Here is a 61016-nt window from a genome sequence, read left to right as displayed (position 1 = left end):
TCTCTTGTTGATTCAACCAATTTTCACATCACTTCATTCTCATGTTTTTCTTTATTTTATCTAGTCTGGTGGCAAACATTCATACACATTAGCATGTTGCCTATAATATAGAATGTTTATCACATTATTGATTGTCCCTTCAGCCACAGTCATCACTTTCTTATCTTCAACACTGTCACTGGGCTCATGTCATCTGGCATTTTGACGACATTTATCAGGCTTTATTCATCTGACATTTCAGCTGTTTTTATCGCATTTTCTTTAAGTGTCACTTCATCTGCTTTCAGAGATTTAATTCCAGTGACATTTCAGTGAAATTCCGCTGCTTCATCTGTTTTCAACACTTAAAACTCAACTGACATTTCAGCAGCATTTATATCTCACGCCTACAATATGTGTCTTTAAATGGGACTTTACATTATGCTTACCTCAAACTGTATATCTTTGTGTTTCAGCAGCCCATAAAACTTCTAATCTGAGGCACAATGATTCGATGCTTTGATTGCAGCAATGTTAGTGTACATGTACATTGACTCCATTGGGCTGATGTTCTGGTGTCATACCTTTGACCATATAAGCACATGTTCTTACCTCTGCATACACCACTGTATTTATGTGTATTATGTTCACATGCATTGTAACAATTTACATAAATATACTTAGAATATATAACTTAACATACCAGATGTGTTTATGTTAACCTATATTATGTAAAGTATTTTGTCATTATGAGCTCAAAACGCAGAGTTTTGTGCCTGAGCTGCACCGCTGTCATGTCCACAGCGAATCTAAAACTGACCTGTCTGAGCTATTTCATAACATAAGATTGAAGTGGGTGAAAGCACAGGGGAGAGGGAAAGAGAGAGAGAGAGGCTGTAACACAGAAAACTGAGCATAAATGAGAGAGTGAGCAGGAGAGGAGATGGAAAATGAGGAAGAGAGTTAGTGACTAAGAGAGAGGGAGCAAATAGAGCAGAAGAATATGGGCCTGACAAAAAGGAATCCAGCCTGCCTCCAGATGAGTGAGGGCTGCAAAACAACGGATTAGAGGAGCCCAGGGCTTGTTCCCATGGAAACCTTTGCCCAGGGAGACGGCGATGAGACTGCAGCAGATTGTAGGTCAGACGAGCCATCAGCGATCCAATCAGACGTAATCTGTCTTGACTTGTGGATCATAGATTGAGCAGTAAAGCTGGAGTAATGGCTGCTCCCACTGTCGGGGTTCCAGTCCCAGCTGACATGGCAAAGCAGGGCCTCTGTATTCAACAGAGTAGAGCATAAGGGACCAGGTGTAAATGCTAGATAAAAAAAACAGCACGTTACATATGACTGTACCAAACTAACAAGGAATTTACGTGTTTCCTTTTCTGACACTCCTACATGTCTCCCAACATGTGACATGACACAACTTGCCTGTGCCTTCTAAAACTAATAACTGGTCACTGGTGACTGACGGTGAATCCCCTGGAGAGATGCATGCAGCAGAATTTTGGGTTTGGGAACATGTGGATGCGAAGCATATTGCTCTGAACTCCAGCACTTGTTTGATGGTCAGCATGTGAATCTCTTAAAAACCAGACGGAGTGCGGTTTAACAATCTGTGACAAGATCCTAATGACCTCCTTGAGGATGTCACCATTTCTAACCTGAAGGCATTTGGCCTCAGACACCATTCCTGCTTAGATGTGCTATGTTTTGGGCAAACATAGTGTTTTTTCTCTGGGGTGACTTGAACTGAAACGTTTTAACACATACATGATCTGATTCAGTGGCTTCCTAATTTTGACAACTGTCAGTCATTTCTCTCAGCTGTATTTTGAAGGTGGGAATGAAATCAGACTGCAGTCTGCAAACATGCCGCTGAGACTTTGATTAGCAGTACTGACATTGGTAGTGGAGATCTCTTCATTTGGTCTCCTTGGTTTAATTTTTAATTTATCTCATTAACTCAGAGCCCTTTTATCACTTGTAATCTTATTACCTTATGAGGTTTCTCTCTTGGCCAAAACCTTTGGAAAGGCCTCTTCCTCTTATGCATTCTTCATCCTCCTCATTTGGTAGGTATAGAGCTAGTGCTGCAAGCAATGCTGCATGGTGATTTTTCATCCTGCAAATGCTGATGTCCCAAAACGGAGTAAAAAAATACATTAGGGAGCTGAGAATGATGTTAACCTTATGGTGGTCAAAATACCACAGCTAACAACCAGTTTACAGCACTTATTTAAGTCTTTAAATGCAACACACACTGAAATTAGAGCTCTTTCCTAAATTAGATTTATAAGTGAGAGCAATGGAAGCTTCAGTCACTCTACTTATGAATTAGTGACAGTAAAATACTAATGTTAACCAAACCACGCATTTCTAGTTGGTGTTCATTCAGATTGAAAGCCTTCCCTTTTCAAAACACCACTATGAAGCTGCTGCAAGAGAATTGTAATATCAATTACATAGAAAACATGACCATCCCAGAAACCAAACCAACTTGTGGAGGGCAGAGGGGGCATGTTTAAGCTGTGAAATAAATTATTTGTTATCATTAAAATTTCCCTCTGAAATTTGATTTGCTCATCTGTAATGTAAACACAGTTGCTACCATTTACCTTATTTCTGTGTGTTGTTCTTGAAGTTAAAGTTACTGTTCATTTTCAGCCTGATTTGAGGTCGCTGTCACTCTTTCATCATCTCAAGTAGCTCAGCTCATTGGGGGTGGGTCCCCCAGCAGTCTAAGCCTAAAGCAGCATGACTACAACTAACTATAAGCTTTATCAAAGAGGAAGGTTTTAAGCCTAGACTTAAAAGTAGAGAGGGTGTCTGCTTCCTGAATCTGAACTGGCAATCAGTAGGAAATTGATTTTTTTTTTTATTTCTGGTTGCATAGATTGTTGAATAGCTGGGTGTCATCAACAATAGCAATGGAAATTTACTATTTCTATTTTAGTCATTTCTAATAATGTTGCCTAAAATAAAGTAAAAAGTAGTGGTTCTAACACAGAGCCTTGTGGAATATAAGTTTTGTATGTGTGGAAGATTTGTGATTAACATGAACAAATTGGAATCTATCTGATAAATAAGATTTAAACAAACCTAGTGCAGTTCCTTTAATTCCAATTACATGTTCCAGTCTCTGTTATAAAGTGATCAATGGTGTCAAATGCAGAACTAACATCTAAGACTTTTAATAGTGCTATTTCTGTAACATATTTTTTCTGTACAGGTGGTCGCATTTGCAACTACTTTTTCAAGAATTTAAAAAAAAAATGGGGAGATTGGATATCTGTCTGTAGTTAGCTTAAACACCTGGGTCAAGACAGGGTTTTTTAAGTAGCGGGTTGATTGTAGCTTCCTTATAGGCCTTTGGTACATGGCCTGTTTCTAAAGATAGAATGATGAAACAAAAAAAAGGGTAAAGCTTAAGGATATATTAAGGGTAAAGCTTTCTTGAGCAGTCTAGTTGGAATAGGGTCTAGCAGACATGTTGTTGATTTTGATGAGATAATAATTGAAGATTGTCTCTCCTTCAGCCAGAAGCTAACGCTACTTTGGGTCCTGTGCAATAAAAAGTTTGTGAAGGCCTGCACTTTAGGACAGTGGCAAGCAAAAACTCTTGTTCAGTGTATTTGGTTGTAAAGTTTTACATTTAATTTGCCACCTAACTTACAGTAGGTCACACTCACACTAGGCACAGTTGCCTTCTAGATTACCTGCCCCAACCTCCACTGGCCTGTACTCATATTGCAATTAGCAGTTCGACTGTTAACATTCTTACATTGAGTGACTTTTTGCATTGAGAGTAGAGGAAAACCCTGACAATGGCAGCCTCAGGGCAGGAGGATATCTGCCTTGACCAGTTGTGGTGAGTGGAGAGTTGAAAAAGAAAACAAATGAAGAGCAACAAAAAGATTTGTTGTCCCTTAGCTGAAGCTACATGTAGTGATATTTAACACAATAACTTGCATATAACACACGTGTTTTTGTATGTAGAATTTAAATGTTTGTGAAAGTGCTCAAGCTATTAAAAGATGACAATTAAAAGACTGATTTTTCTATTAATTATTTTAGCATAACTGTGTAAAATGTACCTACAACTTTTAAGGATAATTAATGGATGAGTGTATACATTTATTTTTTTAATTTAACATTTTACATTTACACACTTCTTATCACCCACTGAGTGTGTTCTGTGTGATAGTGATGAGTAATGAAGTCAGGATGCTCCCTTAGGCTCAGGCCTTGCTGGGAAGTGACATGAAAGCACTTAAACATTAACACTGTGTTTCCTTAACCCCAGGGCATTAACAAATCAAGAATAGTTTATGACAAATGTATCTGTCATGCCCACAAACCCAGTGCTTTTTTTTAGGTGAACTGTGAAATACATACAGTACAGTCAGTTTGCCTCAGCTAAAAGGCAAAAGTTAAAAGAGATTACTGTTGCCTGGGGGGCACTAGCCACCCTTTAAATCTGATTAGCCACCCCAGATTTAGCACACGGACAACTGAACAAATCTGAGGCAGAAAAAAAAGCAGCATCAAAAAATGTGTTCTGTACATTTTAAGTGGTTTCTTATATTTTATCAGCATAGAATTTTTCTAGCAACCTGCAATGAGGCAAATTATCACTTTAAAGCACAATTTTTTACCTCCCCAATTGTATATTATTGTAGGTTTATGACGCCTCTCTGCAGTATCCTTACAACCATCACAACTCCCACATACCTATAGAGACTGTGTCTGTTCCCCAACCAAGTAAATTACATAAACTAAAAACGACAACAAGACGAGTTAATCACAATAACTTAATAAAAGTTAAGACTGATCCTCTTACAGAACAAAACCCCAAAACTATTAAATGCAGATTATTAACTATCAGATCTCTCTCTTCTAAATCTCTGTTAGTAAATGACTTAATAAGCGATAATCAATTCGATTTATATTCTTCCTGCTGAAACCAAGTTTCAGTCAGACAAAATGTCAGTTTAAATGAGTCAACCCCCCCAAAGTCATATTAATTATCATGTTCCTAGAAGCACAGGCCGAGGTGGAGGAGTTGCAGCAATCTTCCATTGTAGCTTATCAATAATTCCTAGACCTAAACATAGTTATAACTCATTTGAGAGCCTTACTCTTAGCCTTTCAAACCCAAACTGGAAAACTCAAAAACCACTATTATTTGTTATCGTGTACCGTCCTCCAGTCCCTTATTCAGAGTTTTTGATTGAATTTTCTGATTTTCTATCTGATTTAGTGCTTAGTACAGATAAAGTCATTATAGTGGGTGACTTTAACATTCATGTAGATGCTGACAGTTACTGCCTGAGCACTGCGTTTAATTCATTATTAGATTCAATTGTTTTTTCCCAAAATGTAAATAAACCCACCCACTGTTCTAGTCAGACATTAGACCTTGTCCTTACGTATGGAATTGAAGCAGATAATTTAACAATATTTCCTCACAACTCACTTCTGTCTGACCATTTTTTATTAACATTTGAATTTACAATAACGGACTATACAGCAGTTAGGGAAAAATTCCACTATAGCAGATGCTTAAGTGAAAAAGCTGTCAACAAATTTTAAGAAATTATTCTTTCATCATTTGCTTCACCATATGTTAATACAATGGAAAATGCAACCGCAAGGGGGCACAAGCCAGTGTCTTCTTGTGCCAGTCCCAAGTCTGGATAAATGCAGAGGGTTGTGGCAGGAAGGGCATCCGACGTAAAACACATGCCAAATCAAACATGCGAACCGTGACAATGACTTCCATACCGGATCGGTCGGGGCCCGGGTTAACAACGACCGCCACCGGTGCTGTTGACCTACAGGGTACCGGTGGAAATTGGACTACTGTTGGTCGAAGACAAAGAAGAAGAGGAGGAAGGTGTGTTCGTAGGCAGAGAGAGAAGAGGAAAGCTAAGAATGCAGGACTGACAGTAGGGACTTTGAATGTTGGTACTATGACAGGCAAGGCTAGGGAGTTGATCGACATGATGCAGAGAAGGAAGGTGGACATACTGTGTGTCCAGGAGACCAGGTGGAAAGGTAGCAAGACTAGAAGCTTAGGAGCAGGGTTCAAGTTGTTCTACATGGGTCAGATAGGAAGAGAAATGGGAGTTATCCTGAAAGAGGAGTTGGTGAGGAACGTTGAGGTAAAATTAGTATCAGACAGGTTGATGTGTAAATTGAAGGTGTGATGTTCAATGTTGTAAGTGGTTATGAACCACAGGTAGGATGTGAGTTAGAAGAGAAGGAGAAACTCTGGAGTGAGTTAGATGAAGTGATTCAGAGCATCTCCAGAGGTGAGAGAGTGGTGATTGGTGCAGATTTCAATGGGCATGTAGGTGAAGGGAACAGAGGTGATGAGACTGTTATGGGCAGGTTTGGTCTTCAGGACAGGAATGCAGAAAGACAGATGGTGGTTGACTTTGCAAAGAGGATGGAAATGGCTGTAGTAAACACTTTCTTTCAGAAGAGGCAGGAACATAGGGTGTCATATAAGAGCGGAGGTAGAAGCACTCAGGTGGACGACATCTTGTGTAGTCTCTGTAATCTGAAAGAGATCAGTGACTGTAAAGTGTTGGTAGGGGAGAGTGTAGCCAGACAACACAGGATGGTGGTGTGTAAAATTATGCTGGTGGTGAGGAAGATGAAGAGGACAAAGGCAGAGCAGAGGACAATGTGGTGGAAGTTGAAAAAGGAAAAATGTTCGGGGAGGAGCTGACACAGACTCTGGGTGGTTTGGAGGTACTTCCAGATGACTGGACCACTACAGCTAATGTGATCAGGGAGACAGGTAGGAGGGGACTCGGTGTGTCATCTGGAAAGAGGAAAGCGGACAAGGAGACTTGGTGGTGGAACGAGGAAGTTCAGGATTGTATACAGAGAAAGAGGTTAGCTAAGAAGAAGTGGGACACTGAGAGGACTGAAGAGAGTAGACAGGAGTACAGGGAGATGCAGCATAAGGTTAACGTAGAGGGGGCAAAGGCCAAACACAGAGCATATGAGGACTTGCATGCTAGGAGGGTCTAAGAGAGTTGGCACTGTTTCTGACTAGTGAGAGGATGCTGAGGACTGGAGGAGAAGTGTACTGGTGCCCATTTTTAAGAACAAGGGAGATGAACAGAGCTGTGGCAACTACAGAGGAATAAAGCTGATGAGCCAAACAATGAAGTTGTGGGAAAGAGTAGTGGAAGCTCGGCTAAGGACAGAGGTGAACATTTGTGAGCAGCAATATGGTTTCATGCCTAGAAAGAGAACAACAGATGCAGTATTTGCTTTGAGGATGCTGATGGAAAAGTACAGAGAGGGTCATAGGGAGTTGCATTGTGTCTTCGTAGATTTAGAGAAAGCGTATGACAGGGTGCAGAGAGAGGAGCTGTGGTATTGTATGAGGACGTCTGGAGTGTCAGAGAAGTATGTTAGAGTGGTGCAGGACATGTATGGGAGCTGTAAGACCGTGGTGAGGTGCTGTAGGTGTGACAGAGGAGTTCAAGGTGGACGTGGGTCTGCATCAAGGATCAGTCTGAGCCCCTTCTTGTTTGCTCTGGTGATGGACAGGCTGACAGATGAGGTTAGACAGGAATCTCCGTTGACTATGATGTTTGCAGATGACATTGTGATTTGTAGTGAGAGCAGGGAGCAGGTGGAGGAAAATCTAGAGAGGTGGAGGTCTGCTCTGGAAAACAGAGGAATGAAGCTTAGCCGCAGTAAGACAGAATACATGTGTGTCAATGAGAGGGACCCAAGTGGAACAGTGAGGTTACAGGGAGCAGAGGTGAAGAAGGTGCAGGACTTTAAGTACTTGGGGTCAACGGTTCAGAGCAACGGTGAGTGTGTAAAAGAGGTGAAGAGGCGAGTGCAGGCAGGTTGGAACGGGTGGAGAAAAGTGTCAGGTGTGTTGTGTGATAAAAGAGTATCAGCAAGAATGAAAGGAAAGATGTTCAAGACGGTGGTGAGACCAGAGATGTTGTTCGGCTTAGAGACAGTGGCACTGAAGAAGAGACAGGAGGCAGAGCTGGAGGTAGCAGAGCTTAAGATGTTGAGGTTCACTTTGGGAGTGACGAGGATGGACAGGATCTGGAATGAGGACATCAGAGGGACAGTTCATGTTAGATGTTTCGGAGATAAAGTCAGAGAGGCCAGATTGAGGTGGTTTGGACATGTTCAGAGGAGAAACTGTGAATATATCTGTAGAAGGATGCTGAGGTTGGAGCTGCCAGGCAGGAGGTCTAGAGGAAGAGCAAAGAGGAGATTTATGGATGTAGTGAGAGAGGACATGAAGTTAGTTGGTGTGAGAGAAGAGGATGCAGAGGACAGAGTTAGATGGAGGCACATGATTCGCTGTGGCTGAAAGGGAACAGCTGAAAGAAAAAGAAGATGTTAGTACAATGGAAAGTAGTCTCCTTAATGTTTCTCCTGCACAAGTAGATTATCTTTTTGACAATTCTGCAGCCTCACTACGTACAATACTCGATAGTGTTGCCCCTCTGAAAAAGAAGGCAGTAAACCAGCAGAGGCGATCTCCATGGTATAGTTCACAAACACGCAACTTAAAACAGGAAACACGAAAGTTAGAAAGGAAGTGGCGTTTCAGAAATTTAGAAGAATCTCATTTAGCCTGGAAAAATAGTTTAAAAATATACAAAAAAGCTTGACCCAGGTGTTTTAGCCAATTACAGACCAATATCTAATCTCCCCTTTATTTCTAAAATAATTGAAAAAGTAGTCGCAAAACAATTATGTGATCACCTTCATAGGAATAATTTGTATGAAGACTTTCAGTCAGGATTTAGAGTTCATCATAGTACAGAAACAGCACTGGTAAAAGTCACCAACGATCTTCTCATGGCCTCAGATACTGGACTCATCTCTATACTTGTTCTGTTAGATCTTAGTGCTGCATTCGATACCATTGATCATAACATTTTATTACAGAGACTGGAACATGAAAATGGAATTACAGGAACTGCACTAAGTTGGTTTAAATCTTATCTATCTGATAGATTTCAATTTGTTCATGTTAATGATGAATCCTCCATGCACACAAAGGTTAGCTATGGAGTTCCACAAGGCTCTGTGTTAGGACCAATACTTTTTACTTTATATATGTCTCCTTTAGGCAACATTATTAGAAAACACTCCATAAATTTCCACTGTTATGCTGATGATACCCAGCTATATTTATCTATGGAACTAGATGAAAATAATCAATTAATAAAGCTTCAAGCCTAAAATACATAAAGGCCTGGATGTCCCACAATGTTTTACTTCTAAACTCAGACAAAACTGAAGTCATAGTATTTCGGCCCGAAAATCTCAGAGACATGATGTCCAACCATATTATTACTCTAGATGGCATAATTCTGGCCTCCAGTACTATTGCAAGGAACCTTGGAGTTATTTTTGACCAGGATTTGTCCTTTACCTCACATATAAACCAAATCTCTAGAACAGCCTTCTTCCACCTACGGAACATTGCCAAAATTAGGAGCATTCTGTCTCAAAGTGATGCCGAAAAACTGGTCCACGCATTTGTTACCTCTAGGTTGGACTACTGTAATTCCCTACTTTCAGGACGCCCCAGTAACTAAAGAGCCTGCAATTAATCCAAAATGCTGCAGCAAGAGTGCTGACTGGAACTAGACAGAGAGATCATATTTCACCTTCACTAGCTTCTCTCCATTGGCTTCCCATTAAATCTAGAATAGAATTTAAAACCCTGCTTCTTACATATAAAGCTCTGATTGGTCAGGCTCCATCATATATAGAAGATCTCATAGCACCATATCATCCCAGTAGACCACTTCGCTCTCAGAATGCAGGCCTACTTGTGGTTCCCAGAATTTCCAAAGGTAGAATGGGAGGTAGAGCCTTTAGCTATCAAGCTCCTCTCCTGTGGAACCAGCTCCCAGTTCAGATTCAGAAAGCAGACACCCTCTCTACTTTTAAGTCTAGGCTTAAAACCTTCCTCTTTAATAAAGCATATAGTTAGTTATAGTTATGCTGCCATAGGCTTAGACTGCTGGGGGACCCACCCCACAATGCACCGAGCTCCTTTCCTCCTCTTGACCATCTCTCCTCACCTCTCATCACGCAATTGTCACCACTATAGGTCATTAACTCTGTGTGTTTTGTCCCGTAGTTGTCTTTTTCCTTCTGTCCGCCTCTCGCTGTCTCTCTTTGCAGGTGTCCCCGGCTTTGAAGCTGTGTGTCTTCCAGCGGGCAGCTACTGGTCCTACTAATCTGCCCGATATTTTTTTGTTGCTTCTTGTTGCTCTGTTCTCTTCTCTCTCGCCTTTCCACTCACCCCAACCGGTGAAGGCAGATGGCCGTCCACCCTGAGCCTGGTTCTGCTGGAGGTTTCTTCCGTTAAAGGGAGTTTTCCTCTCCACTGTTGCCTATGGCTTGTTCAAGGGGGAATTCTTGGGTTCTCTCTATACATCTTTATAATCTTGACTTTATTCTGTAAAGTGCCCTGAGGTGACTTTGTTGTGAATTGGTGCTATATAAATAAAGTTGAATTGAATTAATTGGAGTAATAAATTGTTCAGTAGAAAAGTTGTGTATTTTGACATGCATGTTTTCTCCCACATTCCCAAGACTTGCCTGTATATGTGAATGTGAAGGATTATCTGCCTGTGTATGTCTCTCTTTGTTGGCCATGAGACAGACTGGAGACCTGTTCAGGGTGCCCCCCCCCCCCCCCCCCCCCCCTTCTCTCTCTCTCTCTCTCTCTCTCTCTCTCACCCTATGATAGCTGGGATAGACTCTGGCCTCCCATGACCTGAACAGGATAATACTGATACTACAGTTCCCTCTAGTGGTTGGTTACAAATGCATCATTCAGAAGACGAAGACAAACAAGTGAATCCAAACTTTGCCATGAAAACTCTTACTTAGATAGAGGGTGGTAACCTGTTATTCCTGTGTGCATGGCTGATCTCCAGTACTACTGCAAGGAAGCTTGGAGTTATTTTTTAACCAGGATTTGTCCTTTACCTCACATATAAAACAAATCTCTAGAACAGCCTTCTTCCACCTACGGAACATTGCCAAAATTAGGAGCATCCAGCAAGAGTGCTGACTGGAACTAGCAAGAGAGATCATATTTCACCTTCACTAGCTTCTCTCCATTGGCGTCCAATTAAATCTAGACTAGAATTTAAAACCCTGCTTCTTACATATAAAGCTTCTATATATATCAAGCTCCTCTCCTGTGGAACCAGCTCCCAGTTCTGATTCGGGAAGCAGACACCCTCTCTTCTTTTAGGTTTAGGCCTTAAACCTTCCTCTTTGATAAAGCTTATAGTTAGTTATAGTCATGCTGCTATAGGCTTAGACTGCTGGGGGACCCACCCCCCAATGCACTGAGCTCCTTTCCTTTTGGTACAAGGAGAGATGGAGGATCATCTTAGGGACAAGATAGGGACTACCTACACATCAGGGACAACCAAAAACATTCAAGTGGGACTTTATATGGCTGGACTGTCAGAACATGTCATCTTAAAGTAACAAGTCTTAAGGTGTCAGCACTTAATGCAAACCATCTTCACTGGGACATCCTTAAAACAGGGCCCAGCCCGTGAGGAAGACTTGAGTTATATGACATCACTTTGACATAACATGACAATTGTTGGGAATGAAAATCAGTAACAGCAATGACTAAACGAGAGACAGAACACCAGAAAATAAGGCACACTGAATTACTTTTTGTATGGATTGTGCTCTGTCATTTATATAATTGATTGACCTGTTGTCACTTAATTTTTTCACCTTCAACATGTTAGTGATAAAGTGAGCAGAGAACATTCAGCAAAAGAGAGGGAGGGAGATGTAGAATGTAGAAAATTAAGCAAAGGATAAGTGGATGATGATTGCTGAGGATGAGCGCTTAGCAGGTTTCCATTCCCCAGCCTTTACCTCTGGCTCTGTGCATCTACTATCCAGCAGATTATGATGTCACAACAGAGTGCGAATAGAATTAGCCCTTCATGTCCAGCTGGGGATAACAGTTTGGATTTAGTGCATGTAGGTAATGGTCTGCTCTGGTGTCGAAGCAGCACCACTAAATTCCCATGAGAACATCTCATCAGGAAATTAAGGGGTTTTGCTGTCTGGAGGTGAAGAATGAGTGACACTTAAAGCTTGTTTCCCTTTACTGGTAAGATGAATGATCTGTTTCTGAAAGTATTTTTTTTTTTAAGGTTTAAGTTGTCACATCTTACATGACAAATTGAATACGCACAGTATCCTTTATGTAATATGCTGTGTGAATATGACATCTCACATACATTTTACTGATTTATAGACTGTGTTAGCTGTCCACAACAACCACCACATAGCAAGATGAAGCTGAAATGGACATTGCTGGGTATGGTTGTCTTCTTCCTGATCTCCGTGGTCATGACCTGCTGTTTCATATGGCAGTATATGATGCCAAAGCTTAAGACAGGTAAAGCTTTTAAGAGTTTCCAACTCGGGAACCACTTTTGTTTCTGAGAGTTTCTAAGCTTCTTTGGTGTGATTGCTTGTTTGCAGAAGCTGCAGCAGGATTCACTGGAAATAGTAGCAGGGATTAGCATCCCTGTTAAAGCAGACACTAACTCCTGCAGATCCACAAGAGGAGACAGGGTAGAGCAGAGCTGTGCTGGGTATTTCTTCAGTTGCTGATCCTTTGAATGGGACACACATGTAAATATGAATTTGGTTCAGTGACAGCTCAGTTCAGGGTGTAGTGTCAGACTGTGTCAAATACACTGAGATTAAAAGAATCCATAAGTCACCAAAGAACTCAGCTTTATAACCTTTACCCATAGGACATTTAGAGCAGGAAGAAATACAAACCAGACAAAAATGCCAGGCTTTATGCTGTTAGTTGGTAATCTTAGCAGAAGATGGTCCATCAGAAATTTAGGGTTTGGCAAAAGGATGGAGCAGTTAGGAAAACCACTGGACAAGGTGATAAGCTAGAAAAACATTTATCAACATTTCGTAATTAATTTAATCATTAAGTTAATGATTATTTTATTAACCCCACCAGTTTAATGTTGTGGTTTTTTGCTTTATATGGTTGTTTTTTTGTATGGTAGAATTTTAACTTGACAATAAATGGTAAATGGTAAATGTTCGGCACTTACCTATTACCCTACCTATTCTCACTCAAAGCGCTTTACACTGCTTCTTATTCACCCATTCACACTCACAATCACACACACTTATACACCGATGGGGAAGCTGCTATGCAGCTGGCCAACACTCACCAGGAGCAACTAAGTTGGGGTTCAGTGTCTTGCTTAAGGAGACTTCAACATGTGACCGGAAGAGCTGGAGATCGAACCAGCAACTGGGGGATTGATGGACAACTGCTCTATCTCCTTTGCCACATTAAAAGTAGTTTTTAAATGAGTTTTCTGAGGTCATGCAGTGAGTTTAACTCCAAAAACATATCTGATTTTAATGCCACTGACGGCCCAAAGATCACAGCTTTTATTGTCTTTATTTATTTGTCTTTATTTAAATTTCCCAATTAAAATTTGTAGATACAAACATAAACATTGTCATTGGGGGAGAGGCAGGGTCCACCCTAGACAGGTCTCTAGTCAATCTCAGGTTAAATACAGAGAGATATACACATACATATGACCACTCACACTCAAATTCACACCTATGGGCAATTTTACATTCACCAGCTAACCTAACATGTCTTTGGACTGTGGGAGGAGACTGGAGTACCTGGAGGAAACCCACGCAAGCATGGGAAGAACATAAAAACTCCACGAAGAAAGGCTACAGTTGGCAGGGGTATTTGAACCAGGGACCTTCTACCTTTGAGGTGGCAGATCTAAAGTCTGAGTGTATTATATGCTTTTTCCACTTATTTATTGTTTTGCACTTGTTCTTAATATTTATTTTGATGCAATTTTATATTTCCTGTATGTATGTCACACAGTATGTGCGTATGTATGTATATATTTCAAACTTCATTCTCAGGAAACACTGACCAAGAGTCAGATTACTTCTTTTCTGCAACACCCTACAACATTAATATCAAAAAGTGAACCACAGCCACATTACTGATTGTTTCATACATGACTGAACCTTTTTTTACCCTTTTAAAACAGAATTGCTGGTAAAAAGAGTAACAGCAGATGAGATGTGCCCTCGCTTTCCTGAGCCTGTGCCCCTCAAACATCCAATCACTCCACTGAGGGTGGCTTTAGAAAAGGTAAAATATATATTTTTTACTCATATTAAAATAGCACGTAAAAACTCATGTATCATGTAAATAATTTGCATATAGGTAATCTTAGTAAAGATTTGTCCCATCAGATAGATATACTGCTGAAGTCGAGCATTCACACCACCAAGCTACCAGCCATATCAGCCATTGTGGTTTTAAACGACTCTGTTCTGTGGAATGGAAACTTTGGCAAGAGGAACATAAGCGACCCTTCCTCTTCTCCACCAAATGAGTACACAGTGTACAGGTGAGATTCATACACAAGCATAGTGTGTAATAATAGCAGATCTGCTACCACACATTATGTACTGTAGTTTGCAGTAGGATGTATCTGATTTTTAGAGATAAGATTAGGGGTAGGGGTTACGATTACACTTTTATTATTTTAGATGTTTTCATAGGGCCTGGGATCAAACAGAGTAAACCACTCACTAAATCGCTTAACTGTAGCCGCAGTGGAAGTTTGATGAATTGTTAAAGCAGGATGGATTTGTTTAGTCACTGACTGAATAATGAGTATTACTTTTATCACTCTGATTGCAGAATTGCAAGTCTTTCTAAAATCTTCCCTACAATCATGCTGTACAAGCTGTGGGAGGACGGTCTGGTGGAGTCTTTGGATGATCCTCTGGAGAAGTATGCTGACAACTTTACTATTAAGAACCCACTAGGGAAGAGTTATTCATCAGTCAGGACCCTGAGCAGTCGCTCTCCAGCACTCAGTCTGCGCAGAATGGCCAGCCAGCTCTCAGGTAACCACGCAGTGTGGACTGCCTAACCTGAGACGTTATCTCAGATTTGTTCCGTTCAGATTAAAATAGTTTTGGTGTCCTTCCAAGGTAGAAACAGTCAACCAGTCTTGTTTCCAGAGCAAAGGATGAAAAACATACATGCTGACACTCAGGCAGGAAGATTTGATAAGGTGAAAGCAAAAGTACTTGGGCCTAAGCCAGTTTAGGTTAACCAGGCCAAATAGGCAAGACTGGTAAGCAGGTCTTCGTCTTTCCTTTCAGCTTTTCCCTTTCAGGGGTCTCCACAGCGAATCATGTGCCTCCATCTAACCCTGTCCTCTGCATCCTCTTCTCTCACACCGACTAACTTCATGTCCTCTCTCACTACATCCATAAATCTCCTCTTTGGTCTTCCTCTAGACCTCCTGCCTGGCAGCTCCAACCTCAGCATCCTTCTACCGATATATTCACAGTTTCTCCTCTGAACATGTCCAAACCACCTCAATCTGGACTCTCTGACTTTATCTCCAAAACATCTAACATGAGCTGTCCCTCTGATGTACTCATTCCTGATCCTGTCCATCCTCGTCACTCCCAAAGAGAACCTCAAGATCGCCACCATCAACGCCTTTCCTTTCATTTTCACTGATACTCTTTTATCACACAACACACCTGACACTTTTCTCCACCCGTTCCAACCTGCTTGCACTCACCTCTTCACCTCTTTTCCACACTCTCCGTTGCTCTGAACCATTGTTCAGTACTTAAAGTACTTAAAGTCCTGCACCTTCTTCACCTCTGCTCCCTGTAACCTCACTGTTCCACCTGGGTCCCTCTCATTCACACACATGTATTCTGTCTTACTGTGGTAAAGCTTCATTCCTCTGTTTTCCAGAGCAGACCTCCACCTCTCTAGATTTTCCTCCACCTGCTCTCTGCTCTCACTACAAATCACAATGTCATCTGCAAACATCATAGTCCATGGAGATTCCTGTCTAACCTCATCTGTCAGCCTGTCCATCACCAGAGCAAACAAGAAGGGGCTCAGAGCTGATCCTTGATGCAGACCCACCTCCACCTTGACCTCCTCTGTCACACCTACAGCACCACTCAGCACGGTCTTACATTTACATTTAGTCATTTAGAAGACGCTTTTATCCAAAGCGACTTACAAGTGAGGTACAAGGCAAGCAAGAATCTAAGTCAAGGAGAAGACATCAAAGCAAAGTCCCTTCAGAAAAGTGTTCACATTTCACAAGATGCAAGTGCGAGAAAGACCAGAAAAGTAGTTGTTGTTTTTTTTTTTTGTTGTTGGTGGTGTTGTTTGTATGGAGTTAAGTGCATAGGAAAATGCGGAAGAGTTCTGTTTTCAGCAGTTTTTTGAATATTGGGAGTGAGTTTGGAGTGAGGAGGAAGGTGTGTTCATAGGCAGAGAGAGATAAGGAAAGCTAAGAGTGTAAGACTGACAGTAAGGACTTTGAATGTTGGGACTATGACAGGGAAGGCTAGAGAGTTGATTGACATGATGCAGAGAAGGAAGGTGCATATACTGTTTGTCCAGGAGACCAGGTGGAAAGGTAGCAAGGCTAGAAGCTTAGGAGCAGGGTTCAAGTTGTTCTACATGGGTCAGATAGGAAGAGAAATGGAGTAGGAGTTATCCTGAAAGAGGAGTTGGTGAGGAATGTTCTAGAGGTGAAAAGAGTATCAGACAGGTTGATGAGTCTGAAGCTGGAAGTTGAAGGGGTGATGTTCAATGTTGTTAGTGGTTATGTCCCACAGGTGGGATGTCAGTTAGAAGAGAAGGAGAAATTCTGGAGTGAGTTAGATGAAGTGATGCAGAGCATCCCCAGAGGTGAGAGAGTGGTGATTGGTGCAGATTCCAATGGACATGTAGGTGAAGGGAACAGAGGTGATGAGACTGTTATGGGCAGGTTTGGTCTTCAGGACAGGAATGCAGAAAGACAGATGGTGGTTGACTTTGCAAAGAGGATGGAAATGGCTGTAGTGAACACTTTCTTTCAGAAGAGGCAGGAACATAGGGTGACATATAAGAGCGGAGGTAGAAGCACTCAGGTGGACGACATCTTGTGTAGACGCTGTAATCTGAAAGAGATCAGTGACTGTAAAGTGTTGGTAGGGGAGAGTGTAGCCAGACAACACAGGATGGTGGTGTGTAAAATTATGCTGGTGGTGAGGAAGATGAAGAGGACAAAGGCAGAGCAGAGGACAATGTGGTGGAAGTTGAAAAAGGAAAAATGTTCGGGGAGGAGCTGACACAGACTCTGGGTGGTTTGGAGGTACTTCCAGATGACTGGACCACTACAGCTAATGTGATCAGGGAGACAGGTAGGAGGGGACTCGGTGTGTCATCTGGAAAGAGGAAAGCGGACAAGGAGACTTGGTGGTGGAACGAGGAAGTTCAGGATTGTATACAGACTCCTCCAACCCAAGAAAAACATGAACTAAATCCCCATCTACAGATACTAGTGACTGACAAACTACGGACATTGAGGTCAGTGTTTGCTATCCCTTAATAGAAAATTAGATCTACTTGTCACATTTAAAAGTTAGAACAGTCAAATAATTCACTGCAAACTATTGTCAAGACACTTAATGAAAAAATGGACTCCTTCACAAAAGAAAACAAAAAGATGAAAGAAAATATATTGGACATTCAAACTAGAAGCATGATATTCTCCAGCATCCCAGAACAACCATCCGACAACCCAGAATTTATGAAAACACAACTGAAACTGGCACCGGTCAATCAGATTCCACCGTGTTCACTGTCTCGGATCACGTTCAAACAAACACCCTGACCCATCATTGCCAAACTTTAACACTATAAACACAAGGAACTGATTAAGAGCAAAGGAAAAGAACTGAAAGGAACCAAATACGGACTCAAAGACCAACTTCCACGTGAAATAAACGAACGGCGAAAATACTCTATCCCATCATGAAACAACACAGACGAAACAATAAACGTGCATCACTGACACTGGACAAACTGTACATCGAAGGACAACTGTACCATGACTCCAGCATCACTTCATGGCTTTTCTAACAAACACAACATTTATCAAACGCAGAAAACCACATCAGCATGAAATAACAAAGCCTCCACCACCATTCAGAGCAGATGAATATACATGTACCACTGAGTTCAATTTATACAGATTATACATCCCCTCCCTGCCTTAATGTCTCCCTCCTTTTTGTTACACTATGTTTGTACAAATATATATATACTTGTTTGTTTCTCTGTATTATTGTTTAATCAGTTGTACCTCACACTTTCTTATTCACAGTGGGCTACATTTATTCTCAATTTCGATCTCAACACACACTCACACAGAAACACACACTTTTCACCCCAGACCAAAGCTCATGTGTTACTTATTTCCTACACTCCTCCCATTTCCTTCCTTCCTTCCCAATACTCCCTGTGCATCAGTATATAATACTCACTAAACTCATTTAAATTAAGCTTCTTAATCTACAACCAACCATACAGTCAGTTAAACTAGTATCATGGAATGTGTGTGGCTTCAGAACCCAGACAAAAAAACTTAAAATCATAACACACACACATTATTATGAATGCATCAATTAACCACACAAAGCTTACACTTGCTAACATCTACGGTCCAAACAATGATGATCCATCTTTTATCCATAATCTATTTTCATTATTATGTTAATCAACAAACATCATTATCACTGGAGACCTTAATAGTGTCATAAACCCCAAAATTGATGGCTTGAATACATCTGACACCCCAAGAAATTGCCACTCTACAGACATAATAAAACAATATATGAAGTACAATGGACTCAGTGACAGCTGGAGACGAAATAATCCCACATCTAGAGAATGCACTTACTTTTCTCCTCTACATCAGTAGTTTTACCGAATTGATTCTTTCTTATCAGTAACTCACTAACCCAACAATTAACTGAAATACAATTTTCCCAATCAGAATCAGTGACCACGCACCCATCTCACACTAAACATCCAAACCCTGTTAAACCATCCACACGATGGCGTTTCAATGCATCACTACTCCAAGACACTGAATTGGATAATCTCACAAAGAGAGAGTGGGCATCCTTTCTGGAAATTAATGACTCTATGGAAACCAAACCATCAGTACTATGTGAAACAGGCAAAGTAGTACTCAGAGGTAAAATAATATCTTATTCATCATATAAGAAAAAAACGACAACACTATCCTACATAGAAAAACACAATTCCGTATTCAGCAACTTAACAGTTCCAATATAGCAACAAGACAGGTCAATATTTAGCAAATCAACTCCAACGTAAAAAAGAAAAGCAATCATCCCATCCATAAGGATCTCCACAGGTCAAACTGTCAACAACCCACAGGACATCAATAACGTCTTTCAAAGTTTCTACAGTAACCTACAGTCCTATGATCCTAGTGTTAATCAGTCAGATTTAGACATCTCCTCTAAACAAGCTCCAGCTGCCAATGCTGTCCCAAGAACATGTGAACAGCTTAGATGTACCACTCACTACTGATGAACTACATAAAGCACTAATTAAAATACCAAATAATAAATCATCTGGTCCTGATGGATTTCCAGCAGAATTCTACAAACACTTCCCGCAAATCTTGTCACCACTATTTTACAGAGTAACCACGGAAATAAAATCTACATCACCAATACCTATACACACGAATACAGCCATCATGACCCTTCTACTAAAACCCAACAATGACCCAACCCATCCTTCCAGTTACCGGTCTTGGAGGGTCTTTCATCCACTGGATAAAACACTATATACTGCACCCAGAGCCTCTGTAATCACAAATGGGGTCACCTCAGAGAGTTTTACACTTCACCGGGGAACCAGACAGGGATGCCCACTCTGACTGTCTCTATTTGCCATCTATATAGCAACAGCCATACGACAAAATGTCAGAATTAAAGGAATCCAGGACTTTATGCAGATGACATATTACTACACTTACAGGAACCGTACAGCTCACTAAAGGAAAGATTTAATATTATTAATGAATTTTCCCTAAACTCAAATTATACAAAAAAATTAAACAAATCAACAATACTTCAGATTCAATAGTTTCAGATCTCCCTTTTATGCCACAATCAGTAAAAAAATGTCTATTTTAACTAACTATTTTATCAAAATAACAATCTCCTCAACTCTGGTGGAAAGCTCACTAAATCCCAAAATCAACACTAGCACCTTGTAAACATACCCCGATATGGCACAACCCAGACTTTCAATTTCACAACACCTCTATTCACTTTCCAGCATGGCGGAACAAAGGAATCACTTACATACACCACCTATTTGAGAATAACCAATTTATATTTTTTAAGACAGTTGGAGTTGGGGAAGAACAGTTAATAATAATAATTAAAACTCACAATTAAATCAAGAATGAATATAATGAACAACCCACTGCAGCCCCCTACACTAACTGACGAGATAATAAAAATCACTAAGTCTAAGAAACTCTTGTCTAAACTCTATAATATTATATCAAACAAAGACTATATAATAACAGTCCCAATAGAAAAATGGAAAAAATTGTTCTGTCTCCCCCAGATCTGACTTTTGGATAGAAATCTGTAACAACACCTTCTCCATGACTAGCAACACAAACTTATAACTTATACAATATAAGACCATTCACAGAACTCACATCACTCAAAGCAGAATGTTTAAAATGGCCTTAATCACCACAGATACCTGCTCACAATGCACCTCAGATAGTGCAGAAGATTATTTCCACACTACTTGGGCCTGAAACCCGGTGGTTTCTTTCTGAGTAGCAGTGACAGAGACACTCTCCACTATGCTGAGCTGCAGAATCCCCACATCTTCGTCCCTCTGTTTACTTGGAAACATCTCAGAAGTTGATCATCTCCAAGTTAAATCTAAAAACCCAGATAATTATCTCTTTAACAATCACCAAGAAAATAATCTTTCAAAACTGGAAATCTAAAACCTCTCTACATATCACTGGACAAATATTCTCACAGATTACATAACCATAGAAAAAATATCAGCTACATACAAAAACAATACAGCAACCTTCCATGAAGCTTGGAACCCATTCTCAGAATAGCTTTCCACAGGTTCTTTATCTGTTAGTTTATTCATGTTGGTCGACCTATCACTAGTCACATATAACAAGTTTTTTTGTTGATTGTTATACTTTGTTGGGATGTTTTTTTCCTCTTATCAGTCTAAAACTGAAAGCTCCAGGATGTATTCTGTTCATCAGTCTCAGATGTTTTTGACTAGACCAAAGTGATCAACAGACTGACTAACTCACTATATTAAGCAAAAGCAAGTGTTTCTGAGCGGTTAAACACAAAATGGCTACACACAACAGGGATTGAACTATGGTTCTGGTCCAAACTGTATTAACAGAATAGTGTTCAGCAGAAGGTGAAGTGTTTTTTATGATTTTCGTTTCTTTAATGCAGATCGTGCATTAATGAATGAAATAGCTTATAAGCCCAGTTTTAATGTTTTCACAGGTTTACCCCGAAGATTAAGGTCAACTAATCTCCTTTGGAATGGAGACACACCAACAGCCCTTAATTTGTTACAGGATGATGTCCTTGTGGCAGATCCAGGCACCAAGTAAGTTAGAAACTCTGTTTTCTTTGGTTGTTGCCCTGTTTTTTACTTTGATGACTTTAAACAATCTGTGTGTTTCCAAAACATGAATGAACAAGGGCTTCATATCTATGTACAGTATGAGACACTGCTCATCCTGGTGTTTTGTATCTAGGCAACACCTGTAAACATTAATGACATTACTGTCTCTTTTCCCTCAGATGCCACTACAGCAATGTTGCTTTTTCCTTGTTGGCCAACATCTTGCCGCAGAAGGTTGCTGGCTCAGACTATGAGAGCTGGGTGTCAGATAACATTTTGGAACCGCTCAATATGGCGGACACTGGTTTCAGCCTAACACCAACTATGCGGAGACAGATGGCTGTGGGCGTTTATAGCAATGGTCAGCCGGCTCCTCTTTACAATCTGGGCTGGTACCGACCAGCAGGTCAGATGTATTCCACAGCGGCTGACATGGCCAAGCTCATCATGGCACTTTTGGGTGTGTACAATGAAAACCTGCTCCGTCGTGACACCCTGAACACTATGCTGACCCCAGTCTTGCAATGCCACAGTGACTACTTCGCCAACTCCACTGGCACACCCTGGGAGATCAATGAGCAGTTTGGCTATGATGTGGTGAGGAAAGATGGTGACCTGGACGGTTACGCTGCAACCTTTGCTTTAGTGCCTCAGTTGAAGCTGGGATTGATAGTCCTGATGGCTGGAGTTCGTCCTGCAGACAAAGACCTTGTGACCCAGGCCTACAGCTATCTCATCCCTGTAGTGGAGAATGCTTTCAGGGTCGCTAGACGAACCCCAAGACCAGCTCCCAACCCAGCTCCATATATCGGGTTTTTCACTTACAAGAATATGACTTTCTATGAGATAAAGGTGGACTCAGATGGGGTCCTGGTCATGCAGCAGTTTGGACCAAAGGTAGATACAAGTGCTCCATTCAAGTACCGAACTCTACGGCTGGACTACCTGCAGGACAGGGTGTTCAGGGTGGTGTTTGAGGGCCCATTCCCCTGCAAACTTAAGGTAAACAGCACCTCTGTGTCCCTGGAGGCACAGGACAGACAGCTCTTTAACTTTTATCCCTTCAACAAGAAGGGTGTGTCACCAGGATTTGATTCACCAGGACTCAACACTTACAGGGTGACAAGGATAGCTGGCAAACCATTCTTTACTTCAAAAAAGCAGGAATTCCCTCCCTTTTGAAACAAGTAACTGTGAATAGGTGGCTGATGGGGGACTGGGACTGAATCATTATTATTTTTAAATTAATATCTCAATTTAATGCAGGACAATTTTTGAATCACCAGGCTGGTTGATGGTTGATGACCATTTTGCATCCTGCCATGAATTGTATTGGTCTTTTAATATATGCCTACTACTTTGTGTGTGGGAGGGTAAGTGATAGAACAGAATGGTTAAGAGAAGCCTAGAACGTTTACAGTCTACAAGAAATATTTTTCTTACACTTACCAGACATTTTCTTGCATTGTCAGTTGCCTGGTTTCCAGCAGAAAAGCAAACTTCCGTAGGCTGACAGAGCAATGAAAATATCTTTAACAATAGCTGCTTCATCGGTCGTTTGTGTGGTCTTCTTTCCTGGCTGATTTTGTTCGATTTATAGTTAAAAGTTCTTTGGGCAACTCTGGTCAAATATAATCTCGGCTTTGCTCCACTTTCCATCATGCTCTACACAGAGAAAGGTAGGAGCACTCCACAGGATTACTGTGCCAACATGTCTATGTGGTGGTTCAATGCTGATTAACACTGTTTAATAACTTTATAATTCTTTCTCCATTCAAGCCATCGGAAGGTTATTCATCTGCTAAATCATGGACAGTGCAACACAGACAACCTGCAGTTTTGCACTGTATAAATATTTGAACTACTGGAGAATGTGGTATTCCTCTAGTGCTTACTGAGGAAGAGGAAAAATTCATTAAAAGTTCATTCAAATTCATTCATTAGTTGTCTATGACCAACGAACATAGTAATATGTATGAATATTACTGAATTACTCCGCAACACACAATATCCTTTCACCAGAATGCTTCAGCTGAGAAATTAACAAAACCTTAATACTAATATTAAAAATAAAATTAAAATAGAAAATGCTTTACATCATTAGTGTATTCTAAACCTGTTGATTCTATATGCAGCTAATAAAAACCAAATGGGTATTTATTCATCAGATATATGCACACATACATATGTACCACATTTTGATAAAGCACTGCATAGCTGGGCTTTAAGCCAAAAAATGAGAATGAAGCAGTAATTTAGACAATGTAGGACCCAGATTTAATACACACAAACTGATTTAACCAACAACCAAATACAAACAAAATCCATCTTTAATACTGTACAACCATTTAATAATGTTGATGCCTGTGTTATTAAGGCTACAGTAAATTTTCTTACTGTATGGGGGGGGGGCACTGAAATCACAGGCAAATGTCTATAAACTGTACAAATAAACCACAAACAATCCTCAATATATACTGGCATAGTGCAGTTACTACGTACCACTAGGGGGAGACAAAGAACTGCCAGAATTATGACCCCACTTCCAAAGTTGGGACAATGTGTAAAACATAAATAAAAACAGAATACAATGATTTTCAAATCTCATAAACACATTTCTTTTTCACAATCAACATAACAACATATTACATACATTTTACCGTTTCATGAAAAATATTAGCTCATTTTGAATTTGGTGATAGCAACACATCTAAAAATAGTTGGAACAGGGTATATTAAATTGTCACATATAACATTAAGTTATGAATATTCTTTCTCAGTAATCGGCAAATAATTATCATGATATTTGGACAAACCTTTGCCAATTATCCCTGCAATCCCCAAAGTGTAGACAGGTTTTTCTGAGAGAAAGAGGTCATGACTGTACCTATTTTCTAATTTTTTTGGATTATGACCTGGAATTTACCTGCAGAGACAAAGAACAGAAAGAGAAAAGCATGTTCGTCAAAACATTCACAAATAAGATCTCCAACTGAAAAGAGAGCAGATTAGGATGAGCACAAACACCAGCCCAAAATATGACCATAGAGACAAATGAACAGCTCAAACACAGCAAAATATTTTACAAAGGCAGGACATAGTTTGCAGTGCAGCAGACTATGTTGGGTCAGTACAAAGTGTAAAACCTGCAGGTTTTTCTGTGATGGTAATGACCACTGGTGTTCCACACGTATTAAATAGGTTGGTATTAACTAAAATGATCACTGTATTTACATTACAATATTAAACAAATGTTTTTCTTTGGTAGGTTAATGTGGGTATTGGTGGTGCAGACATGCCAGGCATCAACAAACAACCATCACAGAATAGATATCAGACCCTTTTTAAATAAAACTTTAAAACACTAAATGTAATGTTGCCAGAAAACTCTACAAGGCAACTTTACTCCCTGATCACATGACATTTCATGTCAAATCACATCTGATGACCCGATACCACTGCTTCCCAGACTGAGTTCAAGTACTTATATTTGAGTACTCGCCTATACTGAGAACCAATACAAACACTCAACCGTTTTGCTTCTAATATGCATTGATGGACAGCAAAATTCTCATCATCCACCCAACTGGTTAATTGGCCATTGTTGGTAGCCTGGGCCTCAACCGATCTTGCATGGAAATCTGATTAGCGATTAACTTATTTGACTTGGTAAAGTTCTCACATCAGATGCTCTTCTTGACGCAATCATACCCGTTTAGCTGGGCTTCGGATCAACTCATCTATGGCTGAGTTTTGAAATTAAATACATATGAAATCAGGAAATGATTCCATGGAACCTGTGAAGCTATGTTCAGCTGGTGTGGGTGTGATTGTGATAAGATTACTTCATTAGCTGGAATCAGAGTAAGTATACTTTGTAAGTATAGAAAGCAGAAATGTAAGATTTTATCATAGTGACACTATAAGTTTTACTATCAGTGTTTGTTAATTTTCAATGTGAAATTAAATAAAACTATGTAGAATCAATAAAACCCTGTAATATTAAAGTTAGTCAACATCATTGTCAATAATGTATTCAGGACTGGTGCAGTGAATCACACTCAGCAACAGTAAAGCGTGAAAAGTCACACCAAAGCTTTCAACAGCAAATCATGGGAAAATGTATTTCCACTGTTGATGATGGAAAGATGTGAATTAAAGCGCTTTACAAAAACAAGTAATAGAGTAAACATAGGGAGAGTATTTCTGATTGGAGGATAAACAGGGAAAAGTGTCTTACATGCAGGCATGAGGGACACCTCCGCAGTCACAATACTCTTCACTCCCAGGCTGGACAGAGCTCCTCTCACCAGACCGCAAGTGAAGGCCAGATACTACAGAGAGACAAGTATTTTTTCACAATACACTAAGAGTCTGCATAGTAGAACTGCATTGAATGGTAAAGGGTCTGCACTTATAAAGCACTTTACACTGTTTTCCATTTTTGAGCAAATAACAGTGGTTCAGTTTCTAGCTAAAGAACACTTCAACATGGAGGAGGAGGCGCTGGGAATCGAACAGATGACTCTGGGATTGGTGGACAACCGCTAACTCCTGAGCCACAGTCACTCCAACAGATTAGGAAAAACAACCCTAATCGAACATAGGAGTGATGGACACTAAATACAGTCACAAGAGAAGTTACTGTGTTGTGCTTTTATTTAAGTGGTAGGTTTTTTTTATTACCAAATCAAAAACTGAAATCTCTCATTTACAAGTATTCAGACTCAGTTTAAATTCAGTTCTAAAATCCCAGTCTGAATCTCCTTAAGGTTAGTCTTTACAAGTTTCTCTCACCTGGACTTTGATGGTAAGAAGGAGAACACACACACACACACACACACACACACACACACACACACACACACACACACACACACAATGACATGCAAATTAAATAAACAATAAATTGTGAGAAAATTAAAGGCTGATATTGAGAAAATGGAATGAAAGTCTGAATATGTGGAACCACAGTCTGAACATATAGAATGAAAGTCTGACTATATGTAATGAAACTTGAGAATATAGAATGAAAGTCTGAATATATGGAACAAAAGTCTCAATATATGTAATGGAAAATGAAGTCATCAACACGCTGGCACTATGTTGTGTTTGATGTATAATGTTTGCCATGCTGCTGACATACGCATTGTGCACCCATGCCATTTGCTGCTCAACTGATTCCAGCTGAAGATTAATTTCAGTCATCATCCACCTCAGAAACTCACAAATTCCTTGAAGAATGATGATCAAAGTTCTTTCTGTTTTGTTGAACATAATTACTTGTGCCTTTCTGTGTGGAGTCCAGAAACATACATGTTAGGTTAATTGGGGAATCTATGTGACCCTGAGACAGACTGGTGATCGGTCTAGGGTTCACCCCTCTTCTTGCCCTATTACACAACTGGGATATGCTTGAGCCCCCCCGTGACCCAAATAGGATCGCGGTTACAGATAATGGATGGATGGATGATAACTAAAATATTGAGATAACAGAAAAATTATCCTCAAGGTGACAGGATATATGCTCCTGCTAATGCCCTGTAGATTAAACATTTCAAAGAAATCTACCACTTCAACAAAGTATTGATGTATTTCTGCTGATGCCATTTTAAAATTGTAAAATTACAGCAGTCCACAGGAGTCACATTCATTACAGATGTATTACACCATAATTTTCTTGGTCGAGTTGACTATAATTGTAAATGGTTAAATAGCACTTTTCTATCAGTTGGTAACCAAAACTGCTTCTCATTCATCCGTTCATACTCACAATACGATGGGGGAGCTGCTATGCAGCTGGCCTACACTCACCAGGGGTAACTAAGTTGGGGTTCAGTGTTTTGCTCAAGGACACTTCGACATGTGACCTGGAAGAGACAGGGATCGAACCAAAAACTATGGGATTTGTGGACAACCGATCTCCTGCGCCACAGTCGCAATCTTTAATATTGCATAATATTTTTAGTTTTATTACGTATATACAGAGTTTGGTTCCATATTCTAAACTTTGAATGAATATTTTCAAAATGTCGTTCCATATATTCACTTTCATTCAAAATATTCTGCATTATCACATGGGAAGGACTAAGACGTGAGGACAAGATGCAAGTGAAAGACAAGAGGACATATTTTAAAATCATAAGAAGCAGCCACATAATTTCATAAAATCAAGGCAGAGCACCTTTGGAGCTTGTTCCAGGTACTGTTTCCCCACTGCAAGCTGACTCAGTAATCGGAACTTGCTGTCCTGGAGAACATAGATGCCCTGACACACAAGAGAACAGTATTTGCACTGAGAGACACAACACACAGCAGAGCAGCTGTTGACAGGAGAAACTCCAAAGTCCAGTTCAACAGCAGCACAAACTACTGTACATCAACTAAAATGATAATATATTTAAATTACCAGGTAATAACCTTCATAAAGGATTTATTACAGGATGTGTTATATAGACATAGGTTTAGATTGTTAATGAGCTCCAGTATGTACAAAGTTTCAAGTTTAGAACATACATATTTTGTAATATTTCTTTCAAAACTCTTCCCTTGCACTCAATGTCCTTGCGCACTCACATTTCCTCTGCCCACACTCAAAACTGTGTGTGCTCTCAGATGCCCTGTCTCCCTATTTATTATGTTTCAGATCACTATTATTTTAAACACTATGTGAGAAATATGTTTTTTCATGTCAGCTTCTATGGTTTGTAATGTACATTCATAGATTATCTTTTTTTGTTTGTCAGGTTCTCGCCTATATGTACAACAACCAATTACAAGTTCATGCTATTGCTCCACTTCAAAGTATAGGTCATGGACTACATGTTCCACGATCCTAGATTTTAAATGTTCATATGTGGACACTGTCTCTAGATAAGCCAGGAGGGTTGAGGGAGGAGTCGCTAGTGAATTAGCATGTCCTGCACATAGAGTAGAAGGACATGGCTGCTGCTTTAAATACCTGGACATGTACAACCTGCTATGAAAGAGCACAAACGTAAATCACCTCACCAGCCTATAATCAAGTTGTTCTCTCAGATTTGTAATATTTTTTCCCCCCATTCGTTTATACACAGAATGGCTAACCAAAACACAATGGTAACTTGATTTTAACCAGTAACTAGTATTCACTCTCGTATTTGGCCTTGGAGTAAAGCTAAAAATGCCAAGTAACAAAAACACCATAAAGTCCTATTTATTGTAAAAACATTGTTTTTCATATTTACATGTGCCAAAAAAATAAATAAAAAAATCTAAAGAGGGAGCACAGAGATCCAAGAGCAGAAAATTGCAAATAGAACCTGAGAGTGAGGAGAAGGGATTGAGGTGGAGCACAGGAAATCTAAGAGCAGAGTCAATTTGAGAGAGCGGGGACATTTTGAGAGTGAGGGAAAGATTTTGAGAGAAAGCATTGCAAAACCTAACATAAATCAGTATGCTCTCAACATGAACAAATTTACTCTTAATACAAGATAAAACAATCACTCCATCAGCACTGTGTTACTTGGTGGTTGGTTCGCAGGTTGTCAATCTGCTTCTTAAACACGCAGGTCCAAAAGTCTTTACAGATGAACTTCATGGTGTCCAGCTCGTCTTTGAAGCGTGCTGTCTCTTTTGTCAGTCTAGATAAAAGGAAATGCTGTTTGAATCAAGACCAAAGGCTTAATAAAACTAAAAGAAAAAAAAAATTATCAAATTACAAAGAAAATATAAAATCAGAGAGCTTACATGCAGTTTGCATTCACTTTTTACTCCTCATCATGTCCAGTTTAAACAATGGTAGAAATGCAGAGACATTGAGCTACTGGAAGCCATACATTTCTGGTTAGGTTCGATATGGAATTTGATGACAAGGAAAAATACCGTATACTAACAGATTTATCCTTTAGATATTAGAAGTTATACAATGATGAGATGAGGCAGGTGTACAATTCGGCAATGATGGAATTGCATAACAGGCCCCAGTGAACCATGTGAGACCCAGGTATTAAGTGAAAGTAACCCTTGATTGTATGAGTGATGCTGCATACAGGCTTCTGCTGTGTAAACAACAATAAGACAACAAGTAAACACAGAAAAAGACTTCAGTGAGCTTCCAGGACATGTGTTACAGTGGCCACCAGCAGACCCACTAAGTTAGTCCTACACAGGAAGGCGCTGGCTGCAGTTAGCGTTAGCGTGTTACCTCTCGATTAGCCCTTGACCGACTCTGAACCCCATGTTCTCCAGTTTGGTGATATTTCTTCCATTTTCCTGTATGAAAGACAAAGGAGACTCAAAGTCAGTGGCCAGTAGCTAACTACTGAGGACAAACGTCCTCATTGACAGTTTCTTACCGTCTCTCCGCTGTCAGCTGACTTGTAAATGTACTGAACCAGTTCGTTGTGTAAAAATTGGAATGGAACCTCTTCGGCCATTCTTCTTCCTCCTGTAGAGTCCGAGGTTCTAACAGCAGCGGCTTCACAGTGTCACTCACACCGGCACCGACACCATTATTTAAATAAGCTGACAACTAAAAGCAAACACAAGCCAGTGTTCAGGAGCTGCATGACACACAAACACAAACTTCCTGTCGCTTCCTCGCTGTTCCCGTATTTAAAGGCGAGAGGAAGCGCAGTACGCGAGTGTGTTCACTGAGTCCGTCAGCGCCACCTGCTGGCGCGGAGTTTCAATTTTCACATGGACGAAAAAATAAATGATAAAAAAAGAACATTATCAATTTTCTTTTTCGGTTTGAATTGTTATCAAAGGAAGATCTGATATTGCACAACATTTATACTTTATTATATACAAACATTAAAATCCAGATCAACAGCCTTCAGCTTGTAACTCCTTTTGTGGCTGACTGTGGCACAAGGAAGGTGAAGCAGTTGTCCACCAATCTCACGGTTGTTGGTTCAATCCCCGGCTCCTCCGGTCATATGTCCAAGTGTCATTGAGCAAGACACTGAACCCCAACTTAGTTGCTCCCAGGGAGCATTGGCCAGCTGCATAGTAGCTCCCCCACTGGTGTGTGAATGGGTGAATAAGAAGCAGTGAAAAGCGCTGTGAGTGCCAACAGGTATAAAAGCGCTATATAAGTGCAGAACATTTACCATATTTTTTCTTTGCTTTATTAAACAAACATTTGGCAACAAAAAGAATTAGTCGGTAAGATACAGACAGTTAAAAAACAGCAAATTTGAGAAGGCAGTGGACTCTGTAGACAAAAGATTATATAATCTAATATTATTTAAAGTACATATATTTACAGTTTAACAAGCTTTTCTGTTTACAGAATACTGAATAGGTTTGATGTACTGCCTACCCTTTATTGTAAATACCAGAAAGGATGGCCTCTGTATGCAAAACCTAACTTTATTAAAATTACATTTGGCTAATAATAGAATTAAGTTTTGCTTTCACAGAAGCAATTCTTTTGAAATCTAAGAGTTTAAAAGGCTGAACAAAATCATGCTCAATAAATATAATGTTCAAAGAACTAGCATCATTCCAAAATGTATGGGAATAAGCTGATTCAAATCTTCAGTAAACATTTCACAATACAAATTAAAAAATGCAAATGAAACATGCTGGAGTGTTTGTTGAATGGAGAAACAGGCTTCAACGGCTACTGTCTTTGCCAAAGATTGTAAATATGAGGCGGAGTTTTCACTCAGTAACAACTCTGAACAACCAGAGTGGAATAAGTGTCTCTGTAGTCCACAAAACTCTTAAAACAAAGTGAGACCTCTTATCTAATAAAAGCACTAGATGATTTTCCTTCCATTTCAGAAGTTCACACTTTAAATATTCACATCATGAAGCAAGTAGTCAATACGTAGTTACAATAACATACCAAAGTTACTGGGCTGTTAAAATGGAAATACAAACTAATAGCACACAATAAATATTTGTACTATTTATACAGCAAACTTTAAATAAACAATTCATTGTAGTACCCTGCCCCTATGGTCAGCAACCACCTCAATTGTAATCATATTCTGTGGAGAAATACCAGACAACCCTCAAAACGTTTTGCACATACTTTGCATTTACTGTGTTAGAAGAGTCTCCACACAGTATCTGGGTATAGTATTGGTCGATAGTAGCTCATGTTGATACATACTGGAGTGTGTGGCTAGCAAACCATGACTGAAGACAATGTGAAAAAAAATACAAAGACATGTATGACACTTATTTAAACTATTGCAACTATACTAACTATTATAACTAAGTTATACAAGTAAGTTTTATTTGTATTTTTAAAGGTTTTGCATGGTTTCAACAATCAAAATTCGGTTTACTGCTCAAGAAAATAAATACAGTACTGGGATAGAATCCAGCCTCCCATGACCCTGAACAGGATAAGCAGTTACAGTTTGTATCTACAAATTCTAATTCCATAAATGTTGGAATGCTCTGGGATATGACTCTGTGTTTGCCCTGAAATAAACTGGAGCCCACCTCTCAGCCTATGGCAGCTTGGATAGGCTACAGCCTCCCAAACAGAATAAGTACTTAGAGATAATAAATGGTTGGATGATAAAAGCCCTGAAAATACAAGATGCTCTGCAGTACACTTACTTGGAGGAAAATTGTTGAGTATATTACATTGCACAGTTAGTAATTTTTCAATATCCATTTTATATATTTTGAAGTAGTAGTAATTAATTCTAATCTTCATACTGCCAGATTTGTGTGGGTTTTAGATTAAATTATGCAATAGTTTATGCAAGTGTGTCATGTTTTACAGTCTAAAAAGTACTGGACAAATCCTTTAATAACAACTGTAAAATGGTTTGTTGTTGGTGGCATGTAACAGCATATGTTGGAATACTTCTGCCTTTAAATTTTTGTTGTATTGTTGTGTGGGAAAGGAAAAAACCTTTCAGAGACTTTCAGATGGTAATGACGCATTTTTCAGTTTGTTTCTGTAAAAGTCAAGATCATAGACATATAAGGTGTAGGAGGACAGTTTCTGTTAAACAGTTTCTGTTGATTATGTGGGAAGAAAAATGTCTCCCCTCTGACCTACTGACTGAAGGTAGGTGCCATTTTATGAATGGGTTATGAACTCAGGCTGAAAACAACTTCTTTTTTTGTAAGACTCTATTTCAAATTATACAAAATATCTTTATGAAACAAATGATAAAACTCTATTTAACATGTCATTCGAAAAGAAAAACAGACATTTCAAAAGATTTTTTCACTTCTGTAACCAAGATTTGTGGATGAGACTCCCACAGATCAGTGCTGCCATCTGCAGGTGCTCAGGGGTCCTCTGGAGAGTAATGAGAATAAGATGCCAGCCACTTTACAGGACAATCTCTGAAAAAACACACAGTTAATGTGGCGCACACAAATGAACAACTCTCACTCTCTACTTGATAATTATGGAATGATATGATGTTGAATCTTTAGGATTAGAAATGACAGTGCATTTCTAAGTTCTTCTGGTATCTTCTTTGACCAAACCAAACCAAATCACCCCAACCAAAAACTGGCCTGCAGACAGCACCTGACTCCATATTGAATCCAAAGAGGTTAGAGTTCATACCTGTGATACTTCTGGCCTTTCCTTCGCTGGTACTCTGTTTCATCCACAGTCCACACAGCTCCCTTTCCTCCCTCCACTCGCACAAAACATTTGTGTAGGCTGAGATTGTGACGCACCGCATTCTGGATAGAAGAGGAAAATGATGTTCAAGGCAAATCATGTTCTGTTCTAACGGAAAGTACATATGAGATTTTTTATTATGTGAACTCAATGTATTCAAATGTGAAATTACAATGACCCAAACTTTACCAATATACATATATTTTATTTCATCTTTATTTAACCAGAAAATCCCATTGAGATTAGGAATCTCTTTTCCAAGTGAGACCTGGCCATGATAGCAACCATACAAAATCAACACATACAAAATAAATTTAAAAAACAATAAAACAGAACAACAGCTATTCAAGCACAGACCTCGAAGGAAAAACACTGGCATTTTTCCTACACTACATTCTTTTTGATACAACTAAAATCAATAATGGATGTATTTAGTTTAAGTTTTTTAAAGATTATTCCATGACCATGGTGCATGGTAGGAAAATTATATTTTGCCAAGGTCTGTCCAAGCCCAAGTAATATTTAAGAGCAACCACTTAGAGATGCACATGTTATAACAACTACAACTTACAGACAGGAGAGTACTAAGGTGTTCTGGAAGGTTACCACACAAAATTTTGCATTTGAAATAAAATGTAAAGAAGCATGATACACTGAATCAAGACTCTTTATAGTGGAGGAGGCTGGATGCATGTACAGTATATCACCATAATTGATCATTAACAGAAAAGTGGCTTTTTTCTTTGAAAAGTTTTTTCTTTGCAGTGAATTTGAAACACGATTTATTTCTAAAATAAAAGCCAATCTTCATTTTGAGTTGTGCATTAAATGAAAGCTTTTCACCAATCCATATTCCCACGTACCTACACATCTAAAATGTATCATTGGATGTAAAAATTCCTAGATTATCAAAACTTTGCAAGGAAGCTTTTGATAAAAAATATAAACGTTGTTTTCTTGGCATTTAAAACCAATTTTAAAACCTTCAAATCTCTTTGTAATGACTGAAATGCAGACTGAAGTTATTCTATCGCCTGTGCTACAAAGGGAGTATATGTATAGATAATTGTGTCATCCGCATAGACACACAATATAGCTTGAATGTCTTTACCTAGATCATTTATAAAAATAGAAAATAGTACTATTACCACTTCAAAAACCAGACTGATCAGATAAAAACAGTTTGAGCTGTAAATTAACCTGACATTCAAAAATCTTACCCAGATAGGGAAGTTTGGAAATAGGACGATAGTTGTTTAACTCAGGAGGATCTCCAGTTTTATGTAAGGGAAGAAGGGTTTGCAAATTGTAGGTATTGTGTTTAATTGAAGGCTTAAATAGAAAAGGTACGTAATAGGCCCAGCAATAATATATGCAACCATTTTAGGTAGGGATCTAGATTATCTAGACCTGTGGATTTTTTGTGGTCAATGTTTTTTAAAGCTTTGTAAACTTCAGTAACTGGGATCGGTTTAAAATCAAACAAAGCTGGTCGAGTAACAGGGATTAAAGAGCATGGGTCAGAGGTATTTTTATATAAGCTGTCAGATACAGACCCTGCCCTAATGAAGTGAACTTTGATGGATTATTAAAGTTCTCTGTGACAGACTTTAAGTAAAACTCGGATTTAGCTTCTCTAATGACTAAGTACATGTGTTTCTTAAGTTTTTAAATTTAGTCCAATAAGCACAGGAGTTTGAAAATCTAGCTTGTGCCCAGTATTTATTGCCTAAATGAATTAGCTCTAATAGACATTCTGAAAACCTGGGATTGTCCCTACCATTCACCCTTCACGTGTGCACAGGAAACATGTTCATTTATAATAGACAGGAAAATTTAGTGAGAATAATCCCATGCTAGAGGATATTTTTTATATTAAGATTCACTGTCTCTGAAGTACTAAGCAGGTTAGAAACATGATGCTGTTGATGATGATTGAATATACATACATATACAGTAATAAGAAAACGTTAATAGACTTAAGTTAAGTTAATAGACTAAAACATGATAGAAATCATCAGATCATGTCAGATGTTATTTTTAGGCAAATACAACCTCAGACAAACAACATACTTTTTTTCCCAGTGTCATTGTGTGTGGGTGTGTGAGAGTGTAAGAACAGAGAGTGTTGTGGAGCAGATTGTAATGTCTACTGAGAAAATGTTTTTCCTTCGATATTATCCTCTAAATCCACAAAGACACAATGCAACTCCCTCTGACCTTCTCTGTACTTCTCCATCAGCATCCTCAAAGCAAATACTGCATCTGTTGTTCTCTTTCTAGGCATTAAACCATATTGCTGCTCACAAATGTTCACCTCTGCCCTTAGCCGAGCTTCCACTACTCTTTCCCACAACTTCATTGTTTGGCTCATCAGCTTTATTCCTCTGTAGTTGCCACAGCTCTGCACATCTCCCTTGTTCTTAAAAATTGGTACCAGTACACTTCTCCTCCAGTCCTCAGCATCCTCTCACTTTCCAAGATCTTGTTAAACCAACTAGTCAGAAACTCTACTGCCCCCTCTCCTAGACACTTCCATACATCCACAGGTTTGTCATCAGGACCAACTGCCTTTCCACTCTTCATCCTCTTGTGTTGACTACAGCCATTTCCATCCTCTTTGCAAAGTCTACCATCACCTGTCCTTCTGCGTTCTGATACTCTTTTCACCTCTAGAACATTCCTCACAAACTCCTCATTCAATATAACTCCTACTCCATTTCTCTTCCTATCTGACCCATGGTAGAACAACTTGAACCCTGCTCCTAAGCTTCTAGCCTTGCTACCTTTCCACCTGGTCTCCTGGACACACAGTATGTCCACCTTCCATCTGTGCATCATGTCAACCTACTGTCTAACCTTCCCTGTCATACTCCCAACATTCAAAGTCCCTACTGTCAGTCCTACATTCTTAGCTTTCCTCTTCTCTCTCTTTAATATTGTCATTATAAAATATTTCAAACTTTATATATCTAGCTTAGCTCTCCCATTGCAGCTATCACACACACACTATACTTTTTTCTTTTTCTGATGAAAGGCCATGTTGAAATCAGCAACTATGTTTTCTGACAGTCTCCTCTTCTAAGTTGAGAAGACAAGACTGATTCCTATTGTTTATTTGAAAGGAAATAGGTAATCATAATCATTTCCTCCATTATGGCCTCTAGAGAACAATCTTTCAGTGTTGAAGAAGCTGTGCTATTTTGTCAAAGGTCAACAAACTTGAGTTCGAACCTTCCAGGTAGCAGTGTTGTGTCTGAAGTAGTAGAACATCGTTGTGAACCAGTTGTAAATCTCATTCAGAGTGCGTTGTTTGTCTGGAGACTCCAGGATAGACTGCAAAAAGTCAGACACAGATGGGTGATGTAAGAGCTTGTAGTCAACCCTTCTCTTTTAGCTGATTTATTATTTACGTAATGATCACTAATTATGTTGCAAATCTTTCCTTGTAAAATATCATTGATATGCTAATGTCCACACACACAAACTACTTTCTAAGTATTGCTTACAAGCCTTAAAGATGAAACAATCCTATGGCCTTCAACTGTTCTTTTTAGCTGGAATAATCTAACCTAATGTACAGTACTTGAACATAGTATCTAATTAGATGTTTGAAAACCATTCTAAAGACAATGAAGTGAAATCACTGTTTCTCAGAAAGCAATCAGGGAAAAACATACTACAAAAAGTATCTTACATTAACCTCTTTTCATAGAAACTCACCCATCTTATCAAGTAGGCATAGGTGTATGGTGGTCTGATGTTGTTGTATTTGTAACATTCAATACTGGGGACCAAATCTGTACAACAATAATAAGGTCATCAATTTATACCATTAAACACACTGTAAATGTTCAGATATAGTTAAACATCAAGATTTTCTAAAAATATCTAAATTGCCCATAAATGTGACTGTGAGTGTGAATGGTGGTCTGTCTGTGTGTCTTTCTGTGTTGGTCCGACCATATGACAGCTGGGATAGACTCCAGCCCCCCACAACCCTGAATCAGTGGTTAAAGGATGGATAGATGGCCCTTTGTGTATAAGATGAAAATTTAGATTTATTCCATTGAGAAATGTCAAATTTTAAAATCAGACTAGTCATTATCTACTCTTTGTACAGTAGGTGATCTAGGGGGACCTGGTGGTTCAGTGGGTAGAGCATCAGGTTGGGATGCAGAAGGCCGCAGGATCGAATCTCACCCCACCAAGCATGGCCCTAGCCAGCCACCAAGGGTCACCCTGGTCCTGGTCCCAAGCCCGGAAAACATGGGACAGCTTTGGCAGGAAGGGCATCCAGCATAAAAAACTCAACTTGCAGAAGACATTCTGCTGTGCTGACCCCTACAGGGACAAGCCAAAAGCCATCTTTGGCAGTAGGTGGCCTATGTAACTTTTGTCAAACTGTGAAGATTGATAGAGCAGCATTTTTCACTTAAAAGTAAATTATTGTTATTAATTATTGCTTCATTTTTCACTTGGTATTTGTGAGTACAGTCACTGGAACTGACAAAACACATATTTATATTGTTAATGAGTATTTTCTTCTCCCTGCTGCTTTTTAGGCATAAAATGTATTTTATTTTGGTATTTTTGGTATTTTATTTTTGTTTTGGAATCGTGCATTGGCATGAACAGAGCAGATAAGGGAAATAAAATGTTAAACTTTGGGTTAGTCATTACTTTACTACTACTTTACATTACTTGACTTTAATCCATAAATGTGTGTTACCTGGCAGAAGATGGGCGGAAGCAGCACCTCTGTAGCCGTGGTGGGACAGGTCCTCCAGATGTTTAATGTCCCATTGTTGCACTCTGTCTCCATCTGTTAACTGAGGCTGGGGCATGAACAGAGGGAGGGTGTATGGCCACTCAGAGGCGGCATTCTGCAACAGTGGAGGTTAATAGACACTTTTATTTGCGTTCTTTGCAGAGAAAAGTCCAAACTGAAATGTAACTGAAACTAAATTTAAAGCCAACATACCAAATCACTGTGTTTGTGATCAGAGAGGTGCAAATGAAGTTGCATTGCAATGAGTTTCTGTTTTTCCAGGTTTAGCTGAAAAAGAGAGTTGGACTGACCTTTAATTGATTTCATGTTTCCAAATGTTTTTTGTTGTACTAGCATCAGATCAATGTGTAGACACATTTGACATCACAACTGAGGGAATTCAGGGGCAGTTTTCTGTCTTCATGTTGCATCTACTGTATAACTGTGTAACTACTTAATATCCAGCCAACTAAATCCTAGTATAAGACAGGATATGTGTTATGCTACCGGCCACATACTAAAGTTTTCATACATCATACGTCATTGTACGTCATTCTGGGTTGGATAATTTTTGGACCGTCAGACCCAAGTAAGCCTGCCTCTACACTGACCCTCACTTTGAGCCTCACAGTTTTTACTGCAGAACACTGTAGAATTGCACATGAATTAAGATTGAAGTAGACATTGTTGTGAAAAAAAGACAAAGTTGTGATATTTTATGTCTATTTAAGTCTAAAAATAACATAAAAATGATTAATTTATGTTTATTATTTTGCATGTGTTTGCATTGCACTGCCCAAATCTCAAGGAAGTGCCTTTGTGGGGGCAGGGTCAATTTACAAAGTTTAGTTGGAGCACATTATGTCACTGTAATGTACATTTAACCCTTGTAGTAAAAGTACCCTTTTCCACCAGTCTTACACACATATTCACATGTACTGTTGGCCTTTCATTGATATGTACATACATATTGTACTGCAATTGATCCTCCCCTTAGACTGGGGCCTGTTTTGTACAGAAGATCTTATATTATAATTGATTATTTGATCCTAGATATGTTTATTCTCCCAAATTCATGTCAAATGCACTGTCCACATTCTGTCCATAATCCCATTAGGCATTTAGACCTTTATAGTGTTAAACTCAAGCCAAGACTAGAGTGTTTCCTAGTGTCTTTGTAAACCTGGAAGGGTTCTCCAACCTGAGTCTCCATGTGCTGAACTCTATCCTGCTGAAACCTCCACTGAGCAATGCTTCTCTCACTATGTCTGTGTTCAGAATGGAGGTGCCTAGGGGACAAAAAACACTTGTCATAAAATGCAAAAGCAGATGAGAAGCTCTCTTCTTTTTGTTTTCAGTACAGAGATGAGTCTTGTGCTTTAATTTGTGGTTGTGTGTCTCCTGACCTTAACCCAACCTTAGCTCGAAATTAATGTTATCACTGTGATGTTTATACGTTGCCTGATATTAGCAAGCATTTTGTCATGACTAATTGGAAATGATGACAAACTATTTGAATATCTTCATTGCTGAATGACATATTAATGTAATATAAGTGGAAAATTATAGTAGGTATTGAAAGTAGAAGTTCTGAAGTTCTTCTTGAAGGGTAAAAATAACCTTTCCCTAAATTGCAAAAACAGTTAAAGACTAATGTGTTTAAAGTTAATTTAATATTTAGCAGTTTACTTACTTTAAAAAACTAGGAAAATCTTTGAATACTGCATCACAGCCAGGCCAGCGGCAGAGGCCACTTATGAACAGAGCGCTCCTGTCCTCATTAATGCTGCAGGGAACAGAAATATGGAAAGATGAATGGTAGCTATAATCACTTTCCAATCAAACAATATTTGAAAAAGAGCAAATGTTTCACCCTCTGCTCAAGAAATGACTGACTGAGATGTTTCTGCTGTGCCTTTAGATTAGTTTATTTAAGTTGCATATTGTGGCATCTTATGATGTCATTTGAATATTTGGCATTGAATGTAAATGTGGGACAGTCACCTTTCATGAAGCCTGGCCTCAATAGAGCTCTGCTTTGAATTCTCCCTCCTCAATGGCAGCAAGTGAAAGCTTGGCCTGAGAGAAGAGCCCATCGGTGGTGAAGAAGACTGGTGAGGGCAGCTTACATCCACCTCTTCTTTGCAAATGGAGGTGGCTGCACTAGTCTCTGGAGTCACGGGAAAGCAAAGCATTATTATAGGCTTCTTAAGCCGTAAGAACTGTATACAACAAATATATGCTGGCAGACTGAAAACACTTATTTAGTTTTTATTCAGGTAAGAAAACATTACATAACAATCAGTACCATCACCAACTACTACTACAACTACTAACACCATCCAGTCCTCTTTATTCCAAAGGATCAGAGTAATTCTTGACTGAAAAGGGGGAAACTTGTCAGGTTTCCTAAGTGTTCCAGCCTCTACACTACATTTAAAAAAACACTAAGCTAACTCAATGCAATGAAAGGAGAGAGTGGTTCATAAAGCAAAAGCCTATAGTTAAAACATATGGTTGAAAACTTCAGAGAACAAATCACAATAGTTTTAAAAAAAAAACAACCTACTCTTTCATGTTTACTTTTCACATAGATACCATAATGTGCACCTCGCTCAAATCCAAATGGTTCATCACCATAAAATACCAGCACATGGCTATTTTGCGTTTGGCAGTAAAACCTACTATTGTACTAGCTATTGTAGACAAATCAACTTATCTTGTTCAGGGTTGCAAGGTACTGGAGCCTATCCCAGCTGTCATTGAGAGGAGGGGTACACCCTGGACCGATCACCAGTCTATCATGGCTGTATTACACTTATGTTCAATTTTAGTTCCTTTCACATGAAAACTTATATTAAAATATTTTATACATTGAATCCACTACAACTCAGGGAGACGTACTAATGGCTGTAGTACTCTTCAAATTCAGACTAAATAGACTAAATATAATACATTGTTACATCCTATCACAGGGTAATATAAAAATTGTTTACAGTCCATTCCATTCTAGTCTATCCCAGAGAAAGGTTGAAGCAGGCCAGGGATTTGAAGCTGGCTCCTTCTACCTGTGAAGCAGCAGTGCTAACCACTCCGCCACAGTGCTGACGCCCAAAGCACACACTCTCTGAAATAACTGAGTATCCATGGCCAGTCAGACAGTCAGGCATATTTAAAATGACGGGTAGGTGCATTTTGAGAACACAGAAGGATCTGCATACCGTGTTGTCGTCTGGAAGCTGTATGATAAACTTGACGCAGCACTGATGGTCTCTGCTGTTTCTGCCTTAGTCCTCCTGCACTGTTCCAACCCTGAGTGAGGAAAAAACACCAATGGCACTACAGCATAGAATGTAAATATAGTTTGTGTTTTTATTTTTATTTGACCAAACACCTTTCAGCTTTTTTTATAAAAGTGTTTTTTTATAAAAGGCATGTGATTTACATCACATGACTTTGAAACCTTATTAGAAAATGTGTTTTACACTGTTTATGAGGTATATAAGTGAGGTATACAGCGTAGAAGTGAAATTCACTTTCACCTTTTTTCTAATGCTGCTTTATCACTTCTTTTAACATACATACAAACAAGGTTAACAACTCTTTTCATTTTTTGAGATCAAGATTTACTTAGAAGAATAAGTTCATTTGGGCCCCGAAATCTCAGAAATATAATGTCTAACCACATCGTTATTCCAGATGGCATAGCTCTGGCCTCCAGTACTACTGCAAGGAATCTTGGAGTTTTTTTGACCACGATTTGTCCTTTACCTCACATATAAAATAAATCTCTAGAACAGCCTTCTTCCACCTACGGAACATTGTCAAAATTAGGAGCATTCTGTCTCAAAGTGATGCTGAAAAACTGGTCCATGCATTTGTTACCTCTAGGTTGGACTACTGTCATTCCTTACTTTCAGGATGCCCCAGTATCCCCCTAAAGAGCCTGCAATTAATCCAAAATGCTGCAGCAAGAGTGCTGACTGGAACTAGCAAGAGAGATCATATTTCACCTCACTAGCTTCTCTCCATTGGCTTCCCATTAAATGTAGAATAGAATTTAAAACCCTGCTTCTTACATATAAAGCTCTGAATGGTCAGGCTCCATCATATATAGAAGACCTCATAGCACCATATCATCCCAGTAGACCACTTCGCTCTCAGAATGCAGGCCTACTTGTGGTTCCCAGAATTTCCAAAGGTAGAATGGGAGGTAGAGCCTTTAGCTATCAAGCTCCTCTCTTGTGGAACCAGCTCCCAGTTCAGATTCAGGAAGCAGACACCCTCTCTACTTTTAAGTCTAGGCTTAAAACCTTCCTCTTTAATAAAGCATATAGTTAGTTATAGTTATGCTGCTATAGGCTTAGACTGCTGGGGGACCCACCCCCCGATGCACTGAGCTCTTTTCCTCCTCTTGTCCCTCCAAGTCAAGTACTTGATAATCAAGTAATGTGCGCTATGCAGTATTAAAACTTTTACATACTTACTGCTATTACTTACTCACTTTAGACTGTGCTACATAATGTGTGTGAGGAATTTGAATACTTCTTCAACCACCACCCTCTACCAACTCAGAAAAATACATCATGTACAGAAGGAAGTGGTTAAGTTTGTTCCACCATAGTTGTATGATGTTATTTGTTGCATACCTGACTTCCTGATGCAGGCGGTGATACCATGTCCCTGCTCTGAGGAAGAGGAGGAGGAGGAGGAGGAGAAGAAGAAGGAGAGTGCTGCTCTTCAAGCTCCTTAATCTTTTCATGTTGCGGTTGAGCTTGGTGCTGTCCACATTTCACACGCTCGCTAGACGTCTCTGGCATCTGTGCAATGAAAGAAGAGAGTTTAGCTTGTGTCCTAAAATGTTATAATTACTGTTATTTCTTTTCGTTTGAAGAAGACAAAAACAGAACCACAGGTAATGTACTGTATACTGTTTAAAACCTCTGAGTTAGGATAACAAATGAATACATTAATTAATCAAAAACATAAACTTGTATTTGTTTCTATAGTCATAATTTGAGAAAACAAAAGATTAATATTATAATATTATAATAATATGTGGTTTGTCATATACAGTAGGTTAAAAAAGGTTGTGAACACTAATTTAGCTTTTCTTTACCTTAATGTACAATATATGTTATCTTTTAAATAGACAAACAGTATTAGTACTAACACAAATACAGTAACATTGCTTTAATTCTCCATGTAGAAGAAGCTGTAGCCTTCCAGACATGAGGAATATATCAGAGTACAGTATCTGTGTGGTTTTCTGAAAGTCAGAGATCTGACAATCCAGCCAATCAGCAAGCAGCATCTACTGCAGCCATTTACACGTTGGAGTCTAGTTCAAAACATGTACAAGCCTTCCTGCATCAAAGTTCAGACAAAAAAGCTGTGGTTGTTCACAGCAGGTGCACTGACATACATTCACAACCACACACGTGCACACACACACACAAACACACACGCACACATGCGTGCGCACACACACACACACACATACATATTTGCTTCATTTTTGATACAGTGTATATCAACTGCAACTGTTTGGTGAAGATGCCTGGATAGTTTTTCCAGATCAGATGATTTCCTTCATTAGCTTACTGAGTAAGCTCACTCATTACTTATTCTAGAGGAGCTATTTCATCTTTGAAGTATCTAGTACCATCGGTCTTTGTTGCTTCAAAGCTGTTCTTCACAAAGTTTATACCTATAAGTTATACATATATAAGTTTATATGTACAGCTATTTGTGTTAGACAAAAGCATCAAAACATTTCTCACAACATATGCAGTCTGAGCACTTCGATGTGAAATGGTTTGCTCTTATATAACGCTTTTCTACCTATTGGTAGAAATAGGTGTCCATCATTGTGCTTAGTATTTATTGAACATTAATGTGTTTTGTGCTTAATAATCACACCTGTCTGAATATTAAATTCATATAGTATGTTAATAAACTCCTAATCACACTGCAACAACTCCTTTAATCAAAACACCGATATACTATTATTACTATTATTTCTTCATACACTCATATAAAACCAGAGGGCATTAGTGGAAAGTGAAGGCCTTTGGTGCCAGTCACCAACATAGCACCAGCTATCTCTTAAAACAGAATCCAAACTTTGCTGCTGTGTGGTAAGTTTAGAAGAAATCCTTCATTTCTTCCTTAATGTTTTACAATCTATATCATACAGGTAGTCTTGTTAGGTGACATCACATATGTAATAGCCTTGTGTTCACATTAACAACAACAGGAGGTTGTATACACTGGATGTGATCTTCAGTCTCTTGTGGGAAAGTCCTCCACCAACCCTGTCCTTCTCCCTACAGGACCTTGTGAGTCTACAATCTATGTCACCATCCCACTAAATGTCCCCCATATGTAATTAATTTCTTTTGGTCATTTTCTAATGCAAGTACAAACAGTAGAGAAGAGTAGCAGTATTTTAAAGGACAGTCTCATCATTCTGGTGACTAATGAAGCAAGTGTGGCAATGAAAGACATGTACAGTATACATTATTGTTCAAGGGGTCACTGCAGCCTTTCATAGCAAATAATTAAGTCCATAAATGAAGATATGCAAGAGTTCTTTATGCAATACACAACAACACGCAGGATGTCAGTGTTGCTCCTAGACACAAAGTCACATTATACTAAATTGTTGTATTTATGTAACACATTATTTTTAAACATCATCTTAAACCCAGTGAAAATTTTTACATCTTTTTATTCCTCCTGAAAGTTTTTGAATTTAATGGGTGCAACGCATCTCAAAAAAGTTGAAAGTGAGTGATTACCATTGTGTAGCATTCTCTGATGCAGGATTCTAGCTGCTCAACAGTCCTGGGTCTTTGTTGCCAGATTGTTTGTTTTATTATACACCAAATGGTGAAAGGTCTGGACTGCGGGCAGGTCAGTTTAGCGCCCGGACTCTTCTCCTGTGAAGCCATGCTGTGATGGTTTAGCATTGGCTTGCTGAAATATTAAAGGCCTTCCCTGAACGAGACGTTCTCTGGATGGGAGTATATGTTGCTCTAAAAGCCTTTCCAGATGTGCAAGCTGCCCACGCCACAGGCACTAATGCACCCCCAAACCATTAGAGATGCAGGCTTTTGAACTGTCAGCTGATAACAACCTGGATGGTCCCTCACGTTTTTAGTGCGCAGGACATGGCGTCCATGGCATCTTTAGATTCCAGAAGGTCTGCAAATCTAAAATTCTCCTTTTATACCCAGTCATGTCACTGACCTATTGCCAATTCACCTAATCAGTCGTCAAATGTTTTTCCATTTGTTTTTGCATCAAATTTCCGTCAATTACTTTACCAGCCTTTTGTTGCCCTTGTTCCAACATTTTTGAGATGTGTTGCTGCCATCAAATTAAAAATAAGCTAATGTTTTCCATGAAATGGTAAAATGTCTCAGTTTTAACATTTGAGATGTTTTATGTTCTATTTTGAATACAGTGAAAAATATGGGTTTATGTTTTACACATCGTCCCAACTTCTTTGGAACTGGGGTTGTAATACGCACTTACTGTACAAACCAGACACTGTACCAAAACATTCATACACAAATTAAATAACTTTGATCCTAAAACTGATCCTTGTGGCACCCCATGATTTAACCATGGGTGTGGCATTAGTTCAGAAACACAAATATGAAGCTGGACTTATTGATATAATTAAGACTCTGTAGTCTTGACTGCACAGCATTTCATATGTCATATCTTCCTAATTTCTGTAACAGTAATTGATCAATAAAGATTCCTTCTATAGTTGTTCTATGTTGGTTATTTCTCTTCTCAATTAGTATGAATGCAGTGGAATGATTCACCATACAAACTTACCACTGGTCATTAAGAACTTAGTTTTTCTGAATGAACTTCTATTGACAATGACAGCCCTAGTTTGCAAGCATCTGCTGGATATTTTCAGATTTCATAATATTTGCATGTATTTCTTTGTCGTTATCTTGATCATAAAGTTGTCACAGGCTACTGAGAAAGCGTCATCACATCACACATCTCTCAGTGCAAGCAAGTTCGTTGTCGAAATTGCTTAAATAAGGAATTTAGTGACGTGTTAGAGTGGGGCCGTATCTTTTAGCTATCTCACAGCCTCATCAGAGATTCTTTAAGGCTGTAGGGAAGCATGCATCTAGACAATAAACTAAACAGTGTTTGTCGTGCAAACGCACACCCACAGAATTCAGTAGAAAGTGAGAACACTAAAAATGTTTGTGGCTTCTCACTGTCATCTCTCATTCTGGTTTTCCTTCTTAAATGTGTCTTCAATAGAACAAAGCCATTAAAGTCTGTTCATGTGAGTGAGGAGAGATTTAGTCACAACTCTGCACTGATCAAACATCATCAAACTGATTTGATGTGATGCCTGATATTTGGTTTTTTTCTGTGAGTCAACATCTGTCGGTCACAAATGCAATTGAAGAAGTATTTCCTGTTTGGATTTTGTAATCAGCCACATTACAGTGTGGAAAGTTGCAGATGCCTCATTTTGGTACTACTATCAGTGTGTGGGTTTACTACTCACATACACATCTCAAATCACACATCCCAGTTACATTGATACTTATATTTTGGTTTGAAAATTACAGTAAATTACTTTTAGTAAATATAGTAATTGAACTGTATTTTGAACCAACAGTACTTCATGACATACTGTAGTTTCAATGTGAGCTCACCAAAGACCGTAATTAGATTTAAACCAAAATGGTCATAAATAACTAAATCTTCGTTCTATTTTATTGATTGATTTATCAGTTTGCTTTAAAGAATGGACATATGGAAGAGTCCAGGAAGTGCAGCTCACTGTGTCTTTGTTGGATTTGTCCCTCGTTTAATCTGAACTAGTGCTTCTTGAATTCAATTTAAAATGCTAATTTGAATCTTCTGTAATTACACTATCACAACAAAGTTAACAAAGTCGTTCATTTGTTTTAGCATTACTTTAATTGTTTGACACAATAAACATGCTGTACTTGCTGTTTTAGCTGCCAACAAAGATCATGGTCATACAATCCAAGCTTGTGTGTACAACGTGTTTTTTGGAAAAGTATTTTTTGTTTAGAGATTTGGTGATTTAATGAATCATAAATCATTAACAACAAAAGTTCATAAAAGCTTCATAAAGCTTAACTGCTCATAGTGCTGACGTCTTCTGGACCCTCCAACCAAACATGTTGGATTTGTTGCTGTACTGCTTTGGCATCGTGAAACAAACATTACTTCTATGTATTTTAATTGTTTCAGAGAAACAACATTTTTACACATAGAAAGTCAACTTTATATAGCTGCCCCACATTGTCTTTACCTTACTTGCATGATTTTAGTGGACTGACTGTCAAGATGACTGGAAACGCTCTAAAAGCAAAAGCAGGCAGTTGCTCTAATGTAACAGGGCCCTAAGCAAGGATCTGCTCTTAGTTCTATCGCCATTTTTCTTGCACTGTTTACTTTAAAACCCATAGGTTTGGTAGAACAATACCACTTCCCCTCCACTGGCTGTGAGTCTAAAGAGTTAACCAGCTTCTGACAAATGCAAATCAAACATAATACGCATTCTTGTAGCTTAGCTAAGTTTACAGTTACACATGTAGCTTAATGTATTTTATTGGTAGCTGATGAACTGTGACTAACATCAGCAGTAATTTAAATCCAACTAGTTGTTACAGTACAGTAAGAAAACAGTAATCAACTACTGGAATGTGTCTTACTGTTTATGATAAAAGAGATCTTACCTTGTGGTTGACACTGCAGTTCAAGAAAGTTGTGACAGGAGATGGAATATCCAAATTTTTTCTTTTCTGTTATCTTCAAATGCAAATTCTCCTCCATATAGTATGTTTAAATTGGATTTTCTCTCCCCAAATTGTATCATATATAATGAATAATGATTTTCAATTATTTGAAACTATTCATTTTTATATGTTATAATTATATACATTTTATACTATTATCTATTATCAGTGGAGCCTAATGTCAGCATTTAAAAGTAGTTGTCACAGATCACGTTTGCCTTCCTTGTTATTATAGAGATAAAGCTCGCAGTCAACTTTTCTTTCAGTGTTTGTTTCTTTCAAACATAACCTCGGTTGTTAATATCTAACTTTTCTAATATTGTGGTAAAGGGTTAGTTATAGTGAGTTTATCTTTGGCACTTGCCCCCTCTGGCAGCAGCCTACTCCACTGTCTGTCATCATCTCACTCTGTGTCAGCTGTGAGGTTTCAGAACATGAGATGTGGTCAGTCATCAGTCCATAAACAAATTTGTCTTTCATGGATCACTCATATTTAAATCACAGCTATAATCACACCCTGACATTTAAGCTCCTATCTTAAAGCTGAGGTTGCCTCTTGTTCCAATGAAGAGAAATGGAGATTTCTTTTCTGCTGCACAACTAATTTCTACCTGTGGACAACAGGTAGAAATCAGAACTTCAAACACACTCTCATTTGAGGGTTGGACGTAATAGACAACAAATGATTAATTCAGAAGATAGTTAAGTTAAGATAGTCTCTCCACATCCATAAGTATCTATCCTTATATGTTAGCATAATGACATTGACTATTTAGTAAAAAATACATTTTGAGTAGATGAGGCTGCTGTTAAATAATTAGTTGGAAGAATTTCTGTCAAGTTACACGTCACAGTTTTTGTTGCCACACAGAAAACACGTGTCTATGTCATCAACACCAATCCATAAACACTGCCAAGGCATATGTGAGCTTTGAACCCCTGAATGGTCTATGAGATTTACACCAATTTTCTGAAATTCCATTTTTGTCCCCACAAACAGGGGAAACTACTGTAAACAATTGTAACTTACAGTGCTCTTTCTGCTCTAATGGTAGTTTTGGTTTTAAATAAGAAGTGTGAATAATGTTGAACTAGTAATACAAACTTTCTTTGATTGTTATTTAGAACATTCTTTAAAACTTTTACTTTTAATGCTTTTGTAGCTGAGAAAGTGTCTGTGTGGTTGTGGCAATAGACTGCTCTTTACTTCTGCAGCCCCACTTCCTGATTTGTGCTGAGAAGATGGCTGCAAAATTTAGAGAAGCATGCTGAGATGTTACACAGCGGCACAGGAATACCCGCATTTGTGCCTTGCTGTTCTCCTTTTACTGCCATCACTGCATCTTTCTAAACATACAGACAAGCTCCGAAAAACAGCTGACACAAGCTGAACACAGTGTACACTAGAAAAGTCTTTATATAGAACAAAGATTCTGCGCTTCAAATTGTAGTAAATATATGGTGATGGGGACAAATGAGTCATTGTTATAAGGAAGCTGTGTGTGTGTGTGTTTGAGTGCGGATGCATTTGTGTGCCTGCATGTGCGCACATGTGCGTGTGTGTTCTTGTTAAGTGTGGAAACTTAATTTGACATTTTCCATTAACTGTAGAATAAGCTGATGCCTATTGGTATCTTAAATTGAATTTCAATTGTCAGAGTGAAACTCACAAAAACTTCATGGTATTGTAATGAGAAATACGTGTTCAGAGGTGGAGAAAGGGAAAAAAAACAATTCCAACTAATATTGCATTAATGTCAAAGTCTTACTGCTGTGACAAAATTGGGTTTGTGTGTGGATTGTGATGCAAAGACCGTCCTGTAGGCACCACATTAAAGGATCGATCGAAAGGAACCATTCCACTTATTTTACTACTGCTAAAAAATGTCATGCTACAGTGGATCAGAATATGCATAAACAGGCCAATACTTTCCACCTGCTGCCAGCTTTTGTGCTAAGATAATATATATATATATGCTGGGACTATTTTTCTGCTTGACACACAGATTCAATTAATATCAATACAATTACTGCTTTCAATACACTATTGTCTATGAATTGTAAATTCAAACATTTGTAATAACTAAGAAATATATGTGCTTTAAAACAATGTTCAATGTTTTAAAAGGTTTTGCAAGAGGAAAAAGTAAAGTAAACGAGCCAATAAAGAGCTTTTAGCTGAACTGTATCCACAGTTTTTAACTTATATTCAGTATTAAAGTATTAAATTGCATTAATAATAGAATGAAAAATAGAACATTAAGAAGTACATATAATAAACATGTAATAAATCTGTTTTTTGTTGTATTTTTGGTTTTATAGTTTGAATGAGAGCGATCCAATCACCAAATAATATCGCATGAAAGCCCTTTGTTGTGTAGATTTTCGAGCTAGATTAACAAAAAAAATCTTGAGTGTGGAAATAAACAGGAGAATAGTCAGGAAGCACAGCAGAGAAGGAATCCATCTTTCAGGACAGACAGACAGGGAAAAGATGCCAAACAGCGCAGAGGAAAATAATACACTGGTAACTGGTGATAGCATTTGACATAACGTGACTGAAAACGTGACTGAAAAAAGAAGTTGTGTTACATAAAACTGACTGGGTTTATTTCAGTTAAACCCAAACAGAATGAAATTTTATTGGTGAGTGTTCGTTGCAAAAATCTACGGCAGCAGTACTTTTCAAATGTATCTGATTTATTTAGAAACACTTTCCAGATGAATAAAAATAGATTTTGTGGGACTGAACTGGGTACACAGTCCAACTTTATAATTATCAACTCATTTACGAACAGCATTGTGTGACCATTTCAGGAAATTGATCAGTTTTTGCTGCTGAAATGTCGTCATATTTCTTTTTACAATCTGCCACCATATGTGTGAAACTATTGACCAGAGTTCACCATTTCTACAAAAGGTTTAAAATCATTCTCATGTCTTTCAACAAAAACACGTTTGTTGCACATGACACAACTTTTGTGTGTTTTGTTCCTATAATCATGAGAAAAATAATAAAATATCAATGACACACATATCACAGGGACAGCACCCACTGTCCATCGCTGACTGTCTACTGTAATCCTTGAAAATATTCTAATTGCTCTGACCACAGTACTGTAGAGAAGTTCGATGTAAAACAGTGAGATGTGCTTACCGTGTCACCTGCACGCAAAACCTCCCGCTTGTCTCTGGCTTCCTTTTTCAGGTGTCTTCGAGGGAGATACTTAGAAATAATTCAGAGGGGGTGTTATTCCACAGGAAATATGGTTTTCGACAACTAAAAATTTAACAAAAACTATACCAGACGAACCTCACTCTAAACAGGACTTCTGTATTTTAAATAAATAAATACAATAAAATCAAAATCAAAATAACAGCAGCTGTTCTCCAGTTGGAAAAATATACATACGGGCATTTTTTTAAGTAAAAGAAAATCTCAACTTTAAATGAATTTCATCATAATAGTTTATGAAAAAGAGTTTGATACTTGATGATAGCGCTGAATCTATAATGAAGGTACACACTCACCTGATGATCCTGTCAGAGGAAGAAGGCACATTAAAGCTGTGACATGTCTTTGCAGTATTTATACACACAGCAGGGGACCAACCTGAGGTAAATCTCATGTCTTCAGCACATCAAAACACAGCAAGAAAGTGCAAGAAAAATGAGTACAGTGTTCTGACAAGCTGAAAAAACATGTTTGTTAGAAAGTAAACTGGTACCTTAGCAAAAAGAGCAAACATCTGCACACCACCCCAGGTGGTTTCCATCCAAATGTCCTTTTATCAGCACCAATGCCAGGCTTTCAGTAAAAGGCTGGATTTTGCTCACTAATTATCGTATTGGTCCACACATCTTTGTATTTTATCACTTTCAAATGAATGTGTTTCACACAGTGTTTTTTTCCCTTTTCTGATCAAAAACGGACTTTGCATGTTTGAAAGAAGTGTATTTAAAGAAAAGTGTATCTTTGCTCTATTTCAAATAAGATGCAGTATAATATTGGTGGATAAATAAATAAGACGCTTTGAAGACTGTCTTCTGATTCATTAAGCCTCTTGTTGATCTTTTTTCTTCCTGCCTCCCAACACTTCTGTAGTCAGAGACATTATTTTTTTGACATTAATTGAATTCAACTTTATTTATATCTCACCAATTAACAACAACGCCATCTTAAGGCACTTCACATTATGAACTCAAAACTATACAGGTATGTATGGAGAACCCATCAAACCCCCCTTCAGCAAGCCCAAGGCAGCAGGGGAGAGGAAGAACTACCTTTAACAGAGTTTGTTCTCAAGCAGAACCAGGCTCGAGGTGGGCGGCCATCTGCCTTCACCTTACAGTACACTAAGCACCTGAGGACACTTTAGATCATCTGCAGCACTCGTTGCCATAATCTGGGAGGGTCCTTTGAGGGATTGATCCACCAAAATGCCAACCATATTTCTTACTATTAGTTTGTACAAACTACTAGAGTTAATGTACTTTAAATTTCTGCTCATTAGTAAATTACAGGTGTGTGTGTTGTGATGCGATGTGAACCACGACTGCCATCGTCTTAAGTTGCACAAACATGTTACGTGATCTACGATTTAGTAAATCTAGTTTACATTTCTTTCATAACATTTACTCAACAGCATTTTTGAATTGAAACATACTCGACGACGATGAGGTAAAATGAGATTTGAAACTAATAAAAATGTAGTTTTAGGTGTTGCATTTTGATTCACTACTCAAATCACAAATGTAAACTCAAGGTTTACGTTTGAATGCACTTTATCTCTGCATAGTATACATTTTAAGACTATCTGATGAAAACCTTTCCGTAGGACATGTTTGGCATGATGATGGTGTAAGTTGAATAAGTATGAGTTCAACATGGGAAAACTGTCTTTTGACAGAACATTCCAGAAAATAAAGTAAAATGTATTGTCAGTCCTCTGGATCCTGACCAAACATTAGCAAACTGAACTGCTGAATGGCACAGCTCTTTTTGTCAGTTGTTATAGTAACACTCTAGAGGCTCTGTTACATCTGAAACATGGCAGTGCAACAGTGAACTACCGTGATAATAACAGGTTCCTGAAACCGAAAGAGTTAAATGAACCTCATTTTATTATTTGCACCTTTGACAAATTTCTTCAGTAAAAGGTCTTTACCTGTGCTTGTGCATGTTGGAGTCTATTTCCTCTGCGTTTGTTAATATGCAAATTACTGCTGGCACATTTTTTTTCTTTCTGTCTCCATTTCAAGCTGAATGTGAGGCCATTTGAGTCTTGAAATTTTCTTCCCACCATACAGGTGTCAGTACTATAAGGGCTCCTCAATTCATTCACTTAGAGCTGTAAGCATGTTCTTCAGTCTTCCGTTTTGATATACGGTCAAATACAAGTAATGTGAATGTGTGCTGGAAATAGTGCATCATTTTCGCACGTGCAGCGTGTGCATTTCTGTGGCTCCAAAATACACTGGCTTCCTTGCAGAGTTTGGTCAATACTGCATGTTTATGTGTGAATTATGTTCCTGTGTGAATATCAACAGTGTGAGAAAGGTTTCGACTGCACTTTCTGATCCTACGACATGCCCGAGCACAGGATGATGAGGTGGCAGTTCTGTCTCTCTACAGATTAATGCTGACGAGATTCTGGGAGACTTGCATGTGTACTGTAAATGATGATGCCCTCTCACTTCGTATGATTCAGAGTGAAAATCATATTGTTGATATATCAGTGATTCACTCCTTCCTCACAAATGTGTTGGATGCGATTCAGCTGATTCAGCAGCCAGTGAGCGTCAGTGTTTGTTTCATTAGAGGTCAGATTCTGCCTGCGCTGTGACCTTTATTTGTGAAAGATGTGAATTCTGCATTTCAAAGAAAACATATCATTCATATCAGTTTCATCTGTCCCATATGTTAAAAAACCTGACTGATGTATGGAATTATTTCACCTACTATCTCAGATTTCCAAGCGACAACTCATCAAGCTGCTCTGTATTTACAGTATGTTTTCAATGATCCTGGTATAGTAGGACTGTATTGTCATGGGTGTATTTAGACATCTCTAACTGTATCCAATATGTTTTGTACATCTAGTCTGTGGACGTCTGAATGTTGACAGAACGTGACTTGTTTTTAGCTTTGCAGCCCGTGATCCATAGACCACACTGTAAACACAGAAATGTAGTCAAATGAACCGATATTGTTTTAATTACCACAAATATCTGAGTTTTATATTTTCAAGCTAATTCGACTTTAAAATTTTTACAATAATAGTGAGACCCTATAAACAGGAGTTCACCCGACTGATGAAGAAACAAAACTAGTTAGTAGACTTCCCAGCATGGGAAGGTTGGTGAATTACTTCTTCACTCTTGACTATTTAAGTTGAACCTAAGTGTCTGTTTAATATGCCAGTAAAATGTACATGCACACAGCAGTTAGTTTGTACCTACAGCAGTTAGTGATGGGACTTTCCCAGTGAAATTGCATTTTCTTTATGCACTTATGCAAGGCCCATAAGGCCCTTGGGTGTGAATCCAGGACATGCTGCCTGAAGAAGTAAGTATGTGCAGTTTATGTTTGAGTGGTGTTTTGTTTAGCGTGTGTCTGCAATGTAACGAGTGATTAGAGCTGTTATGAGCTGCTAAGCCAGTTTACTGTCAGATCTAAAAAGTGGAGCAGTAAAAAATTTGACAGTATTACTATAAATTGTAAAGTGTAAGTGTATGTTCAAAAAATACAACCAATCTGTGTTTAAGTTTATTCTGTACTTACTCTGTATTCTCATGCTGCTCAATCCACCTTAAATCAACTTTGTGCAGTTTGTGCAGTTTCATACCCTCAATTAACCTGCCTCATGTGATCGCATCTCTTCTTTAGAGCTGATCCCAGCAGTATTGATACCCCAGTAAACACTGAACATCAACAGCAGCTTCCAGTACTTTGTAAATGGAAAGAAGTATAAAGGACATTAAAGCATGAACAGTATACATGAATATAAACTATAAGTGCGAACATTTTAAAGGGTTATTGATGCACTTGTGTGTGACTTGTTTCTCTGAGGTCTCAGGTTTCTCTTACAGCATGCATGTTAATCTCAGTGACAATTCATTAATCAAATTTCAGTAATCCCATTAATGTTTTCTCAAACCCATCTGCTTTTCCAACTGCCTGTGTTTTTTACTATACCTGACATCAGTGATGCTCCCAGATCTAACAGTCTTTCAATTATCCTGTAAGTACCGTGCTGAAGCAGATGTCTTTATTTTCCACCGTGACTTTCAGCTTCTGGTACTGTTTATGTACTGTGTGTTTACTGTCTGTGTACTGTGTGTGTACTGTGCCTTTTTTAATACTTCACCAATGCACCGATGAGCATAAAGTAAAAACAAAACTACCAATTGACTCAAAAACCTAGAAGAAGCACGGTACCTTTTGTCACATGGCTCTTTTAGAGTCTAGAAAATTGAAATACCAGTGTGGACAGTTTCTTTAACTTATTTCTTATTAGCATAACTGCTATTCAACAATGGAACTCTCATTATAGTATAAAAGTCCTCGGAAATATTATTTCCTGGTGTCACAGTGATTGTTCTGTGTAAACTCATCATCTCCGTCATTTTCAGTATCAACAACCTCAAGTGGTACACCAATACGAGGAGGAAGCATTAACTGCAGAAAGCGGGGGGAAGCCCAGTAACATACAGTATGACATTCAACAGCTGTAAACAGCTTGTTCTGAGGTTATTTTTTGTGTTGTCAAAGGTCATCTCACAGAATGCCACTGAGACACAGCGGAAGTATGACTCCTTTCAAATCTTGATTTCCTTTCGAAACTTTTGTCATTATTATTAACCTTATTAGGTAACCTGTGTTTTCAGGACTTCAGCAGATGGCCGTTTTTTTTGTGCACCACTTTTTTCCGCAAAAGGGATGTTTTGCAACTATTACAACGGCTATAAATTAAATCATGCACATCATATGCACATTAAAAAGCTGATCCACAAAAAAGCAAATGTAGAGAAATTGATGGAGGTATGCATTGTCTACTTGTAGTACATATTGTTTTTAAAAACTTTTGATGATGAATCAAAAGATGATGAATGTTTCAACTCCGTTTTTACAAGGAGTTTCAATATGGTGATTTTGATTTTGAAATTCTGACCTTAAAACACCTTTACGGACTGAATCATATGCTCATTACCAGAGTATTAGCAACTCAAGTATCACTGCTCATTACTATTAAACAAACATGCCCCAAACATTTTTTACATTAATATGCTGAGCAAAATTATAATCTAAATGCAAATACTTCCCTGTTTTTGTCCATTGTGAGGATTATCTGACATTAACTCAGAAGTGGTAAGAAACAAAATTGAAAACAGTACAAATATTTTAACAGCGTCTTTACAGCTCCATTCTCATGCAACATCACAGGTAAAAGACCTGAAGCCGGCCATGAAATTACTGTGGTATTCAGTCTGTCCCCTTGCTTGTGCCAACAGCTAACCTCTTTGCTACAGAGGAATCGAAGTTCCCAGCCGTCCCAAACGTAGTGCTGTGTCGATTTAGCAGCTTTTCTACAGTCCATAAAGCTCCTCTCCATCACATGGGAATAAATTGATAACATAGCATAATGATGGTGAACCAGGGATTGACTTTATAACCCACAAATCCTCCAAATGTCAGAGGATTTCAGCAGCGGCGGTTAATATAGTCACTCCGAATAGGCCTTTTAGCAGGTTGAAATTTAGAAAATAAGTTTAGTTAAATAAAATAAGAATTGTAGAAGGATGCTGAGGTTGGAGCTGCCAGGCAGGAGGTCTAGAGGAAGACCAAAGAGGAGATTTATGGATGTAGTGAGGGAGGACATGAAGTTAGTTGGTGTGAGTGAAGAGGATGCAGAGGACAGAGTTAGATGGAGGCACATGATTCGCTGTGGCGACTCCTGAAAGGGAGCAGCCGAAAGGAAACGAAGATGAAGAGTATCAAAGCAAACTGAAATAATTGCAAAGTGACACAACAACTCCCATGAGTTCTACAGTAGCTGCACAGAGCTCGTTTGCTCAATTGTCCATTTTGAAGTCTACCGCCTTGGAAGGACAACACACTCAACAACACAAGTATGTCAAAATTGTGGCAAGCAAAACTGCTGAATGCTATTAATTAAACCACTATCCACAGTAGCTAATGAGAAAAAAGTTATTGTTAAGCTCTGTCTTCTAGTACTAGTTTTGCAGCATACATTCTTTTTTTTTTTTTTTGTCCTTTCAGCTTATCCCGTGAGTTCAGGTTCGCCACAGCGGATCATTGTCCGCATGTTTATTTGGCACAGTTTTTACGCCGGATGCCCCTTCTGACGCAACCCTTCCCAATTTTTACCGGGCTGGACCGGCACCACCCAGTTGGGGAGGGGAATGGGCTGTTAGGGGTTCAGTGTCTTGCCCACAGAAAATTCGACATATGGGACCAGGGATCGAACCACTGACCACTGCCTTTATCAAATGCCTTTAACAACATATGTATTGAGGTAATTTTTACATAACTCTACATCAGAAAACATAGGGAATGCAACCAGAGTCCATTTTGTATTAAATTATTACAATCACTTTGCTTCGTCTAAAAGATTCATTTTTTAGACAAACTTTAATGCAAATATATCAAATGAAGATTTTTTATCTTTTGACATTTTAGAGGCATTTAATGTGAGCTTAGGTCGTCTTGGGTCAAGCTTGAGCATCTCCTTCCATTAGCATCAACATGGCAACTGACACATATTTAGTAAATAAAATGAAAAGGACAGTGTTTTGTAAATGCATGGTTACTATGAGTGGTAAGAACATAAATTATGGTAATATGATGCTCCCCAAGGGGCGAGTGCTGGGTATGTAACCCAGTATTCCTGACTCCTGTTCACACCAGCTCTGAAGCTCCCATACTGTTCGATTTAGTATGAAACCATGTCTAACAAAATACTGTATATGTGTTCCACATTAACTGCTGTGTCAGATTAGGTGTTTTTTAAAGTGTTTCATTTGAATAATGAATCATGGAAAAACGCGATAAAATCAAGTTAATTTGCATTTTTTTTCCTGTTTCGTCATTGAAACTTTATTGGTCATGAAACTTTCATTTCATTTCATTTTCATTCTCATTCAACTGTGTTTCTCTTTTTTAAAACTATGTATGTGTTTTTTTCTTCTACAGTGCGCATGCTTTTTGTCGCTGGCCACCCAAACTCTGATTGGCCACCCAAGGTGCCACCCCTGCCAGAGTCAGAAGGCAGAAGCAAGAAGGTACCGGAAAATGTCTTTCTGAAGGAGAAATGACCAAATCTAAAACTGAATTGAGTCCATCCGTCCATCCATTTACCTGTCACTGCTTTTCCTGTTCGGGGTCCACTCTGAACTGACAACCATTCACACTCACACCTACAGGCAATTTAAAGTTACCAATTAACCTAACAAGTATGTCAGTAGACCTTGTGCTTGTGTGTGTGTCAAGCACGAGGAGAACATGCAAAGTACACGGCACAGCAGCCAGCTGGGATTCAAACCAAGGACATTCCAGCTGTGAGGCAGCAGCACAAACCCCTCCAGTGTGCTTCACCAAAATAAATCATATCAATAAAAATATAAATGAAGAAAGTCTATTCTTTATTTTTTATTCTTTATGTACATTTAAGGTGTTTTCATATACTTTTTTTACAATTTGTAGCATTTTATAGATTATATAAGCAAGGGATACATTTTTACCTCTTTGTAATGTCTATTTTCCTTTAACCCTATTTTATTTTTATAACTGTTTGATAATAATATAAATATTTAAAAAATGTAATTAATGCATTAAATCCATAAATGATGGGGGGGGGGGGGGGGGGGGGGGGTTGCACTTCTTACAATAAACTATGTCAACCTATCTCATTACACATGTCACACTGCCTCAGTTCAGTGTTGTAATTTTCTTTATGAACACTGTTAATCAAGCCTTATTAATCTAATTTTTTTTTTTTAATATTGGCTTATGTGTTAGGGAGAGGTCATATAGTCTTTTCTCTGTTCCAAAATATTTTACATGTTTAAATCAGATGTGAGGTCAGTGCTGGCTTTATGTATGTGACTACTGTGAGTGAACTGTGAATTTCAAGTAGCTGAAAAGTCCAGATCTTATTATTAGTACAATCATAAATTCTAATTTTGGCAAAGGATTGAAGTACGAATTTAAGTTTAAAAGTCAAAATTTTCATTAAGTTTTTTGCCTTTCAGTTTGGACTTTTCTCCACTTGATCTTAACTATACAGCACTTTTCATACTTTGTTTATAGCACAGCCCTGAACATCTTACAGAGGAACTTTTAAACTACACCTGATTGCATTGTATTGTAAACTACAAACACCCAGTGATAAAGCCTGCAGTTTATTTTCATCTGAGCATTTAATTACGGTATTTCTTTAATCCATCTCAAAATAAATAATCTGTGTTTTCTGCTGCAACATACAGTTGTTATCTACAGATGTGTGTTCTGTTGTGGGCTCTTAACTCTGGCTACCCACTGCCTTCTGGTGTTTTGCTCAGTTAGGCCTCAGCTATCAAATTTCTAAATTTTCTAGGTCAAATTTCAGCCTGCGGTGCTGTGTTAGCAAAAACAGCCATGTGAGTCACACCTCAAAATTCCCTTTTTAGAATCAAATAGACCAAATACATCTTTGAGAAAGTGAAAATAACCAGGATAACAAGAAGGTTACTCAGTCTGGTATTATTTTGTGTCTGAGCTCATTGGAGGTCATATGAATCAACAAAGAAGTGTTCAGTTCTTCGGTTTCAGTGAAACAGTCCATTAAGCATTCCCCACACGGTGGGAAATAAATGTAGAACTTTCTATCGATGTGTAGCACGTGATTCTGATGGAGAGATATGAATATTTAGTGTACTTAATTAATGCAGAATTACTTAATCATTAAGATAAAACAAGATAATTCATATTAGAGAGTGTATTATAAAGAAGGGGATGGTCCTTCTTGAGTGAATTTAATTCATTTTAATAAATTAAATTTATTGTAAGTAGTCTTAATAACCATAATTATTATTTGAATGAACCAGAATAGGTTGAATGAATGAGATGTGAATTTGTGAGAAATCAATATAGGTTATGTATCAGGTATCGCAACACTATATCATAACAAAAAAAAAGACATAACAACAAAGACACAAAAGGAAAACATATGTTACTTCAAACTGATCAAATGACTGTTAGAGAAGCAGTTACTCACATAAGTGCTGCAACACCTTCTGTGTAAATTGGGTCAATACAGCATGTTCTGTAGATTACTTGTGTTCAAACTGTTTTTTTCTCATGTCACATATAGTTGGGTGCAAATAAATATCTACTAATGTAATAGTCACTTATTTTTCTATCCTTAATGCGCAGGCGCGGGCCGAGCCGCGGCTTGTTGCAGTTGCTCTCCTTTTCTTTTAATGTATTCTTCCTTTTTCATATGTTTAGCTGAGAAAAGTATCCAGTTTTGTGTAAAGCTTGTCCTCTCTGATCATGCGGTCTGAGGGAGCTTTTATCTTTGTTTTGTCATCGCTTCTGCTTCAAGCTGTGACCAACGCACAACAGCTGTATGTAGCTGGAGCCGCTCGTTTGTTTCCCTCGAACAGCTGATCGGGCTGAAGCAGACCGGCACCTTGAATTTAAATTTCGTTCGGACTTTAAACATCTCGGACAAAATAAGGAGGAAAACAGCGAGAGGTCGCAGAGCTGATAAAAAGCGGAGGGTTGGAAAAGAAAACAGGCGAGCGAGGGTGAGAAGATTCAAGCTGCATCTCCCATCTCTGGTTATGGGCAACCTGGGGTCTCTGGATGGGGGCCTCCGTCCATAGTATACGACCAGAGAGTTCTCACACGCCATATTGATCCCCGTCTATATTCCTCCCTCTGCCTCCTCAGACTGCGCATGTGACGTCATAAACTCGGTTGACAGACTCCAGACGCCAGACTTTGACCACAGCTTGCGCCCCTGGTTCAAGGCAGTCCCTTAGGAGGGCTGGTCCCGTTCTGGGGGAGGATCTGGAGCTTTACATGTTGTGGCTGAGAGGAATGTTGCTGGCTACACAGAGGAGCACTTTCAGCCAGAGCCTGATCACAGAAAGTGCTCCACAGAACATCACAGG

The 61016-nt window shown here is 38.7% G+C and overlaps 3 protein-coding genes across 3 annotated transcripts; 1 reads left to right on the top strand and 2 right to left on the bottom strand.

Annotated features, from left to right (window-relative positions):
- The first annotated feature begins 12345 nt into the window (after positions 1-12345).
- On the top strand, positions 12346-22822 carry LOC137139230 (putative beta-lactamase-like 1). The gene is made up of 6 exons (XM_067526221.1): positions 12346-12451; positions 14121-14224; positions 14329-14486; positions 14783-14991; positions 21517-21622; positions 21820-22822. The coding sequence occupies exons 1-6, from the start codon at positions 12346-12348 to the stop codon at positions 22820-22822; spliced, it is 1686 nt and encodes a 561-aa protein (XP_067382322.1).
- Positions 22823-23900: 1078 nt separating this feature from the next.
- trappc6b (trafficking protein particle complex subunit 6B) lies at positions 23901-30244 on the bottom strand. The gene is made up of 6 exons (XM_067528099.1): positions 29977-30244; positions 29826-29893; positions 29145-29262; positions 27825-27908; positions 25881-25974; positions 23901-24566 (listed from the first exon to the last, which is right to left on the bottom strand). The coding sequence occupies exons 1-6, from the start codon at positions 30055-30057 to the stop codon at positions 24535-24537; spliced, it is 477 nt and encodes a 158-aa protein (XP_067384200.1). The 5' UTR covers positions 30058-30244; the 3' UTR covers positions 23901-24534.
- A 1755-nt stretch (positions 30245-31999) lies between these two features.
- Positions 32000-51805, bottom strand: LOC137140215 (forkhead box protein P1-like). Its single transcript, XM_067528413.1, has 14 exons — positions 51563-51805; positions 51366-51465; positions 50992-51060; positions 42660-42830; positions 41232-41322; positions 40015-40180; positions 39704-39796; positions 39212-39299; positions 38224-38298; positions 37972-38125; positions 36963-37039; positions 36474-36575; positions 33180-33301; positions 32000-32950 (listed from the first exon to the last, which is right to left on the bottom strand). Exons 4-14 carry the CDS (start codon positions 42828-42830, stop codon positions 32893-32895), a joined length of 1197 nt encoding a protein of 398 aa, XP_067384514.1. The 5' UTR covers positions 50992-51060; positions 51366-51465; positions 51563-51805; the 3' UTR covers positions 32000-32892.
- Positions 51806-61016: the final 9211 nt, after the last annotated feature.

The sequence above is a fragment of the Channa argus genome, chromosome 13 (genome assembly GCF_033026475.1).
Source record: "Channa argus isolate prfri chromosome 13, Channa argus male v1.0, whole genome shotgun sequence".
NCBI classification, from domain to species: domain Eukaryota; kingdom Metazoa; phylum Chordata; class Actinopteri; order Anabantiformes; family Channidae; genus Channa; species Channa argus.
Note: the sequence above shows the minus strand (reverse complement) of the source record. Positions and strands in the feature narration are given on the sequence as shown.

Excerpts from the sequence above, each read along its gene's own strand:
- LOC137139230 (XM_067526221.1), top strand. The coding sequence starts at position 12,346 with ATGAAGCTGAAATGGACATTGCTGGGTATGGTTGTCTTCTTCCTGATC. Across the intron at positions 14,487-14,782 it reads AATGAGTACACAGTGTACAG|AATTGCAAGTCTTTCTAAAA; the intron begins GTGAGATTCATA and ends CTCTGATTGCAG. Across the intron at positions 14,992-21,516 it reads AATGGCCAGCCAGCTCTCAG|GTTTACCCCGAAGATTAAGG; the intron begins GTAACCACGCAG and ends ATGTTTTCACAG.
- trappc6b (XM_067528099.1), bottom strand. The coding sequence starts at position 30,057 with ATGGCCGAAGAGGTTCCATTCCAATTTTTACACAACGAACTGGTTCAG. Across the intron at positions 29,894-29,976 it reads CAGCTGACAGCGGAGAGACG|GAAAATGGAAGAAATATCAC; the intron begins GTAAGAAACTGT and ends TCTTTCATACAG. Across the intron at positions 27,909-29,144 it reads ACCTGCGAACCAACCACCAA|GGCATCTATGTTCTCCAGGA; the intron begins GTAACACAGTGC and ends CTTGTGTGTCAG.
- LOC137140215 (XM_067528413.1), bottom strand. The coding sequence starts at position 42,830 with ATGCCAGAGACGTCTAGCGAGCGTGTGAAATGTGGACAGCACCAAGCT. Across the intron at positions 37,040-37,971 it reads TTCCGCCCATCTTCTGCCAG|ATTTGGTCCCCAGTATTGAA; the intron begins GTAACACACATT and ends ATTGTTGTACAG. Across the intron at positions 33,302-36,473 it reads ACAACACTGCTACCTGGAAG|AATGCGGTGCGTCACAATCT; the intron begins GTTCGAACTCAA and ends TCTTCTATCCAG.